The 72,089-nt window shown below is 42.7% G+C and overlaps 1 long non-coding RNA gene across 1 annotated transcript; it reads left to right on the top strand.

The window, feature by feature from the left end:
* Positions 1–3,370: 3,370 nt before the first annotated feature.
* Positions 3,371–32,511, top strand: LOC141576752 (uncharacterized). Its single transcript, XR_012505176.1, has 5 exons — positions 3,371–4,189; positions 21,470–22,038; positions 25,291–25,363; positions 26,732–27,300; positions 31,997–32,511. It is a non-coding gene; the product is annotated as an uncharacterized LOC141576752 (long non-coding RNA).
* The last annotated feature ends 39,578 nt before the right edge of the window (positions 32,512–72,089 follow it).

Genomic DNA, 72,089 nt, shown 5'->3' on the forward strand with positions numbered 1-72,089 from the left:
TGGACACACACCTCCGTGTTGAGTGGAAATGAGGTGACGGACATGCTGGGCCTCCTAGACAGTCTGGGGGAGCCCGATATCCCCATCCTGCCCATCGCCCCAAGAGCTCAAGTTGGGGAGAGGGTGTGCCTCCATTCATACTCTGATTTGCTCAGATTCTCAGCACTTACTTTGCTGGGTGGATATGGGGGCAGAGGGATGATGTAAAAGCAGGAGACCTGGACAGCAGAGCATGAGAAGGGGGCTAGCACAGGCTGGTCTCATAACCCCCTTAGCCTTGGCTTTCTCATCTTTAAAGTGGGACAGACTATTGTGAGGTGAGCAGGATCCTGACCCATAGCCAGGCACTGTCCTACAAGCATAAGAGATCACTGACTCCTCATGAAAACCTGTGGGGCAGGGACAGGCGTTATCACCCATTTCTGCAGAAGTAACTGAGGCACAGAGAGAACAGGGGAGGTGACCACCCCAGATTACAGAGCCCAGGCCATCTGATTCCAGTGTCCAGGCTCATGGTCAGTGCCCAGTCTGGGTTTCCTTCCTCCCTTCACCCTCCACTGGGACCCATGGCTGCAGCCTCATCTCAGTGTGATTGTTCATGGGAAACAGGATGGGGGCTCTGAGGGCCTGTTTCTCTGAGCACTGCTTTCCCAGAAGGCTCAAGGGGTTGACTGTATTCACTACTGGACACCCAGGCCTGGGCCCAGGCCAGCCACACTGCAAGGCCTGAATCAATGATTGTTGAGTGAATACCTGAACCTCTGCATATACCTGCATGTTGCTCCCATTTCTTCATCTCCACAGCTGGCTACCCGACCAACACCTCGTGTCATCTGGCCTCTGCCAGGGACAGTCAAGGGGACTAGAGCTGCTCATCTGGGGACAGGGAGCCTCAGGGGCCCTGTGTCTGTCCCAAGCATCTCCTGGGCCAATTCACAGGGAAGCCCAGCCAGCTTCCAGGAACAGCAATCAGGTCCCAATCCCAGGGGTGTAGAGTAGGTCTTGAGGGGTGTTTCCTGAGACTGATTTTGTGTATGAAGGGGTCCTGGGGGTCAGGCTGCTTTCAACCTCCATTCCAGGCCCACACCACTGCTGGCAGCATTGAGCTAGTCATAAAGGACACAGGCCGTGGGGCCAAGGCTATAGCAGGGCTCTGCTCCCTCTCTGTGGCTCAGTGTCCTCATCTGTAACAGAGAACTAGTAACAGGGCCAAGGGAGGGCTCACTGAGACCCTCCTCTGTAGCTTTGGTTGGACACTGCCCTCTCTCTGCTCAGTGCCCTTCTCTGTAATAGAGAACTAGTAACATTTTTCTTAGCCCCTTTTGGCCCCATTTTTCTGAGTCTCTTTCCACATTGAGCCCAGGGCTTTCACAGAGATCACAGACTTGGGAGGTAATCAGAGTGTGGTCTCAGCCCTAGTGGTCCCAACTGAGGCCAGAGGAACTTCAGGAGGGGTGGGAATCCAGAAGTGCTTCATGGAGGAGGTGAGATCTGAGCTGTGTCCCCAAGGATGAGCTGTCATCCAGCTGAGACCTGGCACTGAGCAGGACCCATGTACATGGTGAATGAGGGTGTGAATGAATGAATGGGCACCCCTCTAACAGAGAGTGAGGGGGGAAGTCCCCCAGGCCAAAGCAGGAAACACAGGGCACCCTGGGGGAGCAGAGGGCGGGGCTGCAGTGTGATGCCTGCCTCACCCTTTATGGGTGTCTTGCCCCCACTTTAGCCTGTGTTCTGGTGGATTGGGAGCCCTTGCCTCTCCTCTGCTACAGTATCCTGCTCTTCATTCCTAGCAACACCCGCCTGTGTCACCTCAGTGTCCCCAAGTGGACCTGGACCTGTCTTGTGGGAGATTGTGAAGAGGGAATTGGTGTGCAGCCCAAGACTGAAGTGGGAGGGAGAGGATAATAGGGACCTCCAGAGGGGATCATGGGCTGGGGGAAGTCGGAGGGGTGGGGAAGGCAGAGACTCAGGGCTGAAGGATCCTGCTAGTGGTGGCTCCTTCACAAGGGGCTTCACAGGGAGGAAGCATTCATGGGGTAAAGGCAGAGCTCAGTTTGGGGCTCGCTGACATGGAACAGCTCATCACAGAGACGTCCAGAGGAGCTGGATATAGGGAACAAAGGTGCCACTGATATCAGGGTCAGAGCCTGAGACCCAGATGAGGTGGGGTGGTGGTGCAGGGTAAGGGGCTTGAGAATGTCAAGATGTTCATTCATTGGGTTCCTCAGGGTGGGGAACTTCATGTTCATTTCACAGCCACCTGGTTTCTGACAGAGCTAGGCTTAGGGAGGTCACTGAGTAGACACGTGCTGACAACTTAGATTCTCCTGTTTTCACATAAAGTCCCTGGTGTGAAGCCAGGTGGCACTCTTTAGAGTCATACGCCCTCACCCATGGGCTCTCTGTGTGTCTAGAGCCCAGTGGCACCTTTCCTCCCACTCCCCACTGCAGGACCCTTTGCACACCTGAATTTCCACAAGCTATAAAACATCTTCTCTTGCTGTGTGTTTACCCTATGAAAACTCATTGCCCTAGGAAGAGAGGCCTCACATCCTGCCCTTATTAAAGTGGTAAAGCCTGTTGTTCAGAGAAGCCCCTGTCAGATCTCACAACCAACCAGGTACCTGTGCAAGAATTGATCATGCAGCCCCCTCCTCCTTGTGTGAACAGCACCCCCCCAATAACAGACCCCACACACTCAACCTTGGCCCTCATGTAGGCACCTCTTGCCTGTGTGGCCTGATGTTGCCTATAGCAGTGTCCCTATTAAACTTTCCTAGACCCTTCTCAGACGCTGGTAATTCTTTACCAACCCAAGTAACTAGCCCGCCATTGTGCCCACAACACCTGAAACAGAATTGGCTAAATTATGCAGATTGATGATGCAGTTTAATTTGCTATAAAGGTGAAATCAAGGTTTACAAATAAAACAACATACGTACTCAAGGCAGGACTAAGAACTCACACGGATAACTAAGACCCTCCACCCGCATCCCACTGTGGCCTCAGGGCCTTTGCGCTGGCTGCTCTTTCAGCCAGGATCTCTCTCCGCCTGCTTCTTGAACACCTTCAGGAATCTGCTCAAATGTCCTCCCTGACCTTATTTTTCTCCATGGAACATATCACCTCCGGACATTGTGTATATTTTACTTAATTTTCTCTGTGTCCCCCACCAGGCTGTCTGCTGCATGAGAATGGAGACCTGCCTGCTTCACTCCCTGCTGTGCCCGGTATATGGAACCCGCCCAACACACAGTAGAACCTCAGCGAATGTGTGACGGGTGTGTGATCACTGTAGGTCACAGACAAAGGTCTTCCCAGCAGTGATGGTAAGAGTCATTCATTCTCTACTTACTGAGCCCTACTGTGCACTGGATACTGACCTGGGTGGGAGGCATGCAGTGGATGAGACACAGTGAACACACACAGCATGTTAGGAGGGACACGTGCTCTGGAGAGCACACAGGGCTGGGGGAGTGCAGGAGAGGAGGAGAAGAGAGCCAGGTGGAGACAGTGGTGGCAGAAGAGACAGAGAGGTGGGGCCCAGGTCGTGCAGGGCTTGATGGCTCCTGTGAGGGCTTTTCCTCAGGGCAGCGGAACCATAGCTGGGCTTGGAGCAGGGGCCCGGTTCCTGAATGCTATGCAGGAGATGGAGCAGGTGTCTGCTTTGGAGATGTGCGTGGAGGAGGCTGTCCCTGTAGACTGTGCAGGCAAGGAATGCTCCTCTGAGGGGGTGACATCTGAGCTGAGCCCTTGTATGGGCCATGTTTCCACCTTCTGTAGACTGGATGCTTTCGTCTGCCCTGCAGGCCAATGCAGGACACACCCTTTTCTCAGTCACCTGGGCTTGGCCTCCTGCCTCCATTATGGGCCTTCCCACCCCAGAAGGAGTCCTTCTAGATCTAACGCAGTACCCCCTCCACTGGACTTGGACTCACACTGAGCCACTGTCCACCTGCCCAACTCACCCAGAGTCAAGTCCAGACACTTGGGGGAGCCCCTCCACCCCAGAGCCCATGAACTTACTCAAATGGCCAGTCCTCAGCCTGCTCACATGCCTCACCCTCCCCTCCTGCAGAAACCCTGTGACAGATCCTGTCCACAGCACCCTGCTCCTCCGATCCTGACCCCAGGCTTTCCCATGGGGTGTGACCCCACATGGGGTGCAGTCCCCTCCTCCAGTCTGGTGAGTAGAAACTACCTTTTCTTTTTTCTTTTGTTAATATATTTATTTTTTAATTTTTATTTTATTGAGTTATAGTCAGTTTGCATTCTTGTGTCAATTTCCAGCATAGAGCATAATTTTGTCAATTGTGTTTACTCTTTCAAGAAACCATCTCTTGGCTTGATTTTTTCAAATGTTTCTAATATCTCTATTTTATTTATTTCCTCCCTGATCTTTATTATTTCCTTCCTTCTGCTTACTTTTGTTATTTTTTGCTCTTCTTTTTCTAATTCTTTTCGGTGGTAAGTTTGATTGTTTATTGCAGTTTTTCCTCTTTTTTGAGGTAGGCCTGATTCTCTCGCTATAAACTTCACTCTAAGCACTGCCTTTTCTGGATCCCATAGGTTCTGTGTGGTTGTGTTTTCATCATCATTTGTCTCACTGTGTTTTTTTTTTTTATTTCTTCTTTGATTTCATCATCCACCCATTTTTTTTTAAAGTAATATGTTGTTTAATCTCCATGCTGTCATTTATTTCTCCTTTATTTTTCTGTAGTTAATTTCTACTTTTATGATATTGTGTTCAGAAAAAGTTGCTTCAAATATTTTCTATCTTCTTCAAATTGTTAATGCTTCTTTTGTGCCAAAGTATATGATCTATCCTAGAAAATGTGGTTCGTGCACTTGGGAAGAATGTATATTCTATTTTAGGGAAATATAATGTTCTGAAAATATTAACCAAGACAAATTGTTCTATTTTATCATTTAATTTCTACATTGTCTTATTAATTTTATGTATGGAAGATCTGTCCAGTGATGTTAATGGATAGTTAAAGTCTTCTACCATGACTGTATTCTGATCAAATTTTCCCTTTTTATCTGTTATGTATTTAGGTGCTCCTATATTGGGTTCATATATGTTAATGAGTGTAATATCTTCATCTATGACTCCTTTAATCAATATAAAATGTCCTTCTTAATCTTTCTTTATAATCTTTGTTTTAAAGTCTATTTTATTTGAAATCACTGTTGATATTCCTGCTTTCTTGTCATTTCCATTTTTGTGGAATATCTTTTTCAATCCTCTCGCTTTCAATCTATGTGCGTCCTTCTACCTAACGTGGGTCTTTTGTATACAGTGTATTGTAGATACTTGCTTTATTATCCACTCTGCACTCTATGTCCTTTGATTAAAGCATTTAGTCCATTGACATTTATAATAATTATTGATAGATATGTGTTTATTATATTTTGAACTTTGTTTTGCAGTTGATTTTGTATTTCCTCTTTGTTACTTTTTTTTTCTTTTTGTGGTTTGATAATTTTCCTTTTTATTATCTTGGTGTCTTTTTAGTTTTGTGACTCTATTGTAACTTTTTGGCTTGTGGTTACCTTACTTTGTTCATATATTAACCCATTACTATACCTGTTTGTTTTAAACAGATAGTAATATAAGCTCAAACTCATCCTACCAAGAACAAAAGAGAGAGAGAGAGAGAGAGAGAGAGAGAGAGAGAGAGAGAGAGAGAGGCCTGTACATTTTCTTGTTCGCCTCCCCCACCCTTAATGATTTAGATGTCCTCTTTTATGATTTCATGTTTATTCTGTTGTAATTCATTGTAGCAATCACCTTTCCAATCATGGTTTTCTCCTTTTTGTAGCATCCTGCTTCTTTTCTGTTTAGAGTAGGTCTTTCAATATTTCCTTTAGCATAGGTTTAGTGTTGCTAAATTCTTTTAGTTTTTGCTTGTCTGTGAAGTTCTTTATCTCTCCTTCTATTCTAAAGGATAGCCTTGCTGGATAAAGTATCGTAAGCTGCATCATATTTTCATTCAGGACTTTGAATATTCCTTGCCCCTCCCTTCTGGCCTGTACTGTTTGTGTAGAGAAATCAGCTGAAAATCTTATGGGGGTTCCCTTGTATCTCATTCTTTGTTTTTCTCTTGCTGCCTTTAGAATCATTTCCTATTCTCAACCCTGGTCATCCAAATTGTAATATGTCTTGGTGTGGGTCTGTTGGGTCCTCCTTGTTTGGGATGCTCTGTGCTTCCTGCACTTGTGTATCTGATTCCTTCTTTAGGTTTGGGAAGTTTTCAGTCATGATTTCTTCAAATACCTTTTCAATCCCCTTTGTTCTTTCTTCTCCTTCTGGGACCCCCATTATGAGTAGGTTGGCATGCTTTATGTTATTCCATAGGTCCCTTATATTGCTTTCATTGGTTTTTATTTGTTTTCTCTCAGCTGTTCTGTTGTCCTGTCTTCTAAGTCACATATTCATTCCTCTCAATTATCTAGCCTACATTTTACAGCCTTTAGCTCAACTCTCATCTCAGGAAATAAGTTTTCCAATTTTCGCTGGCTCCTCTTTAGAGTTTCAATTTCGTTTTTTGACATATTCTCTGTCTCTATAGACAATCTCTTTTAGTTTCTTCAGTATTTTGATCACTCCTTTCTTGAAATCATCTAGTAGACTATCAATGTCTATTTCATTGATTGTTCTTTCAGGGGATTTATCTTGTTCTTTTAATTGAGAGAGGTGGCTCTGCTTCTTCATCTTGCTTATATCTCTCTGGCACTATGGCTTATGGAGTATCAATTATCTACTGTGGTCCTTAAGAGTTTATTTATTTATAGAAAGTGGATGCAGAAATAAAACTAAGCACAAAGAAATTAGTTTTAAAAGCAGTATAATCAATAATAGAAGAACATATTGAAACAAGATAACAATTGAGTTGGGATGAATTTTTAAAATATTAAAGTAAGAAAATATTTGAGAACAGTATAATCATAACAGAAGAACAGAACAAAGATAAAAATGAAATTGGACAAATTGAAAGATAATAATATAAGTATTTTAAAAGAAAATTTTAAAAGGCATTAAAAATAGAAATATAAAAATTATTTAAGAAGTAACATTTAAAAAGTAAAAGAAAATGGAACAGAAAAAGAAGAGGGTATGTTCCCGTGAAGATTGTGTGCCCTTAATAATTTTATCAAGAGGTCCTTCTTAAATATGTGTGGTTGCCAAGTCTTACTTCTGTGCCTTTTGTCTGTTATCCCTTTGGTTAGGGATGTGGCCGTTAACATGTTAACCAGAGCCTACCCTGGTTATTGAATGGGGTCTCCTATTTTTTTTGTGGTTGTCACAGCTCCTGCCCTTGCCTTGCTTCATGAACTCAGCTCGTTGGTTCCAGAGACCCTCTGGTCACACCCTTGGTCTGTGCTGCTCCCAGTGCCTGTAGGTAGACATGTCACATCTCCTCCCAATGCTGCATCTTGGTGCTGCTCTCCTGCATGTTAGGTGGGCAGGTTGTGCCCCTTCCCAATGCCATGTCCAGGTGCAGCAGTGCTGCACAGTAGTTGGGTTGGTTGCTCCCCTGTTCAGTGCTACTCCCCACTCCACATCTGTTCCACACTCTGTAGGTGGGCTTGAGGCAAATGGCCACACCAGCCCTAGTCCCTGCTCTTTGCCAGAACTCTGCTCCTTGTTCATTTGTCTTAGAGGTGCGAGTTCGTAGAGGCACCAGGACAGAACCTTCCTATATGTCTGGGGATGTAAGCAAGTCTGAGTCCCACCTATGAGGCTGCAGAACTGCCAGGTACATATTCAGGTTTCCACCCTGCCTCTGCCTGGGTGGGTATGATGGCTGTGGCTGAGCCTCATCTCTCTTCTTCTGAGAAATCACCAGTTATGTTGCCGTGGGTCAGCAGAGACAAAGGCAAAACTCCCCTTCCCCCAGGCAAGCCAGCAATGTTGCTTTGCTTTATTTTTTTCTTATTTTATCGGGGTCCCAGGCTGTTCTGCTCTGTATAGAATCCAAGCAGTTGTCCACAGCACACTGTAGTCCCCCAGGGTTACCACTGTACATTCAACCAGAGTCTGCCTGGATCCAGCAGCCTGTCCCTTCCCATCCCTGATTCACTTCTAGGTTTGGGGGTTGTTGACACACTTTGTGCCCATGTAACTTAATTCTGTCAGTCAAGGCGGTTCTGTACACTTCTGAGCCTCAGAGGTTCCCTGTCGATCCTGCTGACCTCTCCGTTGGGAAGGGGGAGACCCAGTCAACCAGCACTATCCCTCCTTTGCTGCTCCCTCTTCAAAGGACCAAACCCAAGCCATTTTGCATTTTCTTCCTTCTTTTTTCCGTTTCTCCTACCAGATTGGTGGCACATTTTGTCTTTTGAAGATGGCAATGTTTTATCAAAGTTCAGCAGATGTTCTGAGTGGGTGGGTGTGTCTGTGAATGTCAGTCTTGGTGTATTTATTGGAGAGGATAAGATACAAGTATCCTTCTACTCCACTAACTTGGCCTTTCTCCAAGAATATGCACTCAATAATTTTGTCATAAGGTTGTTTTTAATTATGGGTGGTTGCCAAGTCTTCCTTCCATGCCTTTTGCCTGTTATCCCCTTTGTTGGTGGTGTGGCTAGTGTTCTGGTGTCCTGAGTCTGCCCTGGATATTGAGCAGGAGCTCCTTTTTTCCTGTGGTTGTCACACTCCTGCCCATATCCTGCTGTGAAAACTCCACTTGCTGGTTCCAGAGGCCCTCCAGTCGTGCTCCTGGTCTGTGTCCCAGCATCAGTAAGTGTGTGGTCTGCACCCCCACCAGATGCCTGGTCCCAGTACCACACTTGTGCAAGGTAGTTGGCAGGTAGCTCCCCTGCCACATTAGGTCCATGCTTCATAGGTGGACTCAGAGAAAACAGCTGCACTAGCCCTCACCCCTGCTCTGTTGCAGAACACTGCTTCTTGTCCATTTGTCTTAGAAGAGCCAATTCAGAGAGGCATCGGTGTGTAATGGTCCCCTCTGCTTGGGACTGTAAACAAATCTCAGTGCCACCTATGAGGTTGTGGAGCCCCTAGGTAGGGATTCGGGTTTTGACCCCTCCTTTACCTGGGAACCATGAACCAGAAAATATGGTGGCTATGGCTGAGCCTTGACTCTCTTCTCCCAAGAAGTCTCCAATAATGGCACTGTGGGTCTGTGGACACAATGGCTACGGATCCCCTTCCCCCCAGGGCAGACCAGCAGTGTTGCTTTGCCTTTTTTTTTTTTTTTTGGATTTTATGGGGGACCCAGGCTGTTCTAATCTGTATACTCTCCCAGCCATGGCACACAGAACATTGCAGTCCCCCAAGGTTTCCTCTGTACAGTCAGCCCGAGTCCTCTGCTCGACTCAGACAGCTTGTCCCATCCCACCTCTGCTGGTTCACGTCTAGGGCTGGGGATCGTTGGGGCTCTTTGTGCCCAATTAACTTAGTTCTGTCAGTCAAAGGCTATTCTGTACAGATCCGAGCAGCAGATGTTCCCTCTCCATCTTGCTGAACTCGCCATTGGAGTTGGGTAGACCCAGTGTATTAATGCTATTACTCCTTTGCAGCTCCCTCCTCATTGGAATGGTCCTGAACTATTTTCCTTTTTCTTCTTTTCTCCTTTTCTCCTACCAGATTTGTGAAAATTTTATCTTTTGAAGAAGGCAATATTCTGTCAAAGTTCAGCAGGTGTTCTGGGTGGTGGGTGTGTCTGTGGATGTCACTTTTGGTGAATTTGTGGTAGAGGGGTGAGCTCTGAGCATCTTTTTTACTCCACCATCTTTCCCCCTCCTTCACTTTTTCTTTTGATTGGAACACTTTGTCCATTGACATTTATAGTAGTTATTTTATAGATGTGGTTTTATTGCCATTTTGAAATTTGTTTTCCAGTTGATTTGGTATTTCTTATTTGTTTCTTTCTTTTATTTTTTTTTTTTTTATTTTTGTCATTTGATAAATTTCTTTTCTATAAGCTTGGTTTCTTTTTGGGTTTTATGACTCTTTATATACTTCTGATTTGTGGTTATCTTGTCTTTCAAGTATGGTAACCCCTTACTTCATCTGTTTGGTTTTAGTTGATAGTCATGTAGGCCCAAGTGCATCCTAAAAAGAAAGAAGACAAAAAGAAAGAAGAAAAAAAAAAAAGAAAGGGAACAAAATCTATATTCTCTTGCTCTCCTCTTTCACCTTTTATGATTTTGCTATTCTCTCTTTCTCTCTTTCTTTCTTGCTTTCTTTATTGACTTGCTGACTTATTTATATATTCATGTTTTCCCTTGCAATTCACTGTATTTATTGCATTTCCAATTATGGTTTCCTAATTTCTATAGTTTCCTGTTTATGTTTTATTTAGATTAGAACTTTCAATTTTTTTTTTTTTAGCATACATTTAGTACTGCTGAATTCTTTTAGTTTTGCTTGTCTGTGAAATTCTTTCTCTCTCTTTCTGTTCTAAAGGAGAGTCTTTCTAAATAGAATATCCTAGTTTGCAGCCTTTTCTCATTCAGGACTTTGAATATACCTTGCCACTCCCTTCTGGCCAGAAGTTTTTATGTAGAGAAATCTGCTGAATGCTTATGGGGCTCCCTTGTAACTAACATTTTGTTTTTCTCTCACTGCCTTTAGAATATTTTCTTTATCTTTAATTTTAACCATTTTAATTATAATATGTCTTGGTGTAGGTCTGTTTGGTTTCTTCTTGTTTGAGACCCTCTGTGCCTCCTGTACTTGGATAATTCTTTCCTTCTTAAGGTTTGGAAAGTTTTCAGTCATGATTCCTTTAACTATCTTTTCAATCCCCTTTTCTCTTTCTTCTCCTTCTGGGACCCACTATTATGCATAGGCTGGCACACTGTATATTATCTTGCTTTAGTTGGTTTTTATTGGCTTTTCTGTCTGCTGTATTGGGTTATTTCTTTTATCTTGTCTCCTAAGTCATTTATTCATTCCTCTGCGTTATCTAGTCTGCTTTTGATTGCCTGTAGTTGAATTTTCTATTTTTAACTAGCTCTTCTTTATAGTTTAAATTTTCTTTTCAAAGTTTTCTGTCTCTATTGACAGTCTCTTTTAGTTCTTTCAGTGTGTTGTTCATTCCCTTTTTGAAGTCTAGTAGACTATCAGTCTATTTTACTGATTGTTCTTTCAGGGGATTTCTCTTGTTCTTTTAATTGAAAGTGGTTCCTCAGCTTCTTTATTTACTTATATTTCTCTGGCTCTATGTATTTCTTCTAGACCCGTTTCTGAGCTGTGGTGTGTAGTAGGCAGTGTGGGAGCACTTCAGTTGTGAAGAAAAATAGGCAGATGTCCACTGGGGAGTTCCCTCTGTGGTGTTGTCTGTCACCTGTTATGCAGACTTACAAAGTACTATTTGTTGATGTTGACTTTATCCCTGCCTTAGCTATGGGAATGTCAGCCACCTACTCTGGTGCCCCTCAGGTTCTGAGCCCCAGGAAACATCAGTGCAGATCCAGCAGTGTCAGTCCCTTGGACCTGCCTTAGCAAGTGTGTAGTCACACACATGAATTTGTGGTCCACTACAGGTTCAGCTCAAACCCCAATCCCGCATCCACATATGGAACCATACACCACCCTGTTGTAAATACCCTCACTGGCCACCCTTCTTGAGTCACAACTCCACTCACTGCCTGTAAGTCCCAGAGGTGTGGATCCACAAAGTGACCAGAGAGAGCAAATCCACCCTCTCTGCCTGGGGCTGTAAACAAATCTCAGTCCCGCCTGTGAAGTTGCAATGGCACAGGATATGGATTCAACATTCAGCTCTGCCTTTGTGCAGCAGTGTTGGCTATGACCAAGCCCCATTTCTCTTCTCATGAGAACACACCAACAATGGAGCCAAGTGGAGAAAGTGACTTTGGCACAGCCATGCGTCATTCCTTCCCCATTTTACCAACATTGGTGCTTTTTTATGAGGGTTTCAGTCTGTTCTGTTCCACACACACACACACACACACAGCCAGAGCTCACACTGCCCTCTAGTTTCCTGATGCTGCCTCTCTGCAGTGTGACCCAGCCCTCTGCCTGGGCTCTTCACTGACTCCAGTAGACAGTCCTGGCTCATCCCTGCTAGCTCATGTCTAGTGCTGGTCATCACAGGGACCCTCTGTGTCAGTTCCCCAGTTCTGCCTGCCATGCAGTTGCCACTGTCTCCTCCAAACCTTGGAAGCTCTGCTTCTTTCCTAGTTGATCTCCCAGCTAGAGAGGTTGTGTCCCAGTGTGAGGGTGCCTTTCTTCCTATGCTACTCTTTCCCTGCAGGATCAGTCCTGCACTGAATTTTTCTTTTTTCTTTTTATTCCTTACCATATTTTGTGAGAATCTTCCTGTATTTCAAAATGAGAGACAGTCAGCCAGATTTCAGGAGGCTTCTGTGCAATTCAATGTTTTTGTAGATGTAATTCTTTGTGTATTTGTGGGAGAGGTCAAGCTGTGAGTCTGTCTACTCTGTCATTTTGGCTCCTTCAAATTTTAAAATAGGGCTAGGTCTTTCTTAATTACTCTCAACAAGCTGTTGTAGTTTCCAGCGTACATGTCTTGTAATTTTTCCTTGCCTCTATTGGATGCTGATTCAGAACATACACAACCTTCTGGAAAAACATGTCCCACCCTGCCATTTGCTGCCAACTAGCTGGCCTGTGTCTGAGTCACCAAAAGGTTTTGTTCTTTATCTGATTCTTAATTCTTTAGAATTTATCATTTTACTCTCATAAATGATGATTGTACTTGTAACAAATACTTTAAATAAAAATAATAAACTTTATGCTGTGGATGCAATATGAATGAATCTCAAGTAACATATGCTTTAAATACCTTAGAATTAGTAAAGCAATATAGATACATTATGAACACTTGAAATGTTGCCTAAAGGAAAAGTGCAGAGATTTGCAAATCCCACACCCAGAAGTGACCGTCATGAATGGCTTGGTGAACATCTCTCAGTCTCTATCTCTCTTATTCTCTCTGCCTCTGTCTCTCACACACCACAAGATTCATTTACATCTATGATGATTTGACACATATGTGGTCATAGATGGAATCTGGGATGTAGATGATGGATTAACAAGCATCCAAACTGAGGGCTTCCTTGACATCAGGTAAAGACCTAGCAGTCATTTTTCCAGCTGCACAACAATCATTCCTCCATGTGAACCAGAACTGATGAATCCCACCCCCTCTCCATGAACATTAGTGTTGCTTCCAATCTCCTACTAGTTAAACCAGAACTGTGATGAACATCCTTGGAAAGACATCTTTGAAAAATTGTGCAAGAATTTTAGTATGATCAACACTAAGCATCAGCACTACTCGGAAAGGGGTGAACTTGTGGAACTGTAATTCATCCTGCATACTCTTCTCCCAGAGAGGAGTGTCTGCTCACTCTTACCTCCAGGGTATCTACTGTGGCCTCTGCCTCCTCATGTTGTCACTAGAGCTGGTTGTCAACAGGCTAAAGTCCTGCCAGTGTGATGGTGACCAATGCTGTCTCCAAAGTGTGTACATCTGTGTGCATCCTCACTTGAGAGGTCAAGCACCTCTAATATACACTGGCCACCTGCATTGCCTCTTGTTGGAATTGCATGTGTTTGTTCTGTTTCTGTTTAGAACACAGTGTTTCAAGAAGTTTTTGGACCACAGGGATGTGAAACCTTTCTCTGACTTTAGGTTATGAAAAATGATTTTTCCAGGTTGTGGTTTGTCTTTCATGGCTTTTGAATATTATTATTTTTTATTTTGTAGGTTATGTTTTGCCACAGGAAGAGCTAAGCATCTCCCTTCTGGCTCTGGTTTCACACATAGAATAGCAGTGCCTATCTCGAGATTATGCACATAGTTACTAAATTTTTCATTTTGTACATCTCATGTTTAATCCACCTGGGTTTCCCTTTCAAATAACCAAAATGCTACTTCAAGTAAAAAAAAAAAAAAAAAAACACCAGTCCCTTGTTAAAATATGAGAGCAGACACAAACAGCCATCTTTTGTATGATTTCATTGATAGGGAACATACAGGGTAGGGAAAGACACACAGAAAGAAATAGGATTAGGGCTTGTCAGGGGCTGGGGGAGGGAGAAAAGAGAATATGTGCTTTGGATACAGGGTTTTATTATGAGGAAAGAAACAGTCTGAAACTAGACAGTGATGATGGTTACACAGCATTGTGAATGCACTTAATGCTCCTGAATTGCACAATTTAAAATGGAAAAACATCTAAATTTTATTATTGTAAACTTAAAACATAAAAAAAGATGATACTCTAAATGACATGAAAGAAAACAAGGAAATTACAGAAAAAACAAACAAAAATGATGCCAGGAGAAGGGAAGTAAATTTTGGGTCTGGGAGTGGGTTGATTCTGAGAATTAGATGACAGTGTTGGTGTTTGCAGAGGCATCTCAGACCCTGAATTGGCTCTGGGTCTCATAGAAGTGTGTGTGTAGGTGCAGGAGGAGCTACAAGATCAGGCTTAGGGTCTCCCTGCAGGACTGGTAAAGTAACCTGTCTCTAGGTCTCCTGTAGGGCTAGTCTTACAGTCTCCCTGCAGAGCTGGTGGGATGTGACACGGTTCTGTGTTTTTTGCAGGTGCAGGTTCGGGTTCCCCTGCAGGGTTGGTAGAATGGGACCCAGTCCTGTGTCTCCTGCAGGATCCAGCTCAGGATCTCATGCAAGACCAGGCTCAGGGTCTCCTTGTAAGGCTTGTGGAATGAGACTCCATCCTTTTTCTCCTGCAGCAGCAGATTCATGGTGTCCCTGCAAGGTTTTTCAATTTCACCCTACTCTGTATCACCTGCAGGAGCAGGCTCAGACTGTCCCTGCTGGGTTGATGGCATATGACCCATCTCTGATTCTCTGGCAGAAGCAGGCTCAGGGTCCCTCTACAGGGCTAGTCAATTTTGTTCCAGTCCTAGGTCCCTTGCAGGTGCAGGATTGGGGTCTTCTTTCAGGGCTGGTGAAATGTGACTCAGCTGTTGGTCTCCTGCAGAAACAGGCAGAGTTTCTCCCTGCAAGCCTTGTGGAATGAGACCCAGTGCTGGGTCTCCTACAGGAGCATGCTCGGGGTCTCTATGCAGGGCTAGTGGAATTGGACCTGGCTAATGGTCTCCCTGCAGTCCTGTTGGAATTGGTCCAATTCTTGGGTGTCTTGAAGGTGCAGGCTCTAAGTCTCCCTGCATTGCTGGTGAAATGTGAGCCAGTTCTGTTTCTCCTGAAGGAACAGTCTCAGGGTTTCCCTGCAAGGCTGGTGGATGGGACATAGTCCTGGGTATCCTGGAGGAGCAGGCTCTGGGTCATTTTAGAGCTGTTGCAATATGACCAATCTCAGGTTCTCCTGCAGGAGTAGGCTCGGGGCCTTCCTACAGGGCTAGTGGAATTGGACACGGCTCATGGTCTCCCTGCAGTGCCATTGGAATTGGTCCAATTCTTGGGTCTTTTGAAGGTGTAGGTTCTAAGTCTCCCTGCATTGCTCATGGAATGTGACCTGGCTCTGGGTCTTCTGCAGGAGCAGGCTGATAAATTACCTGTAGGGCTGGTGGAATGTGACATGGCTCTTAGTCTCCTGCCAGAGCTGATTCAGGGTCTTTCCACAGGGCTGGTAGAATTGGCCCCAGGCCTGGGTCTCCTGCATGTGCAGGCTCAGGTATCCCTGCAGGGCTTGTGGAATGTGACTGGGTTTCTGTTTCCTTCAGGGGCAGGCTCAGACTCTCCTTGCAGTGTTGCTGGAATGGCACATGGCTCTGAGTTTCCTGTAACAGCAGTCTTATGTTCTTCCTACAGGGCTAGTGGAATATGACTCAGACCTTGGTCACTTGCAGGAGCAGGCTAGATTTCTCCCTGCTGGGGTGGTGGAATCAGACCCTGTCCTGGGTCTTCTGCAGAAGCAGGCTCCAGGTCTTCCTGCAGGGCTGTTGGAACATGACCCCATCACTGGTTCTGCTTCAGGAGTAGGCACAGGGTCTCCTTGCAAGGATAGTGTAATTGGACCCAGCTCAGGGGTCACTACAGGGCTGATGGAATGTGACCTGGCTCTGTGGTTCCTGCAAGTGTAGGTTCTGTGTCTCCCTTCAGGGTTGGTTTAATGGGACCCATTCCTGGGTCTCCTGTAGAAGTAGGTTCAGAGTCTCCCTGCAGGGCTGGTGGAATGGGACCCATCTCTGGGTCACCTGCCAGAACAGATTTGGACACTACCTTCAGGCTGGAGGAATTGGGCCTGTTCTTGCATTTCCTGCAGGAACAGGCCTTGGGTCTTCCTGGAAGAATACTGTAATATGACCCATCTCTGGTTCTCTTGCAGGAGAGGCTCATGGTCTCCCTAGAAGGTTAGCAGAATTTGTCCCATTCCTTGGTCCAAGGCTCAGGGTATCCCTGCAAGGTTGGTGGAATGGGACCTAGTCCTGTGTCTCCTGCAGCAGCAGGTTCTGTTCTCTTTGCAGGGCTGGTGGAATGTGACTCCACTCTGTAGTATTTTTTGCAGATGCAGGCTTAGGGACCCCACCAGAACTGATGGCTCTTAGTCTCCTATGGGAGCAGGTGAGGGATTCCCTGCTGAGCTGGTGGAATTCGTCCCAGTCCTTGGTCTCTTGCAATTGCAGACTCAGTGTCTCCCTGCAGGGTTTGTGGAATATGACTTGGCTGTGGGTATCCTGCAGGAGCAAGCTCAGTGTTTCCGTGCAGGGTTGGTGGAATGAGATCTAGTTCTGTCTCTCCTAGAAGAGGAAGCGGGGTTCTCCCTGGAAAGGCTGATGGAATTGGACTGGGATGTCTGTCTCCTGCAGGAGCAAGCCTAGGGATTACCTGCAGAGCTGGTAGAATGTCACACAACTCTTGTTCTTCTGCGGGAGCTGGCTCATGTTCTCTGTGAAGGGCTTGGTCTCCCCCAGGAGCAGGTTTGTAGTCTCACTACAGGGCTGGTGTTATGTGACCCACTCTGTTTTCTGCAGATGCAGTCTCAGTGTTTGACTGCAGGTTTGGTGGAATGGGACGAAGTCCTGGGTTTCCTGGAGTAGCAGGCTTACAGTCTCCCTTCTGGGATATTGGAATGTGACCCAGTCATGTGTTTCCTGCTGAAGTGGCCTCAGGATATCCCTGCAGGGCTGTTGGAATTGTACCTTGCTCTGTATCACCTGCAGGATCAGGTTTGTGCTCTCCCAGCAAGGCTGGTGGATTTGGACCTATTCCTGTGTCTCCTACAGGAGCAGGTTTTCAGTCTTCCTGCAGGGCTTCTGGAATATGACATATCTCTAATTTTCCTGCAGGATCAGGCTTGTGGGTCACCCAGCAAGGCTAGTGGAATTGGACCCACTTCAAGGTCTTCGTGCAGGGTTGATGGAATGGGACCCAGTCCTGGGTCTCCTGCAGGAATTGGCTTAGTGTCTCCCTGCAGAACTGGTGAAATTAGACCCATTCCTGAGTCTCCTGCAGGAGGAGGCCCTGCATCTTCCTGGAGGGATGGTGGAATATGACAGAGATCTGGTTCTCCTGCAGGAATAGGTTCAAGGTCTCCCTACAAGGCTAGTGGAATTGGACACATTCCTGGATCCATTGCAAGTGAAGGCTTGGGGGTCTTCCTACAGAGCTGGTGGAATGTGATTTGGCTCTGAGTCTCCTGCAGGAGTAGGCTCAGGGCCTCCTTGAAAGATTGGTGAAATGGGACACAGTGCTGTGTCTCCTGCAGTAGCAGGCTCAGGTTCTCCCTACAGTGTTGGTAAAATTGGACCTGGCTCCAATTCAACTGCAGTAGCAGACTGAAGGTATACCTGCATGGCTGGTTTAGTGTGAAGGAACAGCAAGTCTTAATACATTGGGCCACTCCTGGTAAAACTATAAAAAGGGCTTGGTGCATGGTCTCTTGTATTGTCTGAAAAAGCCCCTTGAGATGTGTTGATTATGATGACCTCTTCCAAGAACTTGAACACTTATAGAATCTCTGCCAACTCATCTTGTTTAGACTGAAGGAATCTGCCTTTCATCAGTTCTTGGAATGGGGATCAACACAAAATGAAAGAGGGAAGAAAAAATTACCAATCTATCTATTAAGAAATCAGCTGAAGACATTAGAAAGTTCTCTTGCAATGCACTTGTTTCTATTTTGGTGCATTTAGAATCATTTCTTTATTATCAATTTTGGCCATTTAAGTTAGAATATATATTGTTGTAGGCCTACTGGGGTTCATTATGCTTGGACCCTCTGTGCTTCCTGTGTTAAGATAGCTGGTTCTATCTTTGGTTTAAGAAAATTTCAGTCTGATTTCTTCAAATATCTTTTCAAACCATTTGTCTTTCTTCTTTTCCATGTGGGATCCCTATGAGTCATAGACTGGTATGTTTTCTCTTATCCCAGGTTTCAGTTGCATTGCTTGCATTGGTTTTCAATTGCTTTTCTATGTCGTGTTCTGACTGACTGATTGCGGTTATCCTGCTTTCGAAGTCACTTATTTGTTCCTTTGCATTATCTAGTCCGATTTGGACTGTCTTTAGCTTAGCTATTCTCACCATTGAGTTTTCTGATTATATTTGGCTCATCTAAAGTGTTTCTCTTTCCATTTATACTAGCCTGCATTTGTACTCATAGACTCAAGATTTCCTTCAGTGTTTTAATGTACTCCCTTTTCAAGTCATGTTCTAGTAAATTTTGGTGGTCTAATACATTGGATGTTCTTTCAGGAGACTCCTGTCTTTTGAAAATTTGGAATGGTTCTTTTAATTTTATTATATCTCTCTATCGCTATGGGTTAAGGATTATCAGTTATCTATTATAGACTTGAACAGCTTTTGTAAGTGAAATCATTTCTGTGCACATTTAATATTAATGCTGTGAGGATTGTTTTTGGTATGTAATGATGCCATGCATTCCTTCTGTGTCTGTTGCCTGTTATATCTATGATTGCTAGTGTGGTTTTTGTTGTGGTGAATACAACCTATTCTAGTAAAGTTAGCAGAGTGTCATTTTGCTTAAATGCTTATCATAGCTCTGACAGTCCTGGGACTAGTAATTTTTGCTGGAATAGAGGCTTCCAAATGGTTTCTGGGCTGCCGGCTGGATATGTGGATAGGGAATGGTTCCAATACACTCTCATGAAAGTGCATTCATCCTTACTATTGCCACGGAAAAGTCAAAATTTTATAATGGGTTCCCTCAGGTTCTCTGCAAACAAAAACAAAAGTGGAAACAAATCTAATGATGTCACACATTAGAACCTGTTGAAGCGTGCAGTGCCACAGTTGGGTCCTTAGTGTAGTACTGGGTCAGCACCACAACTATTGTTGCATTAGCATGTGGTAGTCACGTCTGATGGAAAGGCTTCAAATTCACATATTGTTCAGCAGATCTCTGCTCCAAGAACTCTTGCAATAAGGCATTGGAACTCAAAGGCAAGCATGGGGCATTTCAAAAACCTCTGCTTTGGACAATAAGAAATTTCAATCCTGCCTATGAAAGTTGCAGATCCTTGGGCTATAGAATCTGATTTCAACAATAAATTGCCCTGGATTCTAGAAACTAGATGAAGATGGCTCTGAATGAGACCCATTTCTCCTTTATGGAGAAAATGAGCAATTATACCGTGGATGTGGAAAGACTGTGACTAAGGCCCTGGGTTACTAAGCTAATTCACAACACATATGCCAGCAGATTTAATATTAAGAGAGGACCCAGGCAGATCTGTTCTCTAGATAGTACCAACCACAGACCAAAACAATCTCCAAACCCCTGGGAATAAATTTGTGACATCAGCCACAGCCCTAACACACAGATTCCACAGGCACTCCTAGCTCAAAATTAACAGGTGGAGTATTGGTCTGGGAATGAATTGCAGAGAAATTTTGTGATTATTGCTTTCAGATATGTCAACCAAACGTCCACTATGCACTCTTTTAACCCTCAGCACATTGTCTTCCGTCTCAAATGACCTGTCCACTTTAGAGTGTGCATTCCAGTAAAACACAGTTTCCCCTTTACTGCTCCCTCACCAAAGGTCAGGTCCTGCACTGATTTCCATTCTCTAATTTGCCTTCTACTCTTTCCAGGTTATGTGAGAATTCTTTCTGACTTTTGAAGTAAGAGATGTTTGGGCATTATTCAGCAGGGTTCCTGGGCCAAGGGCTGGGAGAGTGTATGTTTATCTTGCTGTATACATGGGAGAGAGTGAGCAAAGTTTGCACTGGTACTCTGCCAGTTTGGCATGGATAAATTAACACAATTTAGTCATAACTCACAGACACTTGATTCTTGTTTAGCTAATTTTCTGTATATCAATTGTGGGAGGATGTGTCCGAAAACTCCAGGTCTGACAATGTGTTCATACCTCATTGCAGACTTTCAAATAATAAACAGAATTAAATTACATACATGGGAAATGTATCAAAATAAATACAGTTTTAGAAACATACTAAATCTAACTATAAGACAGAGTTGCCAAATTTAGGTACCAGCTTGAAATATCCAAATAAGAAAAATGCCCAGAAAATATAAATTAGCAGCCAAAAGTCAAGAAGGAGGCAGGTCAACAGTTTTCTCTTGGTGCCTCCAGCACTAACAGAAACAATGAAATTATTCTTAGAACCATTAACAACCACAACCCTAGGTTTCCATTGTGCATGTGGTGCCCTTTCCTAATAATGCCACATACTGGTCAATGTTGGCGATTCAAGGGGAAAAATTATTATTTAGGAAACCACAAAGAAACCCAAACTATGTATTTTTACATAGGCTTGGTTTCAATAGCACTTAGAGATATTATAGATATGAGAACACTGCCGCAGCTTTGCTAGGCTATTGAGAATCATGTGCTCTTCTATCAAAGATGAGAATGTTTAATTGACTAATTATGTTGAGAAAAGCAATTTAACCCAAAAAATACAGCAATCACATTATATCCTGCTCCTGGGACTTGACAAAAGGGAAAAGACGGTCCACAAAAGAAGTGTCACTACATATCTATGCCAACAATTACACTTCATTTCAATAACTGAATTATAATAGTTACAAATACTGTTTTGAAAAAATGAGGATAAATAAATATCCAAATTCAGGCAAAAAATTCACTCACTTACAAAACTCCCTTCACACCAAAGTAGACATAAGCCCAGCATTTGCTGAATTTAGGGGAAGATCATCATTTCAAGGTGTGAGCGAAGAATTCAATACCAATCTATTTTAGTCGAGAGTAGTTGACAATGGAGGAGTTCACTGTTGTGCACAGAATGTGAAGGAGGAGGAACTCTGATACAAGGAGGGGCTTGCTCAGCTCCTACTGGCTTCATTGCAACTCAAGTGCTGATTCTTTGAAATGGATACATGAGGGGAGGGGAGGGAAGAGCAAGTGCTTGGTACCAAGGGCCAACCCTGGGAAAAGGCTTACCTGTGCTTCGTGCTTGGTCGTCTGAGTGGTTTATAAATGCCCCTTGGGACTTGTGGATTCTCACGACCTCTTCCAAGAACATGAGCGCTTTTATCATCTCTGCCATCTCTTCTCTTTTAGACGTCAGTAATCTTGGACCCGTTCTTGGAGCAGAGAATTGAGTACCTTCCTAAAGTGCACGTTGACACTCCATATGTTTCTGCCAGTATCAGCGAGGTTCAATATGTCTCATGAATGTCTTTTGAGCCTGGTATTCTCAACAGAAGTCTCCATGCCAGTATTCTCCATTGTAGCAGAACAACTCTCATCAATGTGTTCGCATCTCACCTCAATTCGTGCAGCCAGCTTTTCTGCCAACTTCCTTCATGTCTCCTATAAAGTCAAATTCTAAAGGACAGGGCAAGTCTGAAAGTACCTCGGAGCCTCACCTGTAAGCTGATGACAGGCAGATCTTCCACTATCTGCCCTTTCAGATTCTGGAAACTGACCCGTGAACTCAGGCCATTGCGCAGCACGAGTATCTCGAACTTAAACAGATTCCAGAAAAAGAGACTTAAGCCAAGCTCCATAGAGGGCGGTACCGCCTCCATGACACTGATCCACCCACAGAATTCTGCCCAGTTACCTTGGATCCACCAGCCACAACAATCCTGGCGGAACACACCAAGATTCCACCTGGAATCCAACCGGTAACTGCCATCCCCAATGGTTGCTGCATCTTGTCAGTGTTGGGGGAGGGGCTGCATCAGACGAGAGGTTCCAAAGGTAAATGTGATTCTCTCCATTAGCGTCCCATGATCAGTTTTTTCTTCCCTCTATTCTTTTGTACAGATCTGTATACACAGTACAAACGGAGGGAATTCTGTCCATGTTAAGTTTATGGTTTCACACGTCTTTAAACTTTCTAACAGTTAACATTACACAAAGACCCACTATAAGAATCTTTTGTTTGTGTAATATCCATTCACCCACAATGCATATCCATCTGTTGCTTTTCTGCTGAAATACACACTCTCTCAGAACATGGATCCATTTGTTTCATGGTGGCTGAAATTCCTAGAAGTGAAACCAATCCCAATGTGCACTTTCCTGTCTGTCTCTTTTGCTCTTAGTACAGTTTTGCAGAGCTACTTGTCTTTGTTATAGGTGTATGCCATTTATTCTCTACGTAGTGTTGAATATGCCATTCATTGATCCTGTTGGAAGACTTGTAATCCTATATCACGGACTATGACTCCATCTTATTCAAAATCGGCATTTGGGTTAGGTCACGATATGCTCTTTTGAATCAATATTTATGAATATTAATGCACACGTCTGTGTTCTGAATACATGTGTGTTGATTACATGCAAGCCTCGATACTGGGTCAATGCAGGCTGAATGATCCTTGACATCACTTTGAGTAATTTATTTTGAATTATCATGTTTCCTTTGGATAGATGTCAGCCAACCGTACACTTTTTGTGTTTATTTGTTTGACTGTTTGCTTGTTCTTTGTTTTGCAAACACATTACGCCATGAATCTCTCCGTTTGCTTCAGAGAGTTATGTAAGATGATTTACTTAGTATAGTGCAGAAAATCACCTATGATTTCCTGCTCCCCACTTCCATCTTCAGGATTTTGATTTCCTCATTGCCTTCTTGTTTATTCTTTGCAACTCTTTGCTCTTCCTGCATTTCCAATAATGGTTTTCTTATTTACATTTCTACTTGCTACTTTTCGATTCAGGGTGGAATTCTCAATCTTCCTTTAAGGCTAAGTTCCTAACTGCTGAATTCTTCTAAGTTTTGCCGGTCTGTGAAATTATCTAGCTCTGCCTTTAATAGGAATGGCAGTCTTGTAGCTTAGGCTACCATAGATTGCAGCTTTTTCTTATTCAGGATTTGGTCTATGTCTTGTCACTCCTTCTATCCTGCAATATTCCTTTCGAAATATAAGCTGAAACCCCTCTGGAGGTAGTGTTGTGACTAAGTTGTTTTCCTCTAGATGCATTTAAAATCACTCGGTAGATCATGAACTTTGTTGATTTGAATAATACTGCTGAATGTAGGTGTATTGGGTTTCCAACTCCTTTGGTATGTGTACTTTCTGATTTCGTATACCTCATTCTTTCTTGTCTTTCAGCAAGTTACAGTCTGATTTTTCTACAAATATCTTTTCAGACTTTTTTGTTAATCTTGCTTTTCCATCTGGGACTCTTACGAATCTTACTCTTTCATGCTTTGTCTTACCCCAGGCTTCAACAGCAAAGTTTGCATTGGGTTGCACTTCTTTTTCTATGTCTTCTTCTGATCGAGGGATTTCTGTTCCCCTGTCTTCACAGTCTTTCACGAGTCCGTCTGCATTATCAAGTCTGCTTTGGACTGACTTTAGCACTGATATTATCTCATCCTTGAATTTTCTGGTATTATTTGGCTCGTTTTTAGAGTTTCTCTTCCCCTTTCCTGGATAACTGCCTTTTGTGATTCTGAGACACTGTTGTACTTCATGTTTTCCTCACCTCCGTTTTCAATACATGCTCTGGTAGCGTTTTGCAGTCTAGATGTTTGAAAGCTTATTTTTTGGGCCTTCAAACTCTTTGGAACTGAAAATGGTACTTCCTGTTTCTTTTACTCTACTTCTTTATCTCTACTGGTCAAGTAATATCAGATATCTAATATAGATTTATAGGGCTTTGTTAAGTGAAAATTTTAGACCATTGGGTGTACAAAGTTCCATGATATTTCTGTGAGGACAATTTTCCCTAGGCATTGATGCCATGTCCTGTTCCTGTGTGTGTTGTCTGGTATATCTCTAATTGCTGGTGTTGCCTTTGTTGTGATGAACAAACCATATAATTTCAATTAGTAAAACTTCGTTTTATTGCACTTACCTCACATTTCTGAAAGTGCAGAGTACACTTCCTGTTCTGGAAATGAAGCTTAAAGATTTTCAGCTCGGCATTCTGCTGTATGTCATATTGGAGTCTTTCCAAAACAGCAAATTGAGAGTGCGCTTGTGCTTTCTATTGCCATGGGAATGTCCCAACGTTACCAGTTCTTCCCAGAGCTCCTCTGTCTACAGAAACACCAGTGGAAGCATATGTATGGATGTCATACATCAGGGCCTGCTGGAATGATCCCGCAGACCAATCTTTGTGTCCTCTGTGCAGTACCATGTCAGTGCCATCCAAAATGTAGCATCTGCATTTGGGAGATAATGCTGAAGGAAATGCTTCAACTTCTCACGTTGTGGACTTTGACCACTATTCCTTGATCACTCATCCTTGGGTCATGGGTGAACGAATGCAACCACAGAGCTGTACTGAATTCTCTTCCTCAAACCAATCCATAATCCCTGTCCAGGTTATGACTGTAGCAGATCCTAAAGCTTTTAATACTGATTTCAAACCCAAGGGCCACTGAATCCCTCAGACCAGATGCACGACATCTCTGAGCACCACACGTGCTCTATTGGCAAAATGCCAAATTGATCCTGGGCCTGCAAGATGCAGTGGATGTGGCCATGGCACATATTGAAAAACTCAACCTCACACGCCAATGTGGTTGCTTTCTTAATGGGGTAACAGGTCGGTTTGCTCTCTTGATAGAACCCACCACAACCCACAATGCACTCCAGATCCCTGAGACTCAGCGTGTGCCATTATCTGTAGCTCTATAACTCATTTTCTGCTGCCTCTGCTGGCTCAAATTTGGCAGATCGGATCTTTGTCTCAGAATCAATTGTGAGAATATTTTGTGCTGATTTCTATGAGTTACGTCATCCAAGCATCTGCTGTGCACTCTTCTAACACTCAGCGCATTGCCTACAATCCCATCTGTGCTGTCCGCTTGAGAGTGTGCGTCCACGTAAAACAGAGTTTAACCTTTGCTGCTCCATCAGCAGGGGTCAGATCCTGCACAGATTTCCATTCTCTACTTTGCCTTCTCCTGCTTCCAGGTTTTCTGAGGCCTCATCCTGTCTTTGGACGTAACAGGCCACACTTTGGAAAGTGTCCTGTGCCAAGGGCTGGGTGAGTGGATGTTTACATTGCTGTGTACATGGGTGGGAGTGAGCGCAGGTTGCACTGGTTCTCTGCCAACTGGGCATCGATAAATCAACACTTTACAGATATAATTCACAGAATTGTGATGTTTGTTTAGCTCTGTTTAATATGCAGCCATGGTGGGAGGGTTTGTTCTTAGCCTCCAATTTTCACATTGTGTTGATAACTCAGTTGCAGTTTTTAAGAAGGTTAATAGAATTGATTTACATGTTTTGGGATTTATAAGAAAATGAAGGTAGATTTTGAGACATACTAAATCCACCTAGATGCCAGACCTATCAATTTTGTAACATTATGTCAACTATAAGAAAAATATAGACAGTTATAAAGTAAAATCGCTATCCAATATGTTGAAGGGGATATGTCAACTCTTTATTGTTGAAAACAACACCAACCGGAACCATGAAGTACCTATTGGAACCACGAAATAACCGAGAACCTGGGTTTCCCTTGTGCATGTGGTTCCCTTTACTCCCAATGACACATACTGGCCAATGTTGGCATTTCAAGGGGTAACATTCCTCTTTAGGAAAATACAAGAAAAACCAAACAAAATTATACATTTAGGCTTGATTCCAAAGCACCTAGAGGCATTTTAGCTATGAGAACCCTGCTGCAACTATGCTAGGCAATTGAGAACCAGGTGTTCTTCTATCATTGATGAGAACGCTTAATCATCCGATCATATTGGGTAAATCAATTTCACACAACCAAGTGTGCACCCCCATGATATCTTGCACCCAGAGCTTGTCTGAAGGGAAAGACGCCCCACATAACCTGTGTCTTTAATGTCTTTCACGACTTTTACAGTTCAGTTCACTATCTGACTTATAATATTTGACTATACTGTCTTGAAATACTGATGCCTAATACATATTCAAGTTCAGTCAAAGATTCCCCTCACATACCACACTCCCTTCACCTGAAAAAGACTTAACCACAGCATTTGCTGAATCTACGGGAAGGTCATCATTTCTTTGTGTGAGCTGAGTATTAAATACCTATCTATTTTAGTCGAGAGTATTTGACTTTTAAGTAATTCAGCATTCTTCACAGAGTGTGAAGTTGGAGGAACTCTGATTCTAGGAGGGGCTTGCTCTTCTCCTACTGGCTTCATTGCAGCTCAGGATCTGATTCTTTAAAATGGATGACTGAGTGGAGGGGTGGGAAGTGCAAGTGCCTGATAGCTATGCCCAAACCTGGGAAAAGGCTTACCTGGGCTTGGTGCATTTTGGTCTGAATGGTTTGTAAATGCCCCTTGGGACCTGTGGATTCTCATGACCTCTTCCAAGAACATGAGCGCTTTTATCATCTCCACCATCTCTTTTCTTATAGACATCAGGAATCTTGGACCCGTTCTTGAAGCAGGGATTTGAGTAACTTTCTCAAGAGCACGTTGACACTCCATATATTTCTACCAGTATCACCGAGGTTCAGTAGTTCTCATGAAAGAATTTCGAGTCTGGAATTCTCTAGAGAAGCCTCCATGCCGGTATTCTCCATTGTAGCAGAACAACTCTCATCAATATGTTCGCATCTCAGCTCAATCCATCCAGCCAGCTTTTCTGCCAGGTTCTCTTCGTGTCTCCCATAAAGTCGACTTCAACAGGACTTGGCAAGTCTGGAAGTAACTCAGCCTCACCAGTAAGCTGATGACAGGCAGATATTCCACTGTCTGCCTTTTCAAATTCTGGAAACTGACCCGTGAACTCAGGTCTTTGGGCAGCAGCAGGAACTCAAAGTTGCACAGCTTCCCGAGCAAAACACCAAAGCCAAGCTCCACAGAGGGCGGCAGACCCTCCATCACACTGATCCACCCACAGAATTCTGCCCAGTTACCATGGATCCACCAGCCACAACAAGCCTCGCGGTACACAGCAACATTCCATCTGGAATTGCATCCGGTAACTGCCATCCCCAATGGTTGCTGCATTTTTTCAGTGTTGGGGAGGGGCTGCATTAGAGTAGAGGTTCCTAAAGGAAATGTGATTCAATCCACTGGCGTCCAATCGTCCTTTTTTCTTCCCGCTTTCCTTTGGTCCAGACTGTATACACAGTACAAACGGAGGGAAGTGTGTCCATTTTTAGTTTATGTTTTCAAACGTCTTGATACTTTCTAAAAGTTCACAGTACACGGAGACCCACTAAAGTAAAGTCATGTTTGTGTAATATCCATTCACCCAGAATACATATCCGTCTGTTGCTTTCTGCTGAAACATCCACACTCACAGAACATGGATCCATTTGTTTCATGGGGGCTGAAATTCCTCGAAGTGAAACAAATCCCAATGTGCCCTTTCAAGTCTGTCTCTTTTGCTCTTAGTACAGTTTTGCAGAGCTACTTGTCTTTGTTATAGGCTTATGCCATTTCTTCTCTACGTAGGGTAGAATATGACATTCGTTCATCCTGTTGGAAGACTTGTAAGTCTATATCACGTTCTATGAACCAATCATATTCAAAACCGTCATTTGGGTTGGCTCACGATATGCACTTCTGGATAAGTATCTATGAATAGTAATGCACGAGTCTGTTTTTGGAATTCAAGTGTGTTGTGTACATGCTAACAGCGATAATAGGTTGATGGGTGCTGAATGATTCTTGACATCACTTTGAGTATTTTGTCTTGAATAATCATGGTTGTTTGGTATATGTCAGCCAACTGTAACCTTTTGGTGTTTGTTGGTTTGTCTGATTGTTTGGCTAACACATTAGGCCATGCAAATCTCCATTTGCTTCAGAAAGTCATGTAAGCTGATTCACTTAAGATAGTGCATAAAATCAACTATGATTTCCGGCTACTCTCTCCCATCTTTAGGATTTTGATGTCCTCCTTGCCTTCTTCTTCATACTTCTTTGCAAATGAGGCTCTTCTTGCATTTGCAATAATGGTTTTGTTATTTCCATTTCATCTTGCTACTTTTCTACTCAGGGTAGGATTCTCAATTTTTGTTTTAGGATCACTCTCAAACTGCTGAATTCTTTTAAGGTTTGCCGGTCAGTGAAATTCCCTAGCTCTGCCGTTGTTATAAAAGGTGGTCATTTGGCATACACTACCCAAGATTGCAGCTTTTTCTCATTCAGGATATGGTCTATGTCCTGGCACTCCTCCCCGTGCTGCAAAATTTCTGACTAGCTATCAGCTGAAACCCCTCTGGAGGTTCTGCTGTGACTAAGTTGCTTTCCTCGAGGTGCATTTTACATCACTGGGATGATCATGAAATTTGTTTGTTTGAATTCTACAGCTGCTTGTTGGTTTATTGGTATTCCACCTCTTTTGGACGCTGTGTACTTCCTGAATTCGTATACATGATACTTTCTTGGCTTTCAGCAAGTTTCATTCTGATTTTTCTACAAATTCCTTTTCAGAATTTATTATTTTATCTCTTGCTTTTCCATTTGGGAATCCTATGAGTCCTATTCTTACCTGCTTTGTCTTAACCCAGGATTCAACATTGATGTTAGCGTTGGTTTGCACTTGCTTTTCTGTGTCTTCTTCTGATGGAGGTATTTCAGTTCCCCTGTCTTCACAGACATTCACGAGTCCCTCTGCATTATGTAGTCTGCTTAGGATTGACTTTAGCCCAGTTTTTATCACATCCATTGAGTTTTCTGATACTATTGGGTTCTTCTTTAGAGTTTCTCTTCCCCTTTTCTGGTATTCTGCCTTTTGTGATTCTGAGGCATGGTGGTTCATCAGTGTTTTCCTCACCTCCATTTTCAGAGCTTGCTCTGGTATCGTTTTGCCGTTTAGTTGTTTGAAAGCTTATTTTTTGGGCCTTTAATCTCTTTGGAACTGAAAATGGTTCTTCCTGTTTCTTTTACTATGCTTATTTTATTCTACAGGTCAGGTAATATCATGTATCTAATATAGACTTATAGAGCTTGTTTAAGTGCAAACTTTAGACTCTTTGGTGTACGCAATTCCATGGTATTTCTGTGAGGACAATTTTCCCTAGACCTTGATGCCATGCCCTGTTCCTGTGTGTGTTGTCTGGTATATCACTAAATCCTGGTGATGCCTTTGTTGTGATGAACACACCATAATGTTTCAGTTAGTTCAACCTCATTTTTATTACACTAATCTCACAATTCTGAAAGGGCGCAGGGCAATTCCTCTAGTGGAAATGAAGCTTCTATAGGTTTTCAGCTCTGCATTCTTCTGTATGTCATTTTGAAGTGTCTCCAAAACAGCCAAAATAGAGTGCGCTTGTACTTTCTACTGCCATGGGAATGTCCCAATGTTACCAGTTCTTCCCAGAGTTCTCTGTCTACAGAAACACCAGTGGAAGCATATGTATGGATGTCATACTTCAGTGCCTGCTGGGATGATCCCGCAGACTGACCTCTCTGTCCTCGGTGCAGTACCCTGTCAGTGCCGTCCAAAATGTAGAATCTGCATTTGGGTGATAATGCTGTAAGAAATGCTTCATCTTCTCATGCTGTGGACTTTGACCACTCTTCCTAGTTCTCTAATTCTTGAGTAATGGGTTCACGAAAGCAACCACAGAGCTGTTCCGCATCCTCTGCCTCAAACCAGAATTTAATCCCAATCCAGGTTTTGAATGTAGAAGATCCTAAATCTTTTAATACTGATTTGAAACCCAACGGCGCCTGGAACCCTCAGTCCAGATGCATGATACCTCTGATTGTGCCCCACGTGTGCTGTATTGGCAAAATATCAAATTGAACCCTGGTCCTGCACATGCAGTGGATGTGGCCATTGGACATATCGATAAACTCAACCTCACGCGCCAGTGTGGTTGCTGTCTCACTGAGGTCACAGTTCTCTTTGCTATCTTGAAAGTGCCCACCAAAACCCACAACACACTCTAGATCCCTGAGTTGTGCAAGAGCCATCATCCGAAGCCCTATCCTTCTTTTTCCGCTGCCTCTGCTAGCTCAGATTTGGCAGCTCGGATCTTGGTCTCAGATTCAATTGTGGGGATATTTTGAGCTGATTTCCTTGAGTTCTGTCAGCCAAGCATCTGCTGTGCACTCTTCTAACACTCAGCGCATCACCTTCAATCCTGTGCCTGCTGCCCGCTTGAGAGTGTGCTTCCACGGAAAACAGAGTTTCACCTTTGATCCTCCATTACCAGAGGTCCGATCCTGCACTGATTTCCATTCTCTACTTTACCTTTTCCTGCTTCCAGTTTTTCTGAGTCCTCAACCTGTCTTTGGAATTAACAGACCACTCTTAGGCAAGTGTCGTGTGCCAAGGGCTGGGTGAGTGTGTGTTTACAATATTTTGTGTATGGTAGCTACTGAGAGCAGTTTGCACTTGTTCTCTTCCTACTGGGCATCGACAAATCAACACTTTTCACAAATAATTCAGAGAAATTGGATATTAGTTTCGCTCTGATTTCTTTACAGCCATGGTCGGCGGGTTTGTCCAAAGAATCCAGCTTTTACATTATGTTGATAAGGCAGTTGCAGTCTTTAAGAATGTTAATAGTATTGATTTACGTGTTTTCGGATTTATATGAAAGTGAAGTTAGTTTTTGAAAATTACCAAATCAACCTAGAAGCCAGACTTGAAAATTCCTGAAAGATTTTGTCAGCTCTAAGGAAAAAACAGACAGTCTCAATGTAAAATAGCTGTCCAAATGTTTGAAGGGGACATGCCAACTCTTTACTCTTGAAGCCTCCAACAACAAAAGGAACAATGAAATACCTATTGGAACCCTGATATAACCCCCAATCTGTGTTTCCCTTGTGCATCTGGTGCCCTTTACTCCCAATGACACATACTACGCAATTTTGGCATTTCAAGGGCTAACAATCCTCTCTAGGAATATACAAGAATATCTAAACAGAATTTATAGATTTAGGCTTGATTCCAAAAACACCTAGAGGCATTTAACTATGAGAAACCTGCAGCAGCTATGCTATGATATTGAGAACCAGGTGCACTTCTATCAGTGCTGAGAATGCTTAATCATCCGATCATGTTGGTTAAAGCAATTTAACACAACCAAGTCTGCACCTCATAGGTATAGTGCACCCGGGGCTTGAAGGAAGTGAATGACTGTCCACATAACCTGTGTCTTTAATGAGTTTGGCGACTTGTACAGTTCAGTTCACTATCTGACTTCTAATATTTTCCTGTAGTTTCCTGAAAATTTGAGGCCTAATACATATTCAAATTCATTCAATGATTCCCCTCACTTCCCACACTCCTTTCAGCCCAAAGAATACATAACCCCAGCATTTCCTTAATCTAGGGGAAGGTCATCATTTCTTTGTGTGAGCTAAGTATTCAATTCCTATCTATTTTAGTCGAGAGTAATTGACCTTTAAGCATTTCACTGTTGTTCACCGATTGTAAAGGAGGAGGAACTCTGTTTTTAGAAGGGTCTTGTTCTCCTCCTACTGGATTCATTGCAGCTCAGGTTCTGATCCTTTTAAATGGATGACTGAGTGGAGTGGAGGGAAGTGCATGTGATTGATAGCTACGAACAAACCTGGGAATAGGCTTACCTAGGCTTGTTGCATTTCGGTCTGAATGATTCGTAAATGCCCCTTGTGATTTGTGGATTCTCACGACACCTTTCAAGAACATGAGCGCTTTATCATCTCTGCCATCTCTTCTCTTTTAGACGTCAGGAATCTTGGACCCGTTCTTGGAGCAGAGAATCGAGTTACTTTCTCAAGGGCACGTTGACACTCCGTATGTTTCTGCCAGTATCAGTGAGGTTCAGTAGGTCTCATGAAAGTCTTTCGTGCTTGGTATGCTCTAGAGATGTCTCCATGCCGATATTCTCCACTGTAGCAGAACAACTTTCATCAGTGTGTTCGCACATCTCCTCAATCCTTGCAGCCATTTTTTCTGCAAGCTTCTCTTCGTGTCTCCCATAAAGTCGACGTCAAAAGGACAGGGCAAGTCTGAAAATACCTCGGAGCCTCACCAGTAAGCTGATGACAGGCAGATCTTCCACTATCTGCCCTTTCAGATTCTGGAAACTGACACGTGAACTCAGGACTTTGGGCAGCAGCATTATCACGAACTTAGGTTCCCGATCAAAAGACATAATCCAATCTCCACATAGGGCAACAGACCAACCATCAAACTGATCCACCCACAGAATTCTGCCCAGTTACCTTGGATCCATCAGCCGCAACATGCCTCGTGGTACACACCAACATTCCACCTGGAATCCAACCGGTAACTGCCTACCCCTCTGGTTGATGCATCAGGACCTTTTGGGGGGTGATGCTGCATTAGACGAGAGTTACTTAAGGGAAATGTGATTTTAACCACACGGGTCCCAAGGTCATTTTCTCTTCCCTCTTCCTTTTGTTAAGTTCTGTATACACAGTACAAACGGAGGGAAGAGTGTCCATGTTAAGTTTATGGATTCACACCTATTTAAGCTTTCTAACAGTTCACAGTACACAGAGACCCAATCAAGGAAACTCATGTTTGTGTAATATCCATTCACCCAGATTACATATCCTTCTGTTGCTTTCTGTTGAAACACCCACACTCTCAGAACATGGATCCATTTGTTTCATGGGGGCTGAAATTCCTAGAAATGAATCCAATCCCAACGTGCACTTTCCTGACTGTCTCTTTTGCACTTAGTACAGTTTTGCAGAGCTACTTGTCTTTGCTATAGATTTATGCCATTTCTTCTCCACGTAGGGTAGAATAAGGCATTCGTTCATCCTGTTGGAAGCATTCTAAGACTGTATATCGTTCTATGACACAAACTTATTCAAAATCATCATTTGTGTTGGCTCACGATATGCACTTCTGGATCAGTATCTATGAATAGTAATGCACGCGTCTGTTTTCTGAATTCAAGTGTGTTGAGTACATGCTAGCCTTCATAATGGGTCGAAGCGTGCTGAATGATCCTTGAAAACACTTTGAGTATATTGTTTTGAATATTCATGGTTGTTTGGAATATGTCAGCCAACTGTAACCTTTTGGTGTTTGTTTGTCTGATTGTTTGTATGTTTTGCAAACATATTAGGCCATGCATCTCTCCTTTTGCTTCAGACAGACAGTCATATAAGCGGATTCACTTAAGATAGTGCTTAAAATCATCTATGATTTCCAGCTACCCTCTATCATTTTTAAGATTTTGATGTCCTCCTTGCCTTCTTCTTCTTACTTCTTTGCAACTCAGGCTTTTCTTGCATTTGCAATAATGGTTTTGTTATTTCCATTTCATCTTGCTACTTTTATACTCAGGGTAGTATTCTCAATTTTTGTTTTAGGATTAGTTACAAACTGCTGAATTCTTTTTAGGTTTGCCGGTCAGTGAAATTCCCTAGCTCTGCCGTTGTTATAAACAGAGGCCATTTGGCATAGGCTACCCTAGATGGCAGCATTTTCTCATTCAGGATATGACCTATGTACTGGCTCTCCTCCCCGTGCTGCAAAATATCTGCCGAGATATCAGCTGAAACACCTCTGGAGGTAATGTTGTGACTAAATTTTTCCTCGAGGTGCATTTTACATCACTGAGAAGATCATGAATTTTTTTATTTGAATTCTACTGCTTCTTGTTGGTCTATTGGTATTCCAACAATTTTGGACTCCGTGTACTTCCTGAATTCGTATAGATGATACTTTCTTGGATTTCAGCAAGTTTCATTCTGATTTTTCTACAAATTCCTTTTCAGAATGTACTAGTTTATCAATTGCTTTCCATTTGGGAATCCTATGAGTCCTATTCTTACCTGCTTGGTCTTAACCCAGGATTCAACAGTGATGTTAGCGTTGGTTTGCACTCGCTTTTCTGTGTCTTCTTCTGATGGAGGGATTTCTGTTCCCCCGTCCTCTAAGCCATTCACGATTCCTTCTGCATTAATTAGTCTGCTTAGGATTGACTTTAGCCCAGTTTTTATCTCATCCATTGTGTTTTCTTATACTATTGGTTTCTTCTTTAGAGTTTCTCTTCCCCTTTTCTGGTATTCTGCCTTTTGTGATTCTGAGGCACTGTGGTTCATCATTGTTTTCCTCACCTCCATTTTCAGAGCTTGCTCTGGTAACGTTTTGCCGTCTAGTTGTTTGAAAGCTTATTTTTTGGGCCTTCAATCTCTTTGGAACTGAAAATGGTACTTCCTGTTTCTTTTACTATACTTCTTTTACCCTATAGTTCAGGTAATATCATGTATCTAAAATAGACAAATTGGGCTTGGATAAGTGCAAACTTTAGACTTTTTGGTGTACGCATTTCCAAGGTATTTCTGTGAGGACAATTTTCCCTAGACCTTGATGCCATGCCCTGTTCCTGTGTGTGTTGTCTGGTATATCTCTAAATCCTGGTGTTGTCTTTGTTGTGATGAACACACCATACTGTTTCAGTTAGTTGTTCCTCTTTTTTATTACATTTATCTCACAATTCTGAAAGGGCGCAGGGCACTTCCTCTAGTGGAAATGAAGCTTCTATAGGTTTTCAGCTCTGCATTCTTCTGTATGTCATTTTGAAGTGTCTCCAAAACAGCCAACAGAGAGTGCGCTTGTACTTTCTACTGCCATGGGAATGTCCCAATGTTACCAGTTCTTCCCAGAGTTTCTGTGTCTACAAAAACAACAGTGGAAGCATATGTATGGATGTCATACTTCAGGGCCTGCTGGGATGATCCCGCAGGCCGACCTATGTGTCCTCGGTGCAGTACCCTGTCAGTGCCGTCCAAAATGTAGCATCTGCATTTGGGTGATAATGCTGTAAGAAATGCTTCATCTTCTCGTACTGTGGACTTTGACCACTCTTCCTATTTCGCTCATTCTTGAGTAATGGGTTCACGAAGGCAACCACAGAGCTGTTCCGCATCCTCTGCCTCAAACCAGAGTGTAATCCCTATCCAGGTTTGGAATGTAGCAGATCCTAAATCTTTTAATACTGATTTCAAACCCAACGCCCCCTGGAACCCTCAGTCCAGAAGCATGATACCTCTGATTGAGCCCCACGTGTGCTCTATTGGCAAAATGTCAAATTGGACCCTGGTCCTGCAGATGCAGTGGATGTGGCCATAGGACATATCGATAAACTCAAACTCACGTGCCAGTGCTGTTCCTGTCTCACTGAGTTCACAGTTTCCTTTGCTCTCTTGAAAGAACCCACCAAAACCCACAATGCATTCGAGATCCCTGAGTTCTGCGAGAGCAATCATCCTTAGCCCTATCCCTCTTTTTCCGCTGCCTCTGCTAGCTCAGATTTGGCAGCTCGGATCTTGGTCTCAGATTCAATTGTGGGGATATTTTGAACTGATTTCTTTGAGTTCTGTCAGCCAAGCTTCTGCTGTGCACTCTTCTAACACTCAGCACATCACCTTCAATCCCATGCCTGCTGCCCGCTTGAGAGTGTGCTTCCACGGAAAACAGAGTTTCACCTTTGATGCTCCTTTACCAGAGGTCAGATCCTGCACTGGTTTCCATTCTCTACTTTGCCTTTTCCTGCTTACGGTTTTTCTGAGGCCTCATCATGTCTTTGGATGTAACAGACCACTCTTACTCAAGTGTCCTGTGCCAAGGGCTGGGTGAGTGTGTGTTTACAATATTTGGTGTATGGTGTCTAGTGAGAGCAGTTTGCACTTGTTCTCTTCCTACTGGGCATCGACAAATCAACACATTTCACAAATAATTCACAGAAATTGGATATTAGTTTCGCTCCTTTTTCTTTACCGCCATGGACGGATGATTTGTCCTAAGACTCCAGCTTTGACATTATATTGATAAGACAGTTGCAGTCTTTAAGAAGGTTAATAGAATCGATTTACGTATTTTGGGATTTATATGAAAGTGAAGTTAGTTTTCGAAAATAACCAAATGAACCTAGAAACCAGACTTGACAATTTTTGTAAGATTTTGTCAGCTCTAAGGAAAAAACAGACAGTCTCAATGTAAAATAGCAGTCCAAATGTTTGAAGGGGACATGCCAACTCTTTTCTCTTGAAGCCTCCAACAACAAAAGGAACAATGAAATACCTATTGGAACCATGAAATAACCCACAACATTGTTTCCCTTGTGCACCAGGTGCCCTTTACTCCCAATGACACATACTAGGCAATGTTGTCATTTAAAGGTATAACATTCCTCTCTAGGAATATACAAGAAAATCTAAACAGAATATACACATTTAGGCTTGATTCAAAAAGCAATTAGAGGCATTTAACTATGAGAAACCTGCTGCAGATATCCTAGGCTATAGAAAACCAGGTGCTTTTCTATCAGTGCTGAGAAGGCTTAATCATCCGATCATGTTGGGTAAAACAATTTAACACAACCAAGTCTGCACCTCCAAGATATAGTGCACCCGGGGCTTGACGGAAGTGAATGACTGTCCACATAACCTGTGTCTATAATGTGTTTTCGACTTTTACAGTACAGTTCACTATCGGACTTCTAATATTATCCTGTAGTGTCTTGAAAAACTGAGATTCAAGTTCATTCAAAGATTCCCCTCACTTCCCACACTCCTTTCAGCCCAAAGAATACATAACCCCAGCATTTCCTTAATCTAGGGGAAGGTCATCATTTCTTTGTGTGAGCTAAGTATTCAATTCCTATCTATTTCAATCGAGAGTATTTGAATATTAAGGAGTTCACAGTTGTTCACCGCGTGTGAATGAGGAGGAACTCTGAATCTAGTAGGGGCTTGCTCTCCTCCTCCTGGATTCATTGCAGCTCAGGTTCTGATCCTTTGAAATGGATGCCTGAGTGGAGTGGAGGGAAGAGCATGTGATTGATAGCTAGGCACAAACGTGGGAATAGGCTTACCTGTGCTTGGTGCATTTCGGTCTGAATGATTCATAAATGCCTATTTGGGTGTGTGGATTCTCACGACCTCTTCCAAGAATATGAGCGCTTTATCATCTCTGCCATCTCTTCTCTTTTAGACGTCAGGAATCTTGGACCCGTTCTTGGAGCAGAGAATCGAGTAACTTTCTCAAGGGCACGTTGACTCTCCGTATGATTCTGCCAGTATCAGCGAGGTTCAGTAGGTCTCATGAAAGCCTTTCGAGCCTGGTATTCTCTAGAGATGTCTCCATGCCGATATTCTCCACTGTGGCAGAACAACTTTCATCAATGTGTCCGCACATCTCCTCAATCCATGCAGCCAGTGTTTCTGCCAGCTTCTCTTCGTGTCTCCCATAAAGTCGACGTCAACAGGAATGGGCAAGTCTGAAGATACTTCGGAGCCTAACCAGTAAGCTGATGACAGGCAGATCTTCCACTGTCTGCCCTTTCAGATTCTGGAAACTGACCCGTGAACTCAGGTCTTTGGGCAGCAGCAGTATCTCGAACTTACTCAGCTTCCCGAACAAAAGACCTAAGCCAATCTCCACATAGGGCAGCAGACCCACCATCAAACTGATCCACCCACAGAATTCTGTCCAGTTACCTTGGATCCACCAGCCGCAACAAGCCTCGTGATACACACCAACATTCCACCTGGAATCCAACCGGTAACTGCCATCCACAGTGGTTGATGCATCAAGTCAGTGTTGGAGGTGATGCTGCGTTAGACGAGAGTTTCCTAAGGGAAATGTGATTCTATCCACAAGGGTCCAATTTTCCTTTTCTCTTCCCTGTTTCCTTTTTTTTCAAATCTATATACACAGTACAAACTGAGGGAAGTGTGTCCATGTTCAGTTTATGGATTCACACCTATTTAAACTTTCTAACAGTTCACATTACACAGACACCCACTCAAGGAAACTCATGTTTGTGTAATATCCATTCACCCAGATTACATATCCTTCTGTTGCTTTCTGCTGAAACACCCACACTCTCAGAACATGGATCCATTTGTTTCATGGGGGCTGAAATTCCTAGAAATGAAACCAATCCCAACGTGCACTTTCCAGTCTGTCTCTTTTACACTTAGTTCAGTTTTGCAGAGCTACTTGTCTTTGTTATAGGCTTATGCCATTTCTTCTCTACGTAGGGTAGAATAAGGCATTCGTTCATCCTGTTTGAAGACTTCTAAGACTATATCCCGTTCTATGACCCACTCTTATTCAAAACCGTCATTTGGGTTGGCTCACGATGTGCACTTCTGGATCAGTATCTATGAATATTAATGCACGCGTCTGTTTTCTGAATACAAGTGTGTTGAGTACATGCTAACAGCGATAATAGGTCGATGCGTGCTGAATGAAACTTGACATCACTTTGAGTATTTTGTCTTGAATAATCATGGTTGTTTGGTATATGTCAGACAACTGTAACCTTTTGGTGTATGTCTGTTTGTCTGATTGTTTATTTTGCAAACACATTAGGCCATGCATCCCTCCTTTTGCTTCAGACAGACAGTCATGTAAGCTGATTCACTTAAGATAGTGCTTAAAATCACCTATGATTTCCTGCTACCCTCTCCCATCTTTAGGATTTTGATGTCCTCCTTGCCTTCTTCTTCTTACTTCTTTGCAACTCAGGCTCTTCTTGCATTTGCAATAATGGTTTTGTTATTTCCATTTCATCTTGCTACTTTTCTACTCAGGGTAGGATTCTCAATTTTTGTTTTAGGATCAGTCTCAAACTGCTGAAATCTTTTAAGGTTTGCTGGTCAGTGAATTTCCCTAGCTCTGCCGTTGTTATAAATGGCGGTCATTTGGCATAGGCTACCCTAGATTGCAGCTTTTTCTCATTCAGGATATGGTCTATGTCCTGGCCCTCCTCCCCTTGTTGCAAATTTTCTGCCGAGATATCAGCTGAACCCCCTCTGGAGGTACTTTTGTGACTAAGTTTCTTTCCTCGAGGTGAATTTTACATCACTGGGATGATCATGAAATTTGTTTATTTGAATTCTACTGCTTCTTGTTGGTCTATTGGTATTCCACCTGTTTTGGACGCTGTGTACTTCCTGAATTCGTATAGATGATACTTTCTTGGATTTCAGCAAGTTTCATTCTGATTTTTCTACAAATTCCTTTTCAGAATGTACTAGTTTATCAATTGCTTTCCATTTGGGAATCCTATGAGTCCTATTCTTACCTGCTTGGTCTTAACCCAGGATTCAACAGTGATGTTAGCGTTGGTTTGCACTCGCTTTTCTGTGTCTTCTTCTGATGGAGGGATTTCTGTTCCCCCGTCCTCTAAGCCATTCACGATTCCTTCTGCATTAATTAGTCTGCTTAGGATTGACTTTAGCCCAGTTTTTATCTCATCCATTGTGTTTTCTTATACTATTGGTTTCTTCTTTAGAGTTTCTCTTCCCCTTTTCTGGTATTCTGCCTTTTGTGATTCTGAGGCACTGTGGTTCATCATTGTTTTCCTCACCTCCATTTTCAGAGCTTGCTCTGGTAACGTTTTGCCGTCTAGTTGTTTGAAAGCTTATTTTTTGGGCCTTCAATCTCTTTGGAACTGAAAATGGTACTTCCTGTTTCTTTTACTATACTTCTTTTACCCTATAGTTCAGGTAATATCATGTATCTAAAATAGACAAATTGGGCTTGGATAAGTGCAAACTTTAGACTTTTTGGTGTACGCATTTCCAAGGTATTTCTGTGAGGACAATTTTCCCTAGACCTTGATGCCATGCCCTGTTCCTGTGTGTGTTGTCTGGTATATCTCTAAATCCTGGTGTTGTCTTTGTTGTGATGAACACACCATACTGTTTCAGTTAGTTGTTCCTCTTTTTTATTACATTTATCTCACAATTCTGAAAGGGCGCAGGGCACTTCCTCTAGTGGAAATGAAGCTTCTATAGGTTTTCAGCTCTGCATTCTTCTGTATGTCATTTTGAAGTGTCTCCAAAACAGCCAACAGAGAGTGCGCTTGTACTTTCTACTGCCATGGGAATGTCCCAATGTTACCAGTTCTTCCCAGAGTTTCTGTGTCTACAAAAACAACAGTGGAAGCATATGTATGGATGTCATACTTCAGGGCCTGCTGGGATGATCCCGCAGGCCGACCTATGTGTCCTCGGTGCAGTACCCTGTCAGTGCCGTCCAAAATGTAGCATCTGCATTTGGGTGATAATGCTGTAAGAAATGCTTCATCTTCTCGTACTGTGGACTTTGACCACTCTTCCTATTTCGCTCATTCTTGAGTAATGGGTTCACGAAGGCAACCACAGAGCTGTTCCGCATCCTCTGCCTCAAATCAGAGTGTAATCCCTATCCAGGTTTGGAATGTAGCAGATCCTAAATCTTTTAATACTGATTTCAAACCCAACGCCCCCTGGAACCCTCAGTCCAGAAGCATGATACCTCTGATTGAGCCCCACGTGTGCTCTATTGGCAAAATGTCAAATTGGACCCTGGTCCTGCAGATGCAGTGGATGTGGCCATAGGACATATCGATAAACTCAAACTCACGTGCCAGTGCTGTTCCTGTCTCACTGAGTTCACAGTTTCCTTTGCTCTCTTGAAAGAACCCACCAAAACCCACAATGCATTCGAGATCCCTGAGTTCTGCGAGAGCAATCATCCTTAGCCCTATCCCTCTTTTTCCGCTGCCTCTGCTAGCTCAGATTTGGCAGCTCGGATCTTGGTCTCAGATTCAATTGTGGGGATATTTTGAACTGATTTCTTTGAGTTCTGTCAGCCAAGCTTCTGCTGTGCACTCTTCTAACACTCAGCACATCACCTTCAATCCCATGCCTGCTGCCCGCTTGAGAGTGTGCTTCCACGGAAAACAGAGTTTCACCTTTGATGCTCCTTTACCAGAGGTCAGATCCTGCACTGGTTTCCATTCTCTACTTTGCCTTTTCCTGCTTACGGTTTTTCTGAGGCCTCATCATGTCTTTGGATGTAACAGACCACTCTTACTCAAGTGTCCTGTGCCAAGGGCTGGGTGAGTGTGTGTTTACAATATTTGGTGTATGGTGTCTAGTGAGAGCAGTTTGCACTTGTTCTCTTCCTACTGGGCATCGACAAATCAACACATTTCACAAATAATTCACAGAAATTGGATATTAGTTTCGCTCCTTTTTCTTTACCGCCATGGACGGATGATTTGTCCTAAGACTCCAGCTTTGACATTATATTGATAAGACAGTTGCAGTCTTTAAGAAGGTTAATAGAATCGATTTACGTATTTTGGGATTTATATGAAAGTGAAGTTAGTTTTCGAAAATAACCAAATGAACCTAGAAACCAGACTTGACAATTTTTGTAAGATTTTGTCAGCTCTAAGGAAAAAACAGACAGTCTCAATGTAAAATAGCAGTCCAAATGTTTGAAGGGGACATGCCAACTCTTTTCTCTTGAAGCCTCCAACAACAAAAGGAACAATGAAATACCTATTGGAACCATGAAATAACCCACAACATTGTTTCCCTTGTGCACCAGGTGCCCTTTACTCCCAATGACACATACTAGGCAATGTTGTCATTTAAAGGTATAACATTCCTCTCTAGGAATATACAAGAAAATCTAAACAGAATATACACATTTAGGCTTGATTCAAAAAGCAATTAGAGGCATTTAACTATGAGAAACCTGCTGCAGATATCCTAGGCTATAGAAAACCAGGTGCTTTTCTATCAGTGCTGAGAAGGCTTAATCATCCGATCATGTTGGGTAAAACAATTTAACACAACCAAGTCTGCACCTCCAAGATATAGTGCACCCGGGGCTTGACGGAAGTGAATGACTGTCCACATAACCTGTGTCTATAATGTGTTTTCGACTTTTACAGTACAGTTCACTATCGGACTTCTAATATTATCCTGTAGTGTCTTGAAAAACTGAGATTCAAGTTCATTCAAAGATTCCCCTCACTTCCCACACTCCTTTCAGCCCAAAGAATACATAACCCCAGCATTTCCTTAATCTAGGGGAAGGTCATCATTTCTTTGTGTGAGCTAAGTATTCAATTCCTATCTATTTCAATCGAGAGTATTTGAATATTAAGGAGTTCACAGTTGTTCACCGCGTGTGAATGAGGAGGAACTCTGAATCTAGTAGGGGCTTGCTCTCCTCCTCCTGGATTCATTGCAGCTCAGGTTCTGATCCTTTGAAATGGATGCCTGAGTGGAGTGGAGGGAAGAGCATGTGATTGATAGCTAGGCACAAACGTGGGAATAGGCTTACCTGTGCTTGGTGCATTTCGGTCTGAATGATTCATAAATGCCTATTTGGGTGTGTGGATTCTCACGACCTCTTCCAAGAATATGAGCGCTTTATCATCTCTGCCATCTCTTCTCTTTTAGACGTCAGGAATCTTGGACCCGTTCTTGGAGCAGAGAATCGAGTAACTTTCTCAAGGGCACGTTGACTCTCCGTATGTTTCTGCCAGTATCAGCGAGGTTCAGTAGGTCTCATGAAAGTCTTTCGAGCCTGGTATTCTCTAGAGATGTCTCCATGCCGATATTCTCCACTGTGGCAGAACAACTTTCATCAATGTGTCCGCACATCTCCTCAATCCATGCAGCCAGTGTTTCTGCCAGCTTCTCTTCGTGTCTCCCATAAAGTCGACGTCAACAGGAATGGGCAAGTCTGAAGATACTTCGGAGCCTAACCAGTAAGCTGATGACAGGCAGATCTTCCACTGTCTGCCCTTTCAGATTCTGGAAACTGACCCGTGAACTCAGGTCTTTGGGCAGCAGCAGTATCTCGAACTTACTCAGCTTCCCGAACAAAAGACCTAAGCCAATCTCCACATAGGGCAGCAGACCCACCATCAAACTGATCCACCCACAGAATTCTGTCCAGTTACCTTGGATCCACCAGCCGCAACAAGCCTCGTGATACACACCAACATTCCACCTGGAATCCAACCGGTAACTGCCATCCACAGTGGTTGATGCATCAAGTCAGTGTTGGAGGTGATGCTGCATTAGACGAGAGTTTCCTAAGGGAAATGTGATTCTATCCACAAGGGTCCAATTTTCCTTTTCTCTTCCCTGTTTCCTTTTTTTTCAAATCTATATACACAGTACAAACTGAGGGAAGTGTGTCCATGTTCAGTTTATGGATTCACACCTATTTAAACTTTCTAACAGTTCACATTACACAGACACCCACTCAAGGAAACTCATGTTTGTGTAATATCCATTCACCCAGATTACATATCCTTCTGTTGCTTTCTGCTGAAACACCCACACTCTCAGAACATGGATCCATTTGTTTCATGGGGGCTGAAATTCCTAGAAATGAAACCAATCCCAACGTGCACTTTCCAGTCTGTCTCTTTTACACTTAGTTCAGTTTTGCAGAGCTACTTGTCTTTGTTATAGGCTTATGCCATTTCTTCTCTACGTAGGGTAGAATAAGGCATTCGTTCATCCTGTTTGAAGACTTCTAAGACTATATCCCGTTCTATGACCCACTCTTATTCAAAACCGTCATTTGGGTTGGCTCACGATGTGCACTTCTGGATCAGTATCTATGAATATTAATGCACGCGTCTGTTTTCTGAATACAAGTGTGTTGAGTACATGCTAACAGCGATAATAGGTCGATGTGTGCTGAATGAAACTTGACATCACTTTGAGTATTTTGTCTTGAATAATCATGGTTGTTTGGTATATGTCAGACAACTGTAACCTTTTGGTGTATGTCTGTTTGTCTGATTGTTTATTTTGCAAACACATTAGGCCATGCATCCCTCCTTTTGCTTCAGACAGACAGTCATGTAAGCTGATTCACTTAAGATAGTGCTTAAAATCACCTATGATTTCCTGCTACCCTCTCCCATCTTTAGGATTTTGATGTCCTCCTTGCCTTCTTCTTCTTAATTCTTTGCAACTCAGGCTCTTCTTGCATTTGCAATAATGGTTTTGTTATTTCCATTTCATCTTGCTACTTTTCTACTCAGGGTAGGATTCTCAATTTTTGTTTTAGGATCAGTCTCAAACTGCTGAAATCTTTTAAGGTTTGCTGGTCAGTGAATTTCCCTAGCTCTGCCGTTGTTATAAATGGCGGTCATTTGGCATAGGCTACCCTAGATTGCAGCTTTTTCTCATTCAGGATATGGTCTATGTCCTGGCACTCCTCCCCTTGTTGCAAATTTTCTGCCGAGATATCAGCTGAACCCCCTCTGGAGGTACTTTTGTGACTAAGTTTCTTTCCTCGAGGTGAATTTTACATCACTGGGATGATCATGAAATTTGTTTATTTGAATTCTACTGCTTCTTGTTGGTCTATTGGTATTCCACCTCTTTTGGACGCTGTGTACTTCCTGAATTCGTATAGATGATACTTTCTTGGATTTCAGCAAGTTTCATTCTGATTTTTCTACAAATTCCTTTTCAGAATGTACTAGTTTATCAATTGATTTCCATTTGGGAATCCTATGAGTCCTATTCTTACCTGCTTTGTCTTAACCCAGGATTCGACAGTGATGATAGCGTTGGTTTGCACTCGCTTTTCTGTGTCTTCTTCTGATGGAGGGATTTCTGTTCCCCCGTCCTCTAAGCCATTCACGATTCCTTCTGCATTAATTAGTCTGCTTAGGATTGACTTTAGCCCAGTTTTTATCTCATCCATTGTGTTTTCTTATACTATTGGTTTCTTCTTTAGAGTTTCTCTTCCCCTTTTCTGGTATTCTGCCTTTTGTGATTCTGAGGCACTGTGGTTCATCATTGTTTTCCTCACCTCCATTTTCAGAGCTTGCTCTGGTAACGTTTTGCCGTCTAGTTGTTTGAAAGCTTATTTTTTGGGCCTTCAATCTCTTTGGAACTGAAAATGGTACTTCCTGTTTCTTTTACTATACTTCTTTTACCCTATAGTTCAGGTAATATCATGTATCTAAAATAGACAAATTGGGCTTGGATAAGTGCAAACTTTAGACTTTTTGGTGTACGCATTTCCAAGGTATTTCTGTGAGGACAATTTTCCCTAGACCTTGATGCCATGCCCTGTTCCTGTGTGTGTTGTCTGGTATATCTCTAAATCCTGGTGTTGTCTTTGTTGTGATGAACACACCATACTGTTTCAGTTAGTTGATCCTCTTTTTTATTACATTTATCTCACAATTCTGAAAGGGCGCAGGGCACTTCCTCTAGTGGAAATGAAGCTTCTATAGGTTTTCAGCTCTGCATTCTTCTGTATGTCATTTTGAAGTGTCTCCAAAACAGCCAACAGAGAGTGCGCTTGTACTTTCTACTGCCATGGGAATGTCCCAATGTTACCAGTTCTTCCCAGAGCTTCTGTGTCTACAAAAACAACAGTGGAAGCATATGTATGGATGTCATACTTCAGGGCCTGCTGGGATGATCCCGCAGGCCGACCTATGTGTCCTCGGTGCAGTACCCTGTCAGTGCCGTCCAAAATGTAGCATCTGCATTTGGGTGATAATGCTGTAAGAAATGCTTCATCTTCTCGTACTGTGGACTTTGACCACTCTTCCTATTTCGCTCATTCTTGAGTAATGGGTTCACGAAGGCAACCACAGAGCTGTTCCGCATCCTCTGCCTCAAACCAGAGTGTAATCCCTATCCAGGTTTGGAATGTAGCAGATCCTAAATCTTTTAATACTGATTTCAAACCCAACGCCCCCTGGAACCCTCAGTCCAGAAGCATGATACCTCTGATTGAGCCCCACGTGTGCTCTATTGGCAAAATGTCAAATTGGACCCTGGTCCTGCAGATGCAGTGGATGTGGCCATAGGACATATCGATAAACTCAAACTCACGTGCCAGTGCTGTTCCTGTCTCACTGAATTCACAGTTTCCTTTGCTCTCTTGAAAGAACCCACCAAAACCCACAATGCATTCGAGATCCCTGAGTTCTGCGAGAGCAATCATCCTTAGCCCTATCCCTCTTTTTCCGCTGCCTCTGCTAGCTCAGATTTGGCAGCTCGGATCTTGGTCTCAGATTCAATTGTGGGGATATTTTGAACTGATTTCTTTGAGTTCTGTCAGCCAAGCTTCTGCTGTGCACTCTTCTAACACTCAGCACATCACCTTCAATCCCATGCCTGCTGCCCGCTTGAGAGTGTGCTTCCACGGAAAACAGAGTTTCACCTTTGATGCTCCTTTACCAGAGGTCAGATCCTGCACTGGTTTCCATTCTCTACTTTGCCTTTTCCTGCTTACGGTTTTTCTGAGGCCTCATCATGTCTTTGGATGTTACAGACCACTCTTAGTCAAGTGTCCTGTGCCAAGGTCTGGGTGAGTGTGTGTTTACAATATTTTGTGTATGGTGTCTAGTGAGAGCAGTTTGCACTTGTTCTCTTCCTACTGGGCATCGACAAATCAACACATTTCACAAATAATTCACAGAAATTGGATATTAGTTTCGCTCCTTTTTCTTTACCGCCATGGACGGATGATTTGTCCTAAGACTCCAGCTTTGACATTATATTGATAAGACAGTTGCAGTCTTTAAGAAGGTTAATAGAATCGATTTACGTATTTTGGGATTTATATGAAAGTGAAGTTAGTTTTCGAAAATAACCAAATGAACCTAGAAACCAGACTTGACAATTTTTGTAAGATTTTGTCAGCTCTAAGGAAAAAACAGACAGTCTCAATGTAAAATAGCAGTCCAAATGTTTGAAGGGGACATGCCAACTCTTTTCTCTTGAAGCCTCCAACAACAAAAGGAACAATGAAATACCTATTGGAACCATGAAATAACCCACAACATTGTTTCCCTTGTGCACCAGGTGCCCTTTACTCCCAATGACACATACTAGGCAATGTTGTCATTTAAAGGTATAACATTCCTCTCTAGGAATATACAAGAAAATCTAAACAGAATATACACATTTAGGCTTGATTCAAAAAGCAATTAGAGGCATTTAACTATGAGAAACCTGCTGCAGATATCCTAGGCTATAGAAAACCAGGTGCTTTTCTATCAGTGCTGAGAAGGCTTAATCATCCGATCATGTTGGGTAAAACAATTTAACACAACCAAGTCTGCACCTCCAAGATATAGTGCACCCGGGGCTTGACGGAAGTGAATGACTGTCCACATAACCTGTGTCTATAATGTGTTTTCGACTTTTACAGTACAGTTCACTATCGGACTTCCAATATTATCCTGTAGTGTCTTGAAAAACTGAGGCCTAATACATATTCAAGTTCATTCAAAGATTCCCCTCACTTCCCACACTCCTTTCAGCCCAAAGAATACATAACCCCAGCATTTCCTTAATCTAGGGGAAGGTCATCATTTCTTTGTGTGAGCTAAGTATTCAATTCCTATCTATTTCAATCGAGAGTATTTGAATATTAAGGAGTTCACAGTTGTTCACCGCGTGTGAATGAGGAGGAACTCTGAATCTAGTAGGGGCTTGCTCTCCTCCTCCTGGATTCATTGCAGCTCAGGTTCTGATCCTTTGAAATGGATGCCTGAGTGGAGTGGAGGGAAGAGCATGTGATTGATAGCTAGGCACAAACGTGGGAATAGGCTTACCTGTGCTTGGTGCATTTCGGTCTGAATGATTCATAAATGCCTATTTGGGTGTGTGGATTCTCACGACCTCTTCCAAGAATATGAGCGCTTTATCATCTCTGCCATCTCTTCTCTTTTAGACGTCAGGAATCTTGGACCCGTTCTTGGAGCAGAGAATCGAGTAACTTTCTCAAGGGCACGTTGACTCTCCGTAAGTTTCTGCCAGTATCAGCGAGGTTCAGTAGGTCTCATGAAAGTCTTTCGAGCCTGGTATTCTCTAGAGATGTCTCCATGCCGATATTCTCCACTGTGGCAGAACAACTTTCATCAATGTGTCCGCACATCTCCTCAATCCATGCAGCCAGTGTTTCTGCCAGCTTCTCTTCGTGTCTCCCATAAAGTCGACGTCAACAGGAATGGGCAAGTCTGAAGATACTTCGGAGCCTAACCAGTAAGCTGATGACAGGCAGATCTTCCACTGTCTGCCCTTTCAGATTCTGGAAACTGACCCGTGAACTCAGGTCTTTGGGCAGCAGCAGTATCTCGAACTTACTCAGCTTCCCGAACAAAAGACCTAAGCCAATCTCCACATAGGGCAGCAGACCCACCATCAAACTGATCCACCCACAGAATTCTGTCCAGTTACCTTGGATCCACCAGCCGCAACAAGCCTCGTGATACACACCAACATTCCACCTGGAATCCAACCGGTAACTGCCATCCACAGTGGTTGATGCATCAAGTCAGTGTTGGAGGTGATGCTGCGTTAGACGAGAGTTTCCTAAGGGAAAAGTGATTCTATCCACAAGGGTCCAATTTTCCTTTTCTCTTCCCTGTTTCCTTTTTTTTTCAAATCTATATACACAGTACAAACTGAGGGAAGTGTGTCCATGTTCAGTTTATGGATTCACACCTATTTAAACTTTCTAACAGTTCACATTACACAGACACCCACTCAAGGAAACTCATGTTTGTGTAATATCCATTCACCCAGATTACATATCCTTCTGTTGCTTTCTGCTGAAACACCCACACTCTCAGAACATGGATCCATTTGTTTCATGGGGGCTGAAATTCCTAGAAATGAAACCAATCCCAACGTGCACTTTCCAGTCTGTCTCTTTTACACTTAGTTCAGTTTTGCAGAGCTACTTGTCTTTGTTATAGGCTTATGCCATTTCTTCTCTACGTAGGGTAGAATAAGGCATTCGTTCATCCTGTTTGAAGACTTCTAAGACTATATCCCGTTCTATGACCCACTCTTATTCAAAACCGTCATTTGGGTTGGCTCACGATGTGCACTTCTGGATCAGTATCTATGAATATTAATGCACGCGTCTGTTTTCTGAATACAAGTGTGTTGAGTACATGCTAACAGCGATAATAGGTCGATGCGTGCTGAATGAAACTTGACATCACTTTGAGTATTTTGTCTTGAATAATCATGGTTGTTTGGTATATGTCAGACAACTGTAACCTTTTGGTGTATGTCTGTTTGTCTGATTGTTTATTTTGCAAACACATTAGGCCATGCATCACTCCTTTTGCTTCAGACAGACAGTCATGTAAGCTGATTCACTTAAGATAGTGCTTAAAATCACCTATGATTTCCTGCTACCCTCTCCCATCTTTAGGATTTTGATGTCCTCCTTGCCTTCTTCTTCTTACTTCTTTGCAACTCAGGCTCTTCTTGCATTTGCAATAATGGTTTTGTTATTTCCATTTCATCTTGCTACTTTTCTACTCAGGGTAGGATTCTCAATTTTTGTTTTAGGATCAGTCTCAAACTGCTGAAATCTTTTAAGGTTTGCCGGTCAGTGAATTTCCCTAGCTCTGCCGTTGTTATAAATGGCGGTCATTTGGCATAGGCTACCCTAGATTGCAGCTTTTTCTCATTCAGGATATGGTCTATGTCCTGGCACTCCTCCCCTTGTTGCAAATTTTCTGCCGAGATATCAGCTGAACCCCCTCTGGAGGTACTTTTGTGACTAAGTTTCTTTCCTCGAGGTGAATTTTACATCACTGGGATGATCATGAAATTTGTTTATTTGAATTCTACTGCTTCTTGTTGGTCTATTGGTATTCCACCTGTTTTGGACGCTGTGTACTTCCTGAATTCGTATAGATGATACTTTCTTGGATTTCAGCAAGTTTCATTCTGATTTTTCTACAAATTCCTTTTCAGAATGTACTAGTTTATCAATTGCTTTCCATTTGGGAATCCTATGAGTCCTATTCTTACCTGCTTTGTCTTAACCCAGGATTCAACAGTGATGTTAGCGTTGGTTTGCACTCGCTTTTCTGTGTCTTCTTCTGATGGAGGGATTTCTGTTCCCCCGTCCTCTAAGCCATTCACGATTCATTCTGCATTAATTAGTCTGCTTAGGATTGACTTTAGCCCAGTTTTTATCTCATCCATTGTGTTTTCTTATACTATTGGTTTCTTCTTTAGAGTTTCTCTTCCCCTTTTCTGGTATTCTGCCTTTTGTGATTCTGAGGCACTGTGGTTCATCATTGTTTTCCTCACCTCCATTTTCAGAGCTTGCTCTGGTAACGTTTTGCCGTCTAGTTGTTTGAAAGCTTATTTTTTGGGCCTTCAATCTCTTTGGAACTGAAAATGGTACTTCCTGTTTCTTTTACTATACTTCTTTTACCCTATAGTTCAGGTAATATCATGTATCTAAAATAGACAAATTGGGCTTGGATAAGTGCAAACTTTAGACTTTTTGGTGTACGCATTTCCAAGGTATTTCTGTGAGGACAATTTTCCCTAGACCTTGATGCCATGCCCTGTTCCTGTGTGTGTTGTCTGGTATATCTCTAAATCCTGGTGTTGTCTTTGTTGTGATGAACACACCATACTGTTTCAGTTAGTTGTTCCTCTTTTTTATTACATTTATCTCACAATTCTGAAAGGGCGCAGGGCACTTCCTCTAGTGGAAATGAAGCTTCTATAGGTTTTCAGCTCTGCATTCTTCTGTATGTCATTTTGAAGTGTCTCCAAAACAGCCAACAGAGAGTGCGCTTGTACTTTCTACTGCCATGGGAATGTCCCAATGTTACCAGTTCTTCCCAGAGCTTCTGTGTCTACAAAAACAACAGTGGAAGCATATGTATGGATGTCATACTTCAGGGCCTGCTGGGATGATCCCGCAGGCCGACCTATGTGTCCTCGGTGCAGTACCCTGTCAGTGCCGTCCAAAATGTAGCATCTGCATTTGGGTGATAATGCTGTAAGAAATGCTTCATCTTCTCGTACTGTGGACTTTGACCACTCTTCCTATTTCGCTCATTCTTGAGTAATGGGTTCACGAAGGCAACCACAGAGCTGTTCCGCATCCTCTGCCTCAAACCAGAGTGTAATCCCTATCCAGGTTTGGAATGTAGCAGATCCTAAATCTTTTAATACTGATTTCAAACCCAACGCCCCCTGGAACCCTCAGTCCAGAAGCATGATACCGCTGATTGAGCCCCACGTGTGCTCTATTGGCAAAATGTCAAATTGGACCCTGGTCCTGCAGATGCAGTGGATGTGGCCATAGGACATATCGATAAACTCAAACTCACGTGCCAGTGCTGTTCCTGTCTCACTGAATTCACAGTTTCCTTTGCTCTCTTGAAAGAACCCACCAAAACCCACAATGCATTCGAGATCCCTGAGTTCTGCGAGAGCAATCATCCTTAGCCCTATCCCTCTTTTTCCGCTGCCTCTGCTAGCTCAGATTTGGCAGCTCGGATCTTGGTCTCAGATTCAATTGTGGGGATATTTTGAACTGATTTCTTTGAGTTCTGTCAGCCAAGCTTCTGCTGTGCACTCTTCTAACACTCAGCACATCACCTTCAATCCCATGCCTGCTGCCCGCTTGAGAGTGTGCTTCCACGGAAAACAGAGTTTCACCTTTGATGCTCCTTTACCAGAGGTCAGATCCTGCACTGGTTTCCATTCTCTACTTTGCCTTTTCCTGCTTACGGTTTTTCTGAGGCCTCATCATGTCTTTGGATGTAACAGACCACTCTTACTCAAGTGTCCTGTGCCAAGGGCTGGGTGAGTGTGTGTTTACAATATTTGGTGTATGGTGTCTAGTGAGAGCAGTTTGCACTTGTTCTCTTCCTACTGGGCATCGACAAATCAACACATTTCACAAATAATTCACAGAAATTGGATATTAGTTTCGCTCCTTTTTCTTTACCGCCATGGACGGATGATTTGTCCTAAGACTCCAGCTTTGACATTATATTGATAAGACAGTTGCAGTCTTTAAGAAGGTTAATAGAATCGATTTACGTATTTTGGGATTTATATGAAAGTGAAGTTAGTTTTCGAAAATAACCAAATGAACCTAGAAACCAGACTTGACAATTTTTGTAAGATTTTGTCAGCTCTAAGGAAAAAACAGACAGTCTCAATGTAAAATAGCAGTCCAAATGTTTGAAGGGGACATGCCAACTCTTTTCTCTTGAAGCCTCCAACAACAAAAGGAACAATGAAATACCTATTGGAACCATGAAATAACCCACAACATTGTTTCCCTTGTGCACCAGGTGCCCTTTACTCCCAATGACACATACTAGGCAATGTTGTCATTTAAAGGTATAACATTCCTCTCTAGGAATATACAAGAAAATCTAAACAGAATATACACATTTAGGCTTGATTCAAAAAGCAATTAGAGGCATTTAACTATGAGAAACCTGCTGCAGATATCCTAGGCTATAGAAAACCAGGTGCTTTTCTATCAGTGCTGAGAAGGCTTAATCATCCGATCATGTTGGGTAAAACAATTTAACACAACCAAGTCTGCACCTCCAAGATATAGTGCACCCGGGGCTTGACGGAAGTGAATGACTGTCCACATAACCTGTGTCTATAATGTGTTTTCGACTTTTACAGTACAGTTCACTATCGGACTTCTAATATTATCCTGTAGTGTCTTGAAAAACTGAGATTCAAGTTCATTCAAAGATTCCCCTCACTTCCCACACTCCTTTCAGCCCAAAGAATACATAACCCCAGCATTTCCTTAATCTAGGGGAAGGTCATCATTTCTTTGTGTGAGCTAAGTATTCAATTCCTATCTATTTCAATCGAGAGTATTTGAATATTAAGGAGTTCACAGTTGTTCACCGCGTGTGAATGAGGAGGAACTCTGAATCTAGTAGGGGCTTGCTCTCCTCCTCCTGGATTCATTGCAGCTCAGGTTCTGATCCTTTGAAATGGATGCCTGAGTGGAGTGGAGGGAAGAGCATGTGATTGATAGCTAGGCACAAACGTGGGAATAGGCTTACCTGTGCTTGGTGCATTTCGGTCTGAATGATTCATAAATGCCTATTTGGGTGTGTGGATTCTCACGACCTCTTCCAAGAATATGAGCGCTTTATCATCTCTGCCATCTCTTCTCTTTTAGACGTCAGGAATCTTGGACCCGTTCTTGGAGCAGAGAATCGAGTAACTTTCTCAAGGGCACGTTGACTCTCCGTATGTTTCTGCCAGTATCAGCGAGGTTCAGTAGGTCTCATGAAAGTCTTTTGAGCCTGGTATTCTCTAGAGATGTCTCCATGCCGATATTCTCCACTGTGGCAGAACAACTTTCATCAATGTGTCCGCACATCTCCTCAATCCATGCAGCCAGTGTTTCTGCCAGCTTCTCTTCGTGTCTCCCATAAAGTCGACGTCAACAGGAATGGGCAAGTCTGAAGATACTTCGGAGCCTAACCAGTAAGCTGATGACAGGCAGATCTTCCACTGTCTGCCCTTTCAGATTCTGGAAACTGACCCGTGAACTCAGGTCTTTGGGCAGCAGCAGTATCTCGAACTTACTCAGCTTCCCGAACAAAAGACCTAAGCCAATCTCCACATAGGGCAGCAGACCCACCATCAAACTGATCCACCCACAGAATTCTGTCCAGTTACCTTGGATCCACCAGCCGCAACAAGCCTCGTGATACACACCAACATTCCACCTGGAATCCAACCGGTAACTGCCATCCACAGTGGTTGATGCATCAAGTCAGTGTTGGAGGTGATGCTGCATTAGACGAGAGTTTCCTAAGGGAAATGTGATTCTATCCACAAGGGTCCAATTTTCCTTTTCTCTTCCCTGTTTCCTTTTTTTCAAATCTATATACACAGTACAAACTGAGGGAAGTGTGTCCATGTTCAGTTTATGGATTCACACCTATTTAAACTTTCTAACAGTTCACATTACACAGACACCCACTCAAGGAAACTCATGTTTGTGTAATATCCATTCACCCAGATTACATATCCTTCTGTTGCTTTCTGCTGAAACACCCACACTCTCAGAACATGGATCCATTTGTTTCATGGGGGCTGAAATTCCTAGAAATGAAACCAATCCCAACGTGCACTTTCCAGTCTGTCTCTTTTACACTTAGTTCAGTTTTGCAGAGCTACTTGTCTTTGTTATAGGCTTATGCCATTTCTTCTCTACGTAGGGTAGAATAAGGCATTCGTTCATCCTGTTTGAAGACTTCTAAGACTATATCCCGTTCTATGACCCACTCTTATTCAAAACCGTCATTTGGGTTGGCTCACGATGTGCACTTCTGGATCAGTATCTATGAATATTAATGCACGCGTCTGTTTTCTGAATACAAGTGTGTTGAGTACATGCTAACAGCGATAATAGGTCGATGCGTGCTGAATGAAACTTGACATCACTTTGAGTATTTTGTCTTGAATAATCATGGTTGTTTGGTATATGTCAGACAACTGTAACCTTTTGGTGTATGTCTGTTTGTCTGATTGTTTATTTTGCAAACACATTAGGCCATGCATCCCTCCTTTTGCTTCAGACAGACAGTCATGTAAGCTGATTCACTTAAGATAGTGCTTAAAATCACCTATGATTTCCTGCTACCCTCTCCCATCTTTAGGATTTTGATGTCCTCCTTGCCTTCTTCTTCTTACTTCTTTGCAACTCAGGCTCTTCTTGCATTTGCAATAATGGTTTTGTTATTTCCATTTCATCTTGCTACTTTTCTACTCAGGGTAGGATTCTCAATTTTTGTTTTAGGATCAGTCTCAAACTGCTGAATTCTTTTAAGGTTTGCCGGTCAGTGAATTTCCCTAGCTCTGCCGTTGTTATAAATGGCGGTCATTTGGCATAGGCTACCCTAGATTGCAGCTTTTTCTCATTCAGGATATGGTCTATGTCCTGGCCCTCCTCCCCTTGTTGCAAATTTTCTGCCGAGATATCAGCTGAACCCCCTCTGGAGGTACTTTTGTGACTAAGTTTCTGTCCTCGAGGTGAATTTTACATCACTGGGATGATCATGAAATTTGTTTATTTGAATTCTACTGCTTCTTGTTGGTCTATTGGTATTCCACCTCTTTTGGACGCTGTGTACTTCCTGAATTCGTATAGATGATACTTTCTTGGATTTCAGCAAGTTTCATTCTGATTTTTCTACAAATTCCTTTTCAGAATGTACTAGTTTATCAATTGCTTTCAATTTGGGAATCCTATGAGTCCTATTCTTACCTGCTTTGTCTTAACCCAGGATTCAACAGTGATGTTAGCTTTGGTTTGCACTCGCTTTTCTGTGTCTTCTTCTGATGGAGGGATTTCTGTTCCCCCGTCCTCTAAGCCATTCACGATTCATTCTGCATTAATTAGTCTGCTTAGGATTGACTTTAGCCCAGTTTTTATCTCATCCATTGTGTTTTCTTATACTATTGGTTTCTTCTTTAGAGTTTCTCTTCCCCTTTTCTGGTATTCTGCCTTTTGTTATTCTGAGGCACTGTGGTTCATCATTGTTTTCCTCACCTCCATTTTCAGAGCTTGCTCTGGTAACGTTTTGCCGTCTAGTTGTTTGAAAGCTTATTTTTTGGGCCTTCAATCTCTTTGGAACTGAAAATGGTACTTCCTGTTTCTTTTACTATACTTCTTTTACCCTATAGTTCAGGTAATATCATGTATCTAAAATAGACAAATTGGGCTTGGATAAGTGCAAACTTTAGACTTTTTGGTGTACGCATTTCCAAGGTATTTCTGTGAGGACAATTTTCCCTAGACCTTGATGCCATGCCCTGTTCCTGTGTGTGTTGTCTGGTATATCTCTAAATCCTGGTGTTGTCTTTGTTGTGATGAACACACCATACTGTTTCAGTTAGTTGATCCTCTTTTTTATTACATTTATCTCACAATTCTGAAAGGGCGCAGGGCACTTCCTCTAGTGGAAATGAAGCTTCTATAGGTTTTCAGCTCTGCATTCTTCTGTATGTCATTTTGAAGTGTCTCCAAAACAGCCAACAGAGAGTGCGCTTGTACTTTCTACTGCCATGGGAATGTCCCAATGTTACCAGTTCTTCCCAGAGCTTCTGTGTCTACAAAAACAACAGTGGAAGCATATGTATGGATGTCATACTTCAGGGCCTGCTGGGATGATCCCGCAGGCCGACCTATGTGTCCTCGGTGCAGTACCCTGTCAGTGCCGTCCAAAATGTAGCATCTGCATTTGGGTGATAATGCTGTAAGAAATGCTTCATCTTCTCGTACTGTGGACTTTGACCACTCTTCCTATTTCGCTCATTCTTGAGTAATGGGTTCACGAAGGCAACCACAGAGCTGTTCCGCATCCTCTGCCTCAAACCAGAGTGTAATCCCTATCCAGGTTTGGAATGTAGCAGATCCTAAATCTTTTAATACTGATTTCAAACCCAACGCCCCCTGGAACCCTCAGTCCAGAAGCATGATACCTCTGATTGAGCCCCACGTGTGCTCTATTGGCAAAATGTCAAATTGGACCCTGGTCCTGCAGATGCAGTGGATGTGGCCATAGGACATATCGATAAACTCAAACTCACGTGCCAGTGCTGTTCCTGTCTCACTGAATTCACAGTTTCTTTGCTCTCTTGAAAGAACCCACCAAAACCCACAATGCATTCGAGATCCCTGAGTTCTGCGAGAGCAATCATCCTTAGCCCTATCCCTCTTTTTCCGCTGCCTCTGCTAGCTCAGATTTGGCAGCTCGGATCTTGGTCTCAGATTCAATTGTGGGGATATTTTGAACTGATTTCTTTGAGTTCTGTCAGCCAAGCTTCTGCTGTGCACTCTTCTAACACTCAGCACATCACCTTCAATCCCATGCCTGCTGCCCGCTTGAGAGTGTGCTTCCACGGAAAACAGAGTTTCACCTTTGATGCTCCTTTACCAGAGGTCAGATCCTGCACTGGTTTCCATTCTCTACTTTGCCTTTTCCTGCTTACGGTTTTTCTGAGGCCTCATCATGTCTTTGGATGTTACAGACCACTCTTAGTCAAGTGTCCTTTGCCAAGGGCTGGGTGAGTGTGTGTTTACAATATTTGGTGTATGGTGTCTAGTGAGAGCAGTTTGCACTTGTTCTCTTCCTACTGGGCATCGACAAATCAACACATTTCACAAATAATTCACAGAAATTGGATATTAGTTTCGCTCCTTTTTCTTTACCGCCATGGACGGATGATTTGTCCTAAGACTCCAGCTTTGACATTATATTGATAAGACAGTTGCAGTCTTTAAGAAGGTTAATAGAATCGATTTACGTATTTTGGGATTTATATGAAAGTGAAGTTAGTTTTCGAAAATAACCAAATGAACCTAGAAACCAGACTTGACAATTTTTGTAAGATTTTGTCAGCTCTAAGGAAAAAACAGACAGTCTCAATGTAAAATAGCAGTCCAAATGTTTGAAGGGGACATGCCAACTCTTTTCTCTTGAAGCCTCCAACAACAAAAGGAACAATGAAATACCTATTGGAACCATGAAATAACCCACAACATTGTTTCCCTTGTGCACCAGGTGCCCTTTACTCCCAATGACACATACTAGGCAATGTTGTCATTTAAAGGTATAACATTCCTCTCTAGGAATATACAAGAAAATCTAAACAGAATATACACATTTAGGCTTGATTCAAAAAGCAATTAGAGGCATTTAACTATGAGAAACCTGCTGCAGATATCCTAGGCTATAGAAAACCAGGTGCTTTTCTATCAGTGCTGAGAAGGCTTAATCATCCGATCATGTTGGGTAAAACAATTTAACACAACCAAGTCTGCACCTCCAAGATATAGTGCACCCGGGGCTTGACGGAAGTGAATGACTGTCCACATAACCTGTGTCTATAATGTGTTTTCGACTTTTACAGTACAGTTCACTATCGGACTTCTAATATTATCCTGTAGTGTCTTGAAAAACTGAGATTCAAGTTCATTCAAAGATTCCCCTCACTTCCCACACTCCTTTCAGCCCAAAGAATACATAACCCCAGCATTTCCTTAATCTAGGGGAAGGTCATCATTTCTTTGTGTGAGCTAAGTATTCAATTCCTATCTATTTCAATCGAGAGTATTTGAATATTAAGGAGTTCACAGTTGTTCACCGCGTGTGAATGAGGAGGAACTCTGAATCTAGTAGGGGCTTGCTCTCCTCCTCCTGGATTCATTGCAGCTCAGGTTCTGATCCTTTGAAATGGATGCCTGAGTGGAGTGGAGGGAAGAGCATGTGATTGATAGCTAGGCACAAACGTGGGAATAGGCTTACCTGTGCTTGGTGCATTTCGGTCTGAATGATTCATAAATGCCTATTTGGGTGTGTGGATTCTCACGACCTCTTCCAAGAATATGAGCGCTTTATCATCTCTGCCATCTCTTCTCTTTTAGACGTCAGGAATCTTGGACCCGTTCTTGGAGCAGAGAATCGAGTAACTTTCTCAAGGGCACGTTGACTCTCCGTATGTTTCTGCCAGTATCAGCGAGGTTCAGTAGGTCTCATGAAAGCCTTTCGAGCCTGGTATTCTCTAGAGATGTCTCCATGCCGATATTCTCCACTGTGGCAGAACAACTTTCATCAATGTGTCCGCACATCTCCTCAATCCATGCAGCCAGTGTTTCTGCCAGCTTCTCTTCGTGTCTCCCATAAAGTCGACGTCAACAGGAATGGGCAAGTCTGAAGATACTTCGGAGCCTAACCAGTAAGCTGATGACAGGCAGATCTTCCACTGTCTGCCCTTTCAGATTCTGGAAACTGACCCGTGAACTCAGGTCTTTGGGCAGCAGCAGTATCTCGAACTTACTCAGCTTCCCGAACAAAAGACCTAAGCCAATCTCCACATAGGGCAGCAGACCCACCATCAAACTGATCCACCCACAGAATTCTGTCCAGTTACCTTGGATCCACCAGCCGCAACAAGCCTCGTGATACACACCAACATTCCACCTGGAATCCAACCGGTAACTGCCATCCACAGTGGTTGATGCATCAAGTCAGTGTTGGAGGTGATGCTGCATTAGACGAGAGTTTCCTAAGGGAAATGTGATTCTATCCACAAGGGTCCAATTTTCCTTTTCTCTTCCCTGTTTCCTTTTTTTTCAAATCTATATACACAGTACAAACTGAGGGAAGTGTGTCCATGTTCAGTTTATGGATTCACACCTATTTAAACTTTCTAACAGTTCACATTACACAGACACCCACTCAAGGAAACTCATGTTTGTGTAATATCCATTCACCCAGATTACATATCCTTCTGTTGCTTTCTGCTGAAACACCCACACTCTCAGAACATGGATCCATTTGTTTCATGGGGGCTGAAATTCCTAGAAATGAAACCAATCCCAACGTGCACTTTCCAGTCTGTCTCTTTTACACTTAGTTCAGTTTTGCAGAGCTACTTGTCTTTGTTATAGGCTTATGCCATTTCTTCTCTACGTAGGGTAGAATAAGGCATTCGTTCATCCTGTTTGAAGACTTCTAAGACTATATCCCGTTCTATGACCCACTCTTATTCAAAACCGTCATTTGGGTTGGCTCACGATGTGCACTTCTGGATCAGTATCTATGAATATTAATGCACGCGTCTGTTTTCTGAATACAAGTGTGTTGAGTACATGCTAACAGCGATAATAGGTCGATGCGTGCTGAATGAAACTTGACATCACTTTGAGTATTTTGTCTTGAATAATCATGGTTGTTTGGTATATGTCAGACAACTGTAACCTTTTGGTGTATGTCTGTTTGTCTGATTGTTTATTTTGCAAACACATTAGGCCATGCATCCTTCCTTTTGCTTCAGACAGACAGTCATGTAAGCTGATTCACTTAAGATAGTGCTTAAAATCACCTATGATTTCCTGCTACCCTCTCCCATCTTTAGGATTTTGATGTCCTCCTTGCCTTCTTCTTCTTACTTCTTTGCAACTCAGGCTCTTCTTGCATTTGCAATAATGGTTTTGTTATTTCCATTTCATCTTGCTACTTTTCTACTCAGGGTAGGATTCTCAATTTTTGTTTTAGGATCAGTCTCAAACTGCTGAATTCTTTTAAGGTTTGCCGGTCAGTTTATATCCCTAGCTCTGCCGTTGTTATAAATGGCGGTCATTTGGCATAGGCTACCCTAGATTGCAGCTTTTTCTCATTCAGGATATGGTCTATGTCCTGGCACTCCTCCCCTTGTTGCAAATTTTCTGCCGAGATATCAGCTGAACCCCCTCTGGAGGTACTTTTGTGACTAAGTTTCTTTCCTCGAGGTGAATTTTACATCACTGGGATGATCATGAAATTTGTTTATTTGAATTCTACTGCTTCTTGTTGGTCTATTGGTATTCCACCTCTTTTGGACGCTGTGTACTTCCTGAATTCGTATAGATGATACTTTCTTGGATTTCAGCAAGTTTCATTCTGATTTTTCTACAAATTCCTTTTCAGAATGTACTAGTTTATCAAATGCTTTCCATTTGGGAATCCTATGAGTCCTATTCTTACCTGCTTGGTCTTAACCCAGGATTCAACAGTGATGTTAGCGTTGGTTTGCACTCGCTTTTCTGTGTCTTCTTCTGATGGAGGGATTTCTGTTCCCCCGTCCTCTAAGCCATTCACGATTCATTCTGCATTAATTAGTCTGCTTAGGATTGACTTTAGCCCAGTTTTTATCTCATCCATTGTGTTTTCTTATACTATTGGTTTCTTCTTTAGAGTTTCTCTTCCCCTTTTCTGGTATTCTGCCTTTTGTGATTCTGAGGCACTGTGGTTCATCATTGTTTTCCTCACCTCCATTTTCAGAGCTTGCTCTGGTAACGTTTTGCCGTCTAGTTGTTTGAAAGCTTATTTTTTGGGCCTTCAATTTCTTTGGAACTGAAAATGGTACTTCCTGTTTCTTTTACTATACTTCTTTTACCCTATAGTTCAGGTAATATCATGTATCTAAAATAGACAAATTGGGCTTGGATAAGTGCAAACTTTAGACTTTTTGGTGTACGCATTTCCAAGGTATTTCTGTGAGGACAATTTTCCCTAGACCTTGATGCCATGCCCTGTTCCTGTGTGTGTTGTCTGGTATATCTCTAAATCCTGGTGTTGTCTTTGTTGTGATGAACACACCATACTGTTTCAGTTAGTTGATCCTCTTTTTTATTACATTTATCTCACAATTCTGAAAGGGCGCAGGGCACTTCCTCTAGTGGAAATGAAGCTTCTATAAGTTTTCAGCTCTGCATTCTTCTGTATGTCATTTTGAAGTGTCTCCAAAACAGCCAACAGAGAGTGCGCTTGTACTTTCTACTGCCATGGGAATGTCCCAATGTTACCAGTTCTTCCCAGAGCTTCTGTGTCTACAAAAACAACAGTGGAAGCATATGTATGGATGTCATACTTCAGGGCCTGCTGGGATGATCCCGCAGGCCGACCTATGTGTCCTCGGTGCAGTACCCTGTCAGTGCCGTCCAAAATGTAGCATCTGCATTTGGGTGATAATGCTGTAAGAAATGCTTCATCTTCTCGTACTGTGGACTTTGACCACTCTTCCTATTTCGCTCATTCTTGAGTAATGGGTTCACGAAGGCAACCACAGAGCTGTTCCGCATCCTCTGCCTCAAACCAGAGTGTAATCCCTATCCAGGTTTGGAATGTAGCAGATCCTAAATCTTTTAATACTGATTTCAAACCCAACGCCCCCTGGAACCCTCAGTCCAGAAGCATGATACCTCTGATTGAGCCCCACGTGTGCTCTATTGGCAAAATGTCAAATTGGACCCTGGTCCTGCAGATGCAGTGGATGTGGCCATAGGACATATCGATAAACTCAAACTCACGTGCCAGTGCTGTTCCTGTCTCACTGAATTCACAGTTTCTTTGCTCTCTTGAAAGAACCCACCAAAACCCACAATGCATTCGAGATCCCTGAGTTCTGCGAGAGCAATCATCCTTAGCCCTATCCCTCTTTTTCCGCTGCCTCTGCTAGCTCAGATTTGGCAGCTCGGATCTTGGTCTCAGATTCAATTGTGGGGATATTTTGAACTGATTTCTTTGAGTTCTGTCAGCCAAGCTTCTGCTGTGCACTCTTCTAACACTCAGCACATCACCTTCAATCCCATGCCTGCTGCCCGCTTGAGAGTGTGCTTCCACGGAAAACAGAGTTTCACCTTTGATGCTCCTTTACCAGAGGTCAGATCCTGCACTGGTTTCCATTCTCTACTTTGCCTTTTCCTGCTTACGGTTTTTCTGAGGCCTCATCATGTCTTTGGATGTTACAGACCACTCTTAGTCAAGTGTCCTGTGCCAAGGGCTGGGTGAGTGTGTGTTTACAATATTTGGTGTATGGTGTCTAGTGAGAGCAGTTTGCACTTGTTCTCTTCCTACTGGGCATCGACAAATCAACACATTTCACAAATAATTCACAGAAATTGGATATTAGTTTCGCTCCTTTTTCTTTACCGCCATGGACGGATGATTTGTCCTAAGACTCCAGCTTTGACATTATATTGATAAGACAGTTGCAGTCTTTAAGAAGGTTAATAGAATCGATTTACATATTTTGGGATTTATATGAAAGTGAAGTTAGTTTTCGAAAATAACCAAATGAACCTAGAAACCAGACTTGACAATTTTTGTAAGATTTTGTCAGCTCTAAGGAAAAAACAGACAGTCTCAATGTAAAATAGCAGTCCAAATGTTTGAAGGGGACATGCCAACTCTTTTCTCTTGAAGCCTCCAACAACAAAAGGAACAATGAAATACCTATTGGAACCATGAAATAACCCACAACATTGTTTCCCTTGTGCACCAGGTGCCCTTTACTCCCAATGACACATACTAGGCAATGTTGTCATTTAAAGGTATAACATTCCTCTCTAGGAATATACAAGAAAATCTAAACAGAATATACACATTTAGGCTTGATTCAAAAAGCAATTAGAGGCATTTAACTATGAGAAACCTGCTGCAGATATCCTAGGCTATAGAAAACCAGGTGCTTTTCTATCAGTGCTGAGAAGGCTTAATCATCCGATCATGTTGGGTAAAACAATTTAACACAACCAAGTCTGCACCTCCAAGATATAGTGCACCCGGGGCTTGACGGAAGTGAATGACTGTCCACATAACCTGTGTCTATAATGTGTTTTCGACTTTTACAGTACAGTTCACTATCGGACTTCTAATATTATCCTGTAGTGTCTTGAAAAACTGAGGCCTAATACATATTCAAGTTCATTCAAAGATTCCCCTCACTTCCCACACTCCTTTCAGCCCAAAGAATACATAACCCCAGCATTTCCTTAATCTAGGGGAAGGTCATCATTTCTTTGTGTGAGCTAAGTATTCAATTCCTATCTATTTCAATCGAGAGTATTTGAATATTAAGGAGTTCACAGTTGTTCACCGCGTGTGAATGAGGAGGAACTCTGAATCTAGTAGGGGCTTGCTCTCCTCCTCCTGGATTCATTGCAGCTCAGGTTCTGATCCTTTGAAATGGATGCCTGAGTGGAGTGGAGGGAAGAGCATGTGATTGATAGCTAGGCACAAACGTGGGAATAGGCTTACCTGTGCTTGGTGCATTTCGGTCTGAATGATTCATAAATGCCTATTTGGGTGTGTGGATTCTCACGACCTCTTCCAAGAATATGAGCGCTTTATCATCTCTGCCATCTCTTCTCTTTTAGACGTCAGGAATCTTGGACCCGTTCTTGGAGCAGAGAATCGAGTAACTTTCTCAAGGGCACGTTGACTCTCCGTATGTTTCTGCCAGTATCAGCGAGGTTCAGTAGGTCTCATGAAAGCCTTTCGAGCCTGGTATTCTCTAGAGATGTCTCCATGCCGATATTCTCCACTGTGGCAGAACAACTTTCATCAATGTGTCCGCACATCTCCTCAATCCATGCAGCCAGTGTTTCTGCCAGCTTCTCTTCGTGTCTCCCATAAAGTCGACGTCAACAGGAATGGGCAAGTCTGAAGATACTTCGGAGCCTAACCAGTAAGCTGATGACAGGCAGATCTTCCACTGTCTGCCCTTTCAGATTCTGGAAACTGACCCGTGAACTCAGGTCTTTGGGCAGCAGCAGTATCTCGAACTTACTCAGCTTCCCGAACAAAAGACCTAAGCCAATCTCCACATAGGGCAGCAGACCCACCATCAAACTGATCCACCCACAGAATTCTGTCCAGTTACCTTGGATCCACCAGCCGCAACAAGCCTCGTGATACACACCAACATTCCACCTGGAATCCAACCGGTAACTGCCATCCACAGTGGTTGATGCATCAAGTCAGTGTTGGAGGTGATGCTGCATTAGACGAGAGTTTCCTAAGGGAAATGTGATTCTATCCACAAGGGTCCAATTTTCCTTTTCTCTTCCCTGTTTCCTTTTTTTCAAATCTATATACACAGTACAAACTGAGGGAAGTGTGTCCATGTTCAGTTTATGGATTCACACCTATTTAAACTTTCTAACAGTTCACATTACACAGACACCCACTCAAGGAAACTCATGTTTGTGTAATATCCATTCACCCAGATTACATATCCTTCTGTTGCTTTCTGCTGAAACACCCACACTCTCAGAACATGGATCCATTTGTTTCATGGGGGCTGAAATTCCTAGAAATGAAACCAATCCCAACGTGCACTTTCCAGTCTGTCTCTTTTACACTTAGTTCAGTTTTGCAGAGCTACTTGTCTTTGTTATAGGCTTATGCCATTTCTTCTCTACGTAGGGTAGAATAAGGCATTCGTTCATCCTGTTTGAAGACTTCTAAGACTATATCCCGTTCTATGACCCACTCTTATTCAAAACCGTCATTTGGGTTGGCTCACGATGTGCACTTCTGGATCAGTATCTATGAATATTAATGCACGCGTCTGTTTTCTGAATACAAGTGTGTTGAGTACATGCTAACAGCGATAATAGGTCGATGCGTGCTGAATGAAACTTGACATCACTTTGAGTATTTTGTCTTGAATAATCATGGTTGTTTGATATATGTCAGACAACTGTAACCTTTTGGTGTATGTCTGTTTGTCTGATTGTTTATTTTGCAAACACATTAGGCCATGCATCCCTCCTTTTGCTTCAGACAGACAGTCATGTAAGCTGATTCACTTAAGATAGTGCTTAAAATCACCTATGATTTCCTGCTACCCTCTCCCATCTTTAGGATTTTGATGTCCTCCTTGCCTTCTTCTTCTTACTTCTTTGCAACTCAGGCTCTTCTTGCATTTGCAATAATGGTTTTGTTATTTCCATTTCATCTTGCTACTTTTCTACTCAGGGTAGGATTCTCAATTTTTGTTTTAGGATCAGTCTCAAACTGCTGAATTCTTTTAAGGTTTGCCGGTCAGTGAATATCCCTAGCTCTGCCGTTGTTATAAATGGCGGTCATTTGGCATAGGCTACCCTAGATTGCAGCTTTTTCTCATTCAGGATATGGTCTATGTCCTGGCACTCCTCCCCTTGTTGCAAATTTTCTGCCGAGATATCAGCTGAACCCCCTCTGGAGGTACTTTTGTGACTAAGTTTCTTTCCTCGAGGTGAATTTTACATCACTGGGATGATCATGAAATTTGTTTATTTGAATTCTACTGCTTCTTGTTGGTCTATTGGTATTCCACCTCTTTTGGACGCTGTGTACTTCCTGAATTCGTATAGATGATACTTTCTTGGATTTCAGCAAGTTTCATTCTGATTTTTCTACAAATTCCTTTTCAGAATGTACTAGTTTATCAATTGCTTTCCATTTGGGAATCCTATGAGTCCTATTCTTACCTGCTTGGTCTTAACCCAGGATTCAACAGTGATGTTAGCGTTGGTTTGCACTCGCTTTTCTGTGTCTTCTTCTGATGGAGGGATTTCTGTTCCCCCGTCCTCTAAGCCATTCACGATTCATTCTGCATTAATTAGTCTGCTTAGGATTGACTTTAGCCCAGTTTTTATCTCATCCATTGTGTTTTCTTATACTATTGGTTTCTTCTTTAGAGTTTCTCTTCCCCTTTTCTGGTATTCTGCCTTTTGTGATTCTGAGGCACTGTGGTTCATCATTGTTTTCCTCACCTCCATTTTCAGAGCTTGCTCTGGTAACGTTTTGCCGTCTAGTTGTTTGAAAGCTTATTTTTTGGGCCTTCAATCTCTTTGGAACTGAAAATGGTACTTCCTGTTTCTTTTACTATACTTCTTTTACCCTATAGTTCAGGTAATATCATGTATCTAATATAGACAAATTGGGCTTGGATAAGTGCAAACTTTAGACTTTTTGGTGTACGCATTTCCAAGGTATTTCTGTGAGGACAATTTTCCCTAGACCTTGATGCCATGCCCTGTTCCTGTGTGTGTTGTCTGGTATATCTCTAAATCCTGGTGTTGTCTTTGTTGTGATGAACACACCATACTGTTTCAGTTAGTTGATCCTCTTTTTTATTACATTTATCTCACAATTCTGAAAGGGCGCAGGGCACTTCCTCTAGTGGAAATGAAGCTTCTATAGGTTTTCAGCTCTGCATTCTTCTGTATGTCATTTTGAAGTGTCTCCAAAACAGCCAACAGAGAGTGCGCTTGTACTTTCTACTGCCATGGGAATGTCCCAATGTTACCAGTTCTTCCCAGAGCTTCTGTGTCTACAAAAACAACAGTGGAAGCATATGTATGGATGTCATACTTCAGGGCCTGCTGGGATGATCCCGCAGGCCGACCTATGTGTCCTCGGTGCAGTACCCTGTCAGTGCCGTCCAAAATGTAGCATCTGCATTTGGGTGATAATGCTGTAAGAAATGCTTCATCTTCTCGTACTGTGGACTTTGACCACTCTTCCTATTTCGCTCATTCTTGAGTAATGGGTTCACGAAGGCAACCACAGAGCTGTTCCGCATCCTCTGCCTCACACCAGAGTGTAATCCCTATCCAGGTTTGGAATGTAGCAGATCCTAAATCTTTTAATACTGATTTCAAACCCAACGCCCCCTGGAACCCTCAGTCCAGATGCATGATACCTCTGATTGAGCCCCACGTGTGCTCTATTGGCAAAATGTCAAATTGGACCCTGGTCCTGCAGATGCAGTGGATGTGGCCATAGGACATATCGATAAACTCAAACTCACGTGCCAGTGCTGTTCCTGTCTCACTGAATTCACAGTTTCCTTTGCTCTCTTGAAAGAACCCACCAAAACCCACAATGCATTCGAGATCCCTGAGTTCTGCGAGAGCAATCATCCTTAGCCCTATCCCTCTTTTTCCGCTGCCTCTGCTAGCTCAGATTTGGCAGCTCGGATCTTGGTCTCAGATTCAATTGTGGGGATATTTTGAACTGATTTCTTTGAGTTCTGTCAGCCAAGCTTCTGCTGTGCACTCTTCTAACACTCAGCACATCACCTTCAATCCCATGCCTGCTGCCCGCTTGAGAGTGTGCTTCCACGGAAAACAGAGTTTCACCTTTGATGCTCCTTTACCAGAGGTCAGATCCTGCACTGGTTTCCATTCTCTACTTTGCCTTTTCCTGCTTACGGTTTTTCTGAGGCCTCATCATGTCTTTGGATGTAACAGACCACTCTTACTCAAGTGTCCTGTGCCAAGGGCTGGGTGAGTGTGTGTTTACAATATTTGGTGTATGGTGTCTAGTGAGAGCAGTTTGCACTTGTTCTCTTCCTACTGGGCATCGACAAATCAACACATTTCACAAATAATTCACAGAAATTGGATATTAGTTTCGCTCCTTTTTCTTTACCGCCATGGACGGATGATTTGTCCTAAGACTCCAGCTTTGACATTATATTGATAAGACAGTTGCAGTCTTTAAGAAGGTTAATAGAATCGATTTACGTATTTTGGGATTTATATGAAAGTGAAGTTAGTTTTCGAAAATAACCAAATGAACCTAGAAACCAGACTTGACAATTTTTGTAAGATTTTGTCAGCTCTAAGGAAAAAACAGACAGTCTCAATGTAAAATAGCAGTCCAAATGTTTGAAGGGGACATGCCAACTCTTTTCTCTTGAAGCCTCCAACAACAAAAGGAACAATGAAATACCTATTGGAACCATGAAATAACCCACAACATTGTTTCCCTTGTGCACCAGGTGCCCTTTACTCCCAATGACACATACTAGGCAATGTTGTCATTTAAAGGTATAACATTCCTCTCTAGGAATATACAAGAAAATCTAAACAGAATATACACATTTAGGCTTGATTCAAAAAGCAATTAGAGGCATTTAACTATGAGAAACCTGCTGCAGATATCCTAGGCTATAGAAAACCAGGTGCTTTTCTATCAGTGCTGAGAAGGCTTAATCATCCGATCATGTTGGGTAAAACAATTTAACACAACCAAGTCTGCACCTCCAAGATATAGTGCACCCGGGGCTTGACGGAAGTGAATGACTGTCCACATAACCTGTGTCTATAATGTGTTTTCGACTTTTACAGTACAGTTCACTATCGGACTTCTAATATTATCCTGTAGTGTCTTGAAAAACTGAGATTCAAGTTCATTCAAAGATTCCCCTCACTTCCCACACTCCTTTCAGCCCAAAGAATACATAACCCCAGCATTTCCTTAATCTAGGGGAAGGTCATCATTTCTTTGTGTGAGCTAAGTATTCAATTCCTATCTATTTCAATCGAGAGTATTTGAATATTAAGGAGTTCACAGTTGTTCACCGCGTGTGAATGAGGAGGAACTCTGAATCTAGTAGGGGCTTGCTCTCCTCCTCCTGGATTCATTGCAGCTCAGGTTCTGATCCTTTGAAATGGATGCCTGAGTGGAGTGGAGGGAAGAGCATGTGATTGATAGCTAGGCACAAACGTGGGAATAGGCTTACCTGTGCTTGGTGCATTTCGGTCTGAATGATTCATAAATGCCTATTTGGGTGTGTGGATTCTCACGACCTCTTCCAAGAATATGAGCGCTTTATCATCTCTGCCATCTCTTCTCTTTTAGACGTCAGGAATCTTGGACCCGTTCTTGGAGCAGAGAATCGAGTAACTTTCTCAAGGGCACGTTGACTCTCCGTATGTTTCTGCCAGTATCAGCGAGGTTCAGTAGGTCTCATGAAAGCCTTTCGAGCCTGGTATTCTCTAGAGATGTCTCCATGCCGATATTCTCCACTGTGGCAGAACAACTTTCATCAATGTGTCCGCACATCTCCTCAATCCATGCAGCCAGTGTTTCTGCCAGCTTCTCTTCGTGTCTCCCATAAAGTCGACGTCAACAGGAATGGGCAAGTCTGAAGATACTTCGGAGCCTAACCAGTAAGCTGATGACAGGCAGATCTTCCACTGTCTGCCCTTTCAGATTCTGGAAACTGACCCGTGAACTCAGGTCTTTGGGCAGCAGCAGTATCTCGAACTTACTCAGCTTCCCGAACAAAAGACCTAAGCCAATCTCCACATAGGGCAGCAGACCCACCATCAAACTGATCCACCCACAGAATTCTGTCCAGTTACCTTGGATCCACCAGCCGCAACAAGCCTCGTGATACACACCAACATTCCACCTGGAATCCAACCGGTAACTGCCATCCACAGTGGTTGATGCATCAAGTCAGTGTTGGAGGTGATGCTGCATTAGACGAGAGTTTCCTAAGGGAAATGTGATTCTATCCACAAGGGTCCAATTTTCCTTTTCTCTTCCCTGTTTCCTTTTTTTCAAATCTATATACACAGTACAAACTGAGGGAAGTGTGTCCATGTTCAGTTTATGGATTCACACCTATTTAAACTTTCTAACAGTTCACATTACACAGACACCCACTCAAGGAAACTCATGTTTGTGTAATATCCATTCACCCAGATTACATATCCTTCTGTTGCTTTCTGCTGAAACACCCACACTCTCAGAACATGGATCCATTTGTTTCATGGGGGCTGAAATTCCTAGAAATGAAACCAATCCCAACGTGCACTTTCCAGTCTGTCTCTTTTACACTTAGTTCAGTTTTGCAGAGCTACTTGTCTTTGTTATAGGCTTATGCCATTTCTTCTCTACGTAGGGTAGAATAAGGCATTCGTTCATCCTGTTTGAAGACTTCTAAGACTATATCCCGTTCTATGACCCACTCTTATTCAAAACCGTCATTTGGGTTGGCTCACGATGTGCACTTCTGGATCAGTATCTATGAATATTAATGCACGCGTCTGTTTTCTGAATACAAGTGTGTTGAGTACATGCTAACAGCGATAATAGGTCGATGCGTGCTGAATGAAACTTGACATCACTTTGAGTATTTTGTCTTGAATAATCATGGTTGTTTGGTATATGTCAGACAACTGTAACCTTTTGGTGTATGTCTGTTTGTCTGATTGTTTATTTTGCAAACACATTAGGCCATGCATCCCTCCTTTTGCTTCAGACAGACAGTCATGTAAGCTGATTCACTTAAGATAGTGCTTAAAATCACCTATGATTTCCTGCTACCCTCTCCCATCTTTAGGATTTTGATGTCCTCCTTGCCTTCTTCTTCTTACTTCTTTGCAACTCAGGCTCTTCTTGCATTTGCAATAATGGTTTTGTTATTTCCATTTCATCTTGCTACTTTTCTACTCAGGGTAGGATTCTCAATTTTTGTTTTAGGATCAGTCTCAAACTGCTGAATTCTTTTAAGGTTTGCCGGTCAGTGAATTTCCCTAGCTCTGCCGTTGTTATAAATGGCGGTCATTTGGCATAGGCTACCCTAGATTGCAGCTTTTTCTCATTCAGGATATGGTCTATGTCCTGGCCCTCCTCCCCTTGTTGCAAATTTTCTGCCGAGATATCAGCTGAACCCCCTCTGGAGGTACTTTTGTGACTAAGTTTCTGTCCTCGAGGTGAATTTTACATCACTGGGATGATCATGAAATTTGTTTATTTGAATTCTACTGCTTCTTGTTGGTCTATTGGTATTCCACCTCTTTTGGACGCTGTGTACTTCCTGAATTCGTATAGATGATACTTTCTTGGATTTCAGCAAGTTTCATTCTGATTTTTCTACAAATTCCTTTTCAGAATGTACTAGTTTATCAATTGCTTTCAATTTGGGAATCCTATGAGTCCTATTCTTACCTGCTTTGTCTTAACCCAGGATTCAACAGTGATGTTAGATTTGGTTTGCACTCGCTTTTCTGTGTCTTCTTCTGATGGAGGGATTTCTGTTCCCCCGTCCTCTAAGCCATTCACGATTCCTTCTGCATTAATTAGTCTGCTTAGGATTGACTTTAGCCCAGTTTTTATCTCATCCATTGTGTTTTCTTATACTATTGGTTTCTTCTTTAGAGTTTCTCTTCCCCTTTTCTGGTATTCTGCCTTTTGTGATTCTGAGGCACTGTGGTTCATCATTGTTTTCCTCACCTCCATTTTCAGAGCTTGCTCTGGTAACGTTTTGCCGTCTAGTTGTTTGAAAGCTTATTTTTTGGGCCTTCAATCTCTTTGGAACTGAAAATGGTACTTCCTGTTTCTTTTACTATACTTCTTTTACCCTATAGTTCAGGTAATATCATGTATCTAAAATAGACAAATTGGGCTTGGATAAGTGCAAACTTTAGACTTTTTGGTGTACGCATTTCCAAGGTATTTCTGTGAGGACAATTTTCCCTAGACCTTGATGCCATGCCCTGTTCCTGTGTGTGTTGTCTGGTATATCTCTAAATCCTGGTGTTGTCTTTGTTGTGATGAACACACCATACTGTTTCAGTTAGTTGATCCTCTTTTTTATTACATTTATCTCACAATTCTGAAAGGGCGCAGGGCACTTCCTCTAGTGGAAATGAAGCTTCTATAAGTTTTCAGCTCTGCATTCTTCTGTATGTCATTTTGAAGGGTCTCCAAAACAGCCAACAGAGAGTGCGCTTGTACTTTCTACTGCCATGGGAATGTCCCAATGTTACCAGTTCTTCCCAGAGCTTCTGTGTCTACAAAAACAACAGTGGAAGCATATGTATGGATGTCATACTTCAGGGCCTGCTGGGATGATCCCGCAGGCCGACCTATGTGTCCTCGGTGCAGTACCCTGTCAGTGCCGTCCAAAATGTAGCATCTGCATTTGGGTGATAATGCTGTAAGAAATGCTTCATCTTCTCGTACTGTGGACTTTGACCACTCTTCCTATTTCGCTCATTCTTGAGTAATGGGTTCACGAAGGCAACCACAGAGCTGTTCCGCATCCTCTGCCTCAAACCAGAGTGTAATCCCTATCCAGGTT

This window comes from Camelus bactrianus, unplaced genomic scaffold, assembly GCF_048773025.1.
Source record: "Camelus bactrianus isolate YW-2024 breed Bactrian camel unplaced genomic scaffold, ASM4877302v1 HiC_scaffold_28, whole genome shotgun sequence".
NCBI classification, from domain to species: Eukaryota; Metazoa; Chordata; class Mammalia; order Artiodactyla; family Camelidae; genus Camelus; species Camelus bactrianus.